Source organism: Oncorhynchus mykiss, chromosome 7 (assembly GCF_057628025.1).
Source record: "Oncorhynchus mykiss isolate SJ-2025 chromosome 7, ASM5762802v1, whole genome shotgun sequence".
In the NCBI taxonomy this organism is placed as follows: Eukaryota; Metazoa; Chordata; class Actinopteri; order Salmoniformes; family Salmonidae; genus Oncorhynchus; species Oncorhynchus mykiss.
Genome location: NC_143028.1, coordinates 53,337,398 through 53,398,345, shown reverse-complemented (window position 1 = coordinate 53,398,345; position 60,948 = coordinate 53,337,398). Strand labels below are relative to the sequence as shown.

General features: G+C 42.8%; 3 protein-coding genes and 1 long non-coding RNA gene across 4 annotated transcripts; 2 read left to right on the top strand and 2 right to left on the bottom strand.

Moving 5' to 3' along the window:
- The first annotated feature begins 649 nt into the window (after positions 1 to 649).
- LOC110528094 (guanine nucleotide-binding protein G(t) subunit alpha-2) lies at positions 650 to 16,102 on the top strand. Its single transcript, XM_021609901.3, has 9 exons — positions 650 to 1,062; positions 10,967 to 11,009; positions 11,368 to 11,509; positions 11,731 to 11,888; positions 12,031 to 12,159; positions 12,330 to 12,459; positions 14,354 to 14,507; positions 14,711 to 14,919; positions 15,193 to 16,102. The coding sequence occupies exons 1-8, from the start codon at positions 945 to 947 to the stop codon at positions 14,899 to 14,901; spliced, it is 1,065 nt and encodes a 354-aa protein (XP_021465576.1). The 5' UTR covers positions 650 to 944; the 3' UTR covers positions 14,902 to 14,919; positions 15,193 to 16,102.
- A 6,251-nt stretch (positions 16,103 to 22,353) lies between these two features.
- LOC149982592 (uncharacterized) lies at positions 22,354 to 30,734 on the top strand. The gene is made up of 4 exons (XR_016497316.1): positions 22,354 to 23,017; positions 25,955 to 26,074; positions 30,233 to 30,429; positions 30,538 to 30,734. It is a non-coding gene; the product is annotated as an uncharacterized LOC149982592 (long non-coding RNA).
- Positions 30,735 to 31,134: 400 nt separating this feature from the next.
- Positions 31,135 to 37,549, bottom strand: LOC110528093 (guanine nucleotide-binding protein G(i) subunit alpha-3). The gene is made up of 8 exons (XM_021609900.3): positions 36,723 to 37,549; positions 36,369 to 36,411; positions 36,056 to 36,197; positions 35,555 to 35,712; positions 34,268 to 34,396; positions 33,912 to 34,041; positions 32,562 to 32,715; positions 31,135 to 32,281 (listed from the first exon to the last, which is right to left on the bottom strand). The coding sequence occupies exons 1-8, from the start codon at positions 36,838 to 36,840 to the stop codon at positions 32,091 to 32,093; spliced, it is 1,065 nt and encodes a 354-aa protein (XP_021465575.1). The 5' UTR covers positions 36,841 to 37,549; the 3' UTR covers positions 31,135 to 32,090.
- A 5,427-nt stretch (positions 37,550 to 42,976) lies between these two features.
- On the bottom strand, positions 42,977 to 48,308 carry LOC110528092 (G protein-coupled receptor 61-like). The gene is made up of 2 exons (XM_021609899.3): positions 47,919 to 48,308; positions 42,977 to 46,364 (listed from the first exon to the last, which is right to left on the bottom strand). Exon 2 carries the CDS (start codon positions 46,161 to 46,163, stop codon positions 44,784 to 44,786), a length of 1,380 nt encoding a protein of 459 aa, XP_021465574.3. The 5' UTR covers positions 46,164 to 46,364; positions 47,919 to 48,308; the 3' UTR covers positions 42,977 to 44,783.
- Positions 48,309 to 60,948: the final 12,640 nt, after the last annotated feature.

The window sequence follows — 60,948 nt, the reverse complement described above, 5'->3', positions numbered from 1 at the left end:
TATATTTTTAATCCCAGCCCCAGTCCCCGCAGGAGGCCTTTTGGTAGGCCATCATTGTAAATAAAATTTGTTCTTAACTGACTTGCTTAGTTAAATAAAGTTTTAAAAAAAAAATGTAAATACCTGATGCTTGTTAAACTCTCCATCCTTCACCAGTAAAGACACAAAGCCAAGGTCTTATGCTGTAGAAATGCCTTCGTGACAATTAGTGTATTTTCATGGCTCAGGTTTGTAAGCCAATTGTCACTTAAAGTCTGGTAAAATCTAAAAAGTATTTACAAATCCCTACAGCATAAACAGGACAGAGCACATCATATTGTTTTATTTCTGTGGTTATAAGTTTACTCTAAATGAGAGCAAGAAGAACAAGAACATTATCACACCTGACACCATCTCTTTTTGAGCCATACTTGACAGAGGCTGGGGGAGCTAAACTGTGCAAGAGGTAGAGAAAGTCAACTTTGAACACCCAGACCATTGAGCTATAAAAAACCAGACCTTCTCTATTTCTAATCCACCCATCTCTTTCTAAACCCTATGGCGTTTGCTTTTTTCACCCTTCACTTTTGCCCTCTACTTCATCCTAATTGGATCTAATGGTTCCCATGGGAACGCCAGAAAAAGCCCTGCCCAATCCCAACCTGATTTCAAGATGTCAGGTTTAACGTAGGGGAATAAGGGAGGGCTAACACCAGAGAGAAGACAGCTTCCCTTAGTCCCCAAGCAGTGATTGTCCGACTGCGTGCCAGCATACATCTCCAGAGTCCTCTTCCTCCATCCACCAACCCCTGACTGAGGCCAGGACCCCTTGTTCCCAGCCCCCACCTCTGCCCTCCTTCTTGCCTGTCTCCCAGTGCACCCCTCAGACGGCGGGAGCGGACGGCCGCATTTCCGTACCACACAGGATCTTGTCTTGAAGGAGTGAGAAAGACCCAAAGTTCAAAATGGGAGCTGGAGGAAGTGTCGAAGACAAGGCATTAGCCGCAAAGTCCAAAGAGCTGGAAAAGCAGCTGGCGGAGGATGCAGACAAAGAATCCAAGACTGTCAAGCTTCTGCTGCTTGGTAAGGAGCTGTTGTGCCTGTGGGGCCTCTTCTGAAACTTCAGAAAAGTAGAATGAGACCCTTAACTGGCTTATGGTCTGTCAGGCATAGACCATAGCAGTCTCTGATGCAAACCACCAGGATAAGCATCATCTTCTTAAAAAAACTGAAAGAAAGATATTGGTTGAATATTATGCTATGTGCCCTGATCTTTGAGAGATTTGAGAGTCAAACTGTTTTTGTTAGGGGGCATTGTATTGGAAATTGCACACCAATGAAAGGCATAAATAGTTGAATTTTACATCATGTGAAGAAAATAAATTTGGTTTTGCAATGAGCAGTCATGCCAACCTGTATGACCCTAAGCATCAGCCATACCCAACCTCTGTATGAGCTTACATATTAGATAAGATGGACTTTAGTAGGTTACACTGATGATAACAGTTGGAATTATATGAGACTGAATATTCCCTGGCGAAGTTAGCATAGTTGTTGTGAATTCTTCATCACTTTGATATGGTAACTTGATCGATGGCGCTTGTTGCTCAAGGTGCTTCTGGAACATTCAATGTAGCTAAAAATATAATTTTTATCAATGTAATGAGCTTTTCCAATTGTTTAACACTTCCAGATTTATGGAAACGTGCCAATGCTGAAATGGTGCATTCAGAAACAGGCTAAACCTATAAAAATGTCTTAAATGATCAGAATTGTGATCAATGGAATGGACTTTTCCAATTGTTTAACACTTCCAGATTTGTGGAAACTTGCCAATGCTGAAATGGTGCATTCAGAAACAGGCTAAACCTATAAAAATGTCTTAAATGATCAGAATTGTGATCAATGGAATGGACTTTTCCAATTGTTTAACACTTCCAGATTTGTGGAAACTTGCCAATGCTGAAATGGTGCGTTCAAAAACAGGCTAAACTTATTAGGCCTACGCAATCAGAACACTAGCATTGATCCTGATATCTATCCTCAGTTATATATGACAAGAGCTTAACGGTAATCTGTTATATATTACATTGGTGTTCTGCCTTTGCACATTCAACGTGAATGTGAATTGGCATGTCACTGTAACACGGCCTGGATGTAAACAGATAAGCATGTCACGCTGAAAGTAGCTTACATTAAATCAGATAAGTCCAAGAGTGACTGCTTCTGTTACCTCAAGACTGAAATGAGAAATCGTAGGATTTGTGGGGTCAGAGGTGTTAGAAAACACCATAATAAAAGGCAATACCATTTCCCTTGATTGAAACAACAAATTCTCTCATAATGACAATCTGTATGACAGTCGTTACTATAGTATATGGTCATTCAATGTTTCTCAGCAACCATAAGGTTGATAGCTGAGCATTGTTTTTTAAGTTCCCCTGAAATGGAACGTGTTGATTCATAACTACTAGAAGGGAAATTGTGAGTCTATTTCTATATTAGCTACTTCAATAGATATTAGACTCCGAGAAAAGTCTGTAAAGTAGAAAATCTGGAACACTACCTAGCAGGGAATCAGAATAGTGTTAATGTTTGGCTCTGAGAGGATTTAGAAGAACCCTACATTGTCTTCGTAGGTTATGAAAACAGGGTTATATGACTGTCTGTAGAAGTGGCAACAGTTATGAATGTTGACATATCAGCAGCATGTGTCTCAATACAGTATGTAAAACAATGAGCGGTAGATGTGTCATGAGCTCTGGGTATAAATAGCTTTGTGAGGGTTCAGGGGCAGGATTTAGTCAGCCTTTCCCATAGGATCATGGTAACCCAATTATGCTTCCTTTCCTGCTACTTAGACTCCCTGTAATAATTTCCCTAGCACCGGGTTACATCATGGCCTGCAACATGCATCATCAAATGCTAAGTAGTCATCACACATGGCAAAAAGCAAGGGCCAATGACACAAGTTAATTGACAGGGAAAATAACAAGGGACAAACAGAGATGCTGATCAATACAGCAATTATGAAAAGCCAAATACAACAGGTACCAATCCACTAAAAGTTTGCAGACAATAGGGTCAACATTAGAAGACTACCAGAGAAACTCAGAAGGGTCAACCATCAGAGTAATCAGGGCCAGCAGCAACAAAAGCGTATTAGGATCAATTGACAGGAACAAATGACTATCTGGGCCATAGATCATTATATTATCAACATTCATTTACATTAATGGAGACACTTTCATTTAAAAAAGATCAAATGTGCAGATGTAACATCTTGTAAACCATAACCCCTGTCTCACCTGTCTACACCCCTCACTAACAGTAACTGGGAGGAGAGAAATTGTCATGTTTAAGGCATCAAAAATGGCATACTTTCCCCTATTGGTATGAGGTTTTGGTGGTGAAGATAACCATATTGTAGTCGTTATTGTCCATATTTTAAACAAAATAATCATATTGTAGTAGTTATTGTCCATATTTTAAACTAAACCAATGAGATGCAGTGACAGCTGAAGGAATTGGTCAAATATTGACACATTGCAAAACTGAAGACGTGAAATGACCCACAATCCAGTTGGTAGGACTGCAGCCAAAGAATGAGTTGAGGCTTTGTGGATGAAGAGCAGCAATTAACAGCCATTAATCCTTGTGTCTCCTGCTGCTCCTGCAGAACATAACACAGACGCAGCAAAGCCAATTTTCTTGCAGAGTAACAATTAGGTTACTAAAGACCAAGTTGTTCTGTATTCTGAATGAAATGTAGGTACATCATCCCTATCAATTTTGTCATAATCAACAAAATGCTGTCAGAGCTTAGTATATGATATTTATAGTACCTTCAGAAATGATTCACCCCTAACCCGGACGACACGGCCAATTGTGCGTCCCCCTATGGGACTCCTGATCATGGCCGGTTGTGATACAGCCCGCCCGGGATCGAACCAGGGTCTGTAGTGATGCCTTTAGCTCTGTGATGCAGTGCCTACACCGCTGCGCCACTCAGGAGCCTGAAAGTCTTGAGTCAATAAGTATTCAACCCCTTTGTTATGGTAAATCAAATCAAATCAAATTTATTTATATAGCCCTTCGTACATCAGCTGATATCTCAAAGTGCTGTACAGAAAACCAGCCTAAAACCCCAAACAGCAAGCAATGCAGGTGTAGAAGCACGGTGGCTAGGAAAAACTCCCTAGAAAGGCCAAAACCTAGGAAGAAACCTAGAGAGGAACCAGGCTATGTGGGGTGGCCAGTCCTCTTCTGGCTGTGCCGGGTGGAGATTATAACAGAACATGGCCAAGATGTTCAAATGTTCATAAATGACCAGCATGGTCGAATAATAATAAGGCAGAACAGTTGCAACTGGAGCAGCAGCACAGTCAGGTGGACTGGTGACAGCAAGGAGTCATCATGTCAGGTATTCCTGGGGCATGGTCCTAGGGCTCAGGTCAGTTGAAACTGGAATTGGGTTAATGGGTTAATAATTGGGTTACCAAGCCTAAATAAGTTCAGGATAAAAAAAATGTGCTTAACAAGTCATATAATAAGTTGCATGGACTCACTCTGTATGCAATAATAGTGTTTAACATTACTTTTGAATGACTACCTCATCTCTGTACCCCACACATACAATGATCTGTAATATCCCTCAGTCGAGCATTGAATTTCAAACACAGATTCAACCACAAAGACCAAGGAGGTTTACCAATGCCTCACAAAGAAGAGCACCTATTGGTAGATAAAAAAGAAAAAAAAGAAAGCAGACATTGAATGTTCCTGAGTGGACTACTTACAGTTTTCAATTAAATTGGCTTGAAAATCGATGGAAAGACTTGAAAATGGCTGTCTAGCAATGATCAATAGGCTGTCATTGTAGGCCGTCATTGTAAATAAAAATGTGTTCTTAATTGACTTGCCTAGTTAAATAAAGGTTAAATAAAATAAATAAAATCAACAACCAACATGATCGAGTTTGAAGAAATAAACAAATAATAATGTGCAAATATTGTACAATCCAAGTGTCCAAAACTTTTAGAGACTTACCCAGGAAGACTCACAGCTGTAATCGCTGCCAAAGGGGTTTCCAACGTATTGACTCAGGGGTGTGAATACGTATTTAAATGAGATACACAACAAATGTATATGGACACCCATTCAAATGAGTGGATTCGGCTATTTCAGCCACACCCGTTGCTGACAGGTGAATAAAATCGACAAACATTGGCAGTAGAATGGTCCGTACTGAAGAGCTCAGTGACTTTCAACGTGGTACCATCATAGGATGCCACTTTTCCAATAAGTCAGTTCGTCAAATTTCGGCCCTGCTAGAGCTGCCCTGGTCAACTGTAAGTGCTGTTATTGTGAAGTGAAAACGTCTAGGAACAACAACGGCTCAGCCACAAAGTGGTAGGCCACACAAGCTCACAGAACAAGAACGCCAAATGCTGAAGTGCTTAACACGTAAACATCGTCTGTCCTTGATTGCAACACTGACTACCGAGTTCCAAACTTCCTCTTGAAGCAACGTCAGCACAATAACTGTTCGTCAGGAGCTTCATGAAATGGGTTTCCATGGCTAACAGCCGCACGCACACAAGCCTAAGATCACCATGTGCAATGCCAAGCCTCGGCTGGAGTGGTGTAAAGCTCGCCGCCATTGGACTCTGGAGCAGTGGAAACGCGTTCTCTGGAGGGATGAATCACGCTTCACCACCTGGCAATCCAACAGAGAAATATAGGTTTGGTGGATGCCAGAAGAACGCTACCTGCCCGAATGCATAGTGCCAACTGTAAAGTTTGGTGGAGAAGCAATACTGGTCTGGGAATGTTTTTCATTTTGTATGCTACAGCATACAATGACATTCTAGACAATACTCTGCTTCCAACTTTGTGGCAACAGTTTCAGGAAGGCCATTTCCTGTTTCAGCATTACAATGCCCCCATGCACAAAGCGAGGTTCATACAGAAATGGTTTGTCGAGATCGGTGTGGAAGAACTTGACTGGCCTGCGCAGGGCCCTGACCTCAACCCCATCGGACACCTTTGGGATGAATTTGAACACCGACTGCGAGCCAGGCCTCATCGCCCAACATCAGTGCCCGACCTCACAATGCTTTTGTGGCTGAATGGAAGTAAGTCCCCGCAGCAATGGACAAACATCTAATGGAAAGCCTCCCCAGGAGTGGAGGTTGTTATAGCAGCAAAGGGGGACCATCCCATATTAATGACAATGATTTTGGAATTAGATTTTTGACGAGCAGGTGTCCATGTACAGTTGAAGTCGGAAGTTTACATACGCCATTCACAATTCCTGACATGTAATCCTGGTAAAAATTCCCTGTCTTAGGTCAGTTAGGATCACCACTTTATTTTAAGAATGTGAAATGTCAGAATAATAGTAGAGAGAATGATTTATTTAAGTTTTTATTTATTTCATCACATTCCCAGTGGGTCAGAAGTTTAAATGCACTCAATTAGTATTTGGTAGCATTGCCTTTAAATTGTTTAACTTGGATCAAATGTTTCAGGTAGTCTTCGACAAGCTTCTCACAAAAAGTTGGGTGAATTTTGGCCCATTCCTCCTGTCAGAGCTGGTGTAACTGAGTCAGGTTTGTAGGCCTCCTTGCTCGCACACACTTTTTCAGTTCTGCCCACAAATGTTCTATAGGATTGAGGTCAGGGCTTTGTGATGGCCACTCCAATACCTTGCCTTTGTTGTCTTTAAGACATTTTGCCACAACTCTGGAAGTATGCTTGGGGTCATTGTCCATTTGGAAGACCCATTTGCGACCAAGCTTTAACTTCCTGACTGATGTCTTGAGATGTTGCTTCAATATATCCACCTAATTTTCCTACCACATGATGCCATCTATTTTGTGAAGTGCACCAGTCCCTGCTATAGCAAAGCACCCTCACAACATGATGCTCCCACCCCCATGCTTCACAGTTGGGATGACGTTCTTTGGCTTGCAAGCCTCACCCTTTTCCCTCCAAACATATCGATGGTCATTATGGCCAAACAGTTCTATTTTTATTTCATCAGACCAGAGGACATTTCTCCAAACGTTATGATCTTTGTCCCGATTTGCAGTTGCAAACCGTAGTCTGGCTTTTTTATGGCGGTTTTGAAGCTGTGGCTTCTTCCTTGCTGAGCGGCCTTTCAGGTTATGTCGATTATAGGTCTCGTTTTACTGTGGATATAGATACTTTTGTACCAGTTTCCTCCAGCATCTTCACAAGGTCATTTGCTGTTGTTCTGGGATTGATTTGCACTTTTCCCACCAAAGTACGTTAATCTCTAGGAGACAGAACGTGTCTCCTTCCCGAGCGGTATGACGTCTGCGTGGTCCCATGGTGTTTATACTTGCGTACTATTGTTTGTACAGATGAACGTGGAACCTTCAGGCGTTTGGAAATTGCTCCCAAGGATGAACCAGACTTGTGGAGGTCAACAATTTATTTTCTGAGGTCTTGGCTGATTTCTTTTGATTTTCCAATGATGTCAAGCAAAGAGGCACTGAGTTTGAAGGTAGGCCTTGAAAAACATCCAATTGACTCAAATGATGTCAATTAGCCTATCAGAAGCTTCTAAAGCCATGCTTTTACACCTGCATTGCTTGCTGTTTGGGGTTTTAGGCTGGGTTTCTGTACAGCACTTTGAGATCAGCTGATGTAAGAAGGGCTATATACAGTGCCTTGCGAAAGTATTCGGCCCCCTTGAACTTTGCGACCTTTTGCCACATTTCAGGCTTCAAACATAAAGATATAAAACTGTATTTTTTTGTGAAGAATCAACAACAAGTGGGACACAATCATGAAGTGGAACGACATTTATTGGATATTTCAAACTTTTTTAACAAATCAAAAACTGAAAAATTGGGCGTGCAAAATTATTCAGCCCCTTTACTTTCAGTGCAGCAAACTCTCTCCAGAAGTTCAGTGAGGATCTCTGAATGATCCAATGTTGACCTAAATGACTAATGATGATAAATACAATCCACCTGTGTGTAATCAAGTCTCCGTATAAATGCACCTGCACTGTGATAGTCTCAGAGGTCCGTTAAAAGCGCAGAGAGCATCATGAAGAACAAGGAACACACCAGGCAGGTCCGAGATGCTGTTGTGAAGAAGTTTAAAGCCGGATTTGGATACAAAAAGATTTCCCAAGCTTTAAACATCCCAAGGAGCACTGTGCAAGCGATAATATTGAAATGGAAGGAGTATCAGACCACTGCAAATCTACCAAGACCTGGCCGTCCCTCTAAACTCTCAGCTCATACAAGGAGAAGACTGATCAGAGATGCAGCCAAGAGGCCCATGATCACTCTGGATGAACTGCAGAGATCTACAGCTGAGGTGGGAGACTCTGTCCATAGGACAACAATCAGTCGTATATTGCACAAATCTGGCCTTTATGGAAGAGTGGCAAGAAGAAAGCCATTTCTTAAAGATATCCATAAAAAGTGTCATTTAAAGTTTGCCACAAGCCACCTGGGAGACACACCAAACATGTGGAAGAAGGTGCTCTGGTCAGATGAAACCAAAATTGAACTTTTTGGCAACAATGCAAAACGTTATGTTTGGCGTAAAAGCAACACAGCTGAACACACCATCCCCACTGTCAAACATGGTGGTGGCAGCATCATGGTTTGGGCCTGCTTTTCTTCAGCAGGGACAGGGAAGATGGTTCAAATTGATGGGAAGATGGATGGAGCCAAATACAGGACCATTCTGGAAGAAAACCTGATGGAGTCTGCAAAAGACCTGAGACTGGGACGGAGATTTGTCTTCCAACAAGACAATGATCCAAAACATAAAGCTAAATCTACAATGGAATGGTTCAAAAATAAACATATCCAGGTGTTAGAATGGCCAAGTCAAAGTCCAGACCTGAATCCAATCGAGAATCTGTGGAAAGAACTGAAAACTGCTGTTCACAAATGCTCTCCATCCAACCTCACTGAGCTCAAGCTGTTTTGCAAGGAGGAATGGGAAAAAATTTCAGTCTCTCGATGTGCAAAACTGATAGAGACATACCCCAAGCGACTTACAGCTGTAATCGCAGCAAAAGGTGGCGCTACAAAGTATTAACTTAAGGGGGCTGAATAATTTTGCACGCCCAATTTTTCAGTTTTTGATTTGTTAAAAAAGTTTGAAATATCCAATAAATGTCGTTCCACTTCATGATTGTGTGCCACTTGTTGTTGATTCTTCACAAAAAAATACAGTTTTATATCTTTATGTTTGAAGCCTGAAATGTGGCAAAAGGTCGCAAAGTTCAAGGGGGCCGAATACTTTCGCAAGGCACTGTAAATACATTTGATTTGATTTGATATCATTTTCTGGAATTTTCCAAGCTGTTTAAAGGCATGGTCAACTTTGTGTATGTAAACTTCTGTCCCACTGGAATTGGGATACAGTGAATTATAAGTGAAATATCTGTCTGTAAACAATTGTTGGAAAAATGACTTGTGTCATGCACAAAGTAGATGTCCTAACCGACTTGACAAAACTATACTTAGTTAATTAACAAGAAATTGGTGGAGTGGTTGAAAAATGAGTTTTAATGACTCCAACCTAAGTGTTTGTAAACTTCCCACTTCAACTGTAAGTGTATTTCTCTATTTAATTTTCTATAAATTAGCCAACATTTCTAACAACATATTTTCACTTTGTTATTATGGGGTATTGTGTGTAGATGGATGAGAAAAAACATCAATTGAATGTAATTCAGGCTGTAACACAACAACATGTGGAATAAGCCAATGGATGTGTATACTTTCTGAAGGCCCTGTATCTGGGGTACAAGAACAGTAACTACTCACCTCTTGCTTTAAAAAGTTAAAAAGCAATTGAACTTTGCAGAATGCAATGCTCCACAACCAATGCCATCTTCTGGTTGCATCAGGTATCAATGTACTGGTGCACACTTACCTTAAGAGATAACAACCTACTTGTGGAGAGCATGAAGAAATAGGCCTACATTTGGAGGAATGGCTTTATTCAGGAATATCAGGCCTGCCTTCAGGAAAATAAACCTATGCATGGAGATATTGATGGTGAAATAGGTCTATTATGGAGACAGCCCAGTCACCCCAGCCTATCTAGTTAGCCCTCTCGCCTACCTTCATGGATAAGAACCAACGGAGAGAAGGACACACTATCCCAGGAACTTTTGTTGACACAAACTCACGATTCCTCATGGACTGACGTCTTCCTAGTCTTTACATATCGGCCGATATGGCTTCTCAAATCCCATCCATTTAGCCCTTAGCTAATAAGGACACTGACCTCTGCTAAACCATTGGGACATATGTCCATCACATTAGCCATAAACACTTTCATATGCCCATTTCCAAATAGTCAGGAAGCCTAGATGACCCCGTTGAGGTGGCGTGTGGGATAACAAATCTGCTGGTGGTGACAGTCTTGTTTGATATAAGCCCAGAGGGAAATTAGCTTACTGGTATTATGACATACAACTTCACTGCTCAGCCCAGTCTGCCCTATGGCCCAGTACTTGTTTATTAATTTCCGATTGCTCTGTTACCCCCCCCCCCCCCCCTCCCCCCCCTCCCCCCGCTAAGTATGTTGTTACAATGGGAAGTATCCCATAAGATGTGTCTATAGCCAAACTCATGGTACAAATGCAACAACAACATGCAGAAACAAAGCTAAACACAAAACAAAAGGTCATAATATAACAGCTGTGAAATAACTACAACTGTAACTTCTGCAACACAACTGACTGCTTGTCATGCTGTGTGTCTCAGAGGACTGGATCTGTACCAGTGGAGGGGATGGGCAACTGCTGAGCTTTCTCTTTCACTATGTGCTGTCATTATACATCTCTTTGCATAGGTCATGTTTTGGCCCTCAGGTTCCCTTTAACCAACTACAGGGTGAATGAGGATGATGTGTTTGTACATGGGAAAGCCATTGTAACATACAGGTGTATCTACTTCTTCTTTTGTTTTACCAGGTGCTGGTGAGTCTGGGAAGAGCACAATTGTCAAGCAGATGAAGTGAGTATAACAAAATAAACACCTTTGACATTGCATGTTATTCCTCCCTCCTAATGTACATGCAACCAAACCTTGTCCATATACTTTACCATCACTCTAAAAGGTGTGAATTGGGTGTTCAATAAGTTTATGGCTCATAATCATATGGGAAAACAAAATGGACCATGATAGAATAAATTGTGGCAGCTACAATTGACATATACCCTGATGACTACTGAACAAAACACTAAAACACTTGTTGCAGAATGACTAGTACTAGTTCTTCTGGCCAATAATGGTTGTTGGTAGCATTGTATGTCAGTTGTATTTTAAACTGTAATTACAATTCTAACTGTTTTCTTCCTCTTGTGTTGGGTAGAATTCTCCATCAAGGTGGTTATACCAAAGAAGAACAATTGGAGTTCAGGGCGATCATCTATGGTAACATCTTGCAGTCTGCTCTGGCCATTATCAGAGGCATGGAGATGCTGTCAATTGACTTTGGATCACCAAAGGGATCTGTGAGTCCCACCCTGCATCTCTAACCCTTCTGGTCCACCAAATAGGCCCTCAATGACACACACGGATAGACATTGAGACACCAGCAGAAGTTTCAGTAGTTTCACATGTTATTCAAATAGAAATAACAACACTACATTGTTAGCTTAGCTAATTACCGTACAATGGAATTAAATTTTCATTTTAGTAGCAGTAAAACTCACCAGTTGACTTCATGGTGCAGGAAGACGGGCAGAAGCTGTCCAACCTGTCAGACTCCATTGAAGAGGGCTCAATGCCCCCTGAGCTGGCTGATGTCATCAAGAGGCTCTGGAGTGACAGTGGTGTCCAGGCCTCCTTCGAGAGAGCAGCTGAGTACCAGCTCAACGACTCAGCTGGCTAGTGAGTGTCACAGCAACTGTTATAGTTTGTTATGACAGTCTTATCATTCTCATGACAGTTCAGGTCATATCTTTGTTGGTGAGCATGATTATGTTCTATATGGGGGTGTGAATGTATGCTAAACTGAAATCTCGCTCAACAGCTATCTTGGAGAATTGGACAGAATTACAAAGTCTGATTACCTGCCCAACGAGCAGGATGTGCTGCGTTCTCGAGTCAAGACCACCGGCATCATCGAGGAGCAGTTCTCCTGCAAAGAGCTGCACTTCAGGTGAGGGAATATTAGCCAAACAAGGGAGACCACAAAGGGCCTAAAGTGGTCTTCCATACATCCTTGCATGTTCATTCCATTTCCTTTGGGGTGTGATTTTGCACAATCGTTGATTATCTCTTTACAGTCATATCTAACATCTCCCTTTTTTAACCCATCCCCCCTGACAGGATGTTCGATGTGGGCGGCCAGCGGTCGGAGAGAAAGAAGTGGATCCATTGTTTTGAGGGTGTAACCTGCATCATCTTCTGCGGAGCCCTCAGTGCTTATGACATGGTGCTTGTAGAGGACGATGAAGTGGTGGGTTTGGCTTTACAGTTGACCTCTGATAGTTCAACTAGTTTGTCACAGTTGTGATTTTCCATATCGAGACAGAACACCTCTATGTGGCCCTTTTAGTCCAAATGTTGTACTTTTGTACTGTTTACTTGGATTTCTCTTTTTTGTACTGTGATCCATTTGGTAAGATTGAAAGAGCATCAGATGTTCTGATTCTAACTGAAGGGTATTTTCTCCAGTCTGACATCAAGTAAACAATGGATTATTCAGTCACAAGTTTATTGAACCCTACCAGGCCATCACATGTTAAACTCCCCAAGGACATAGCTCAGATGACTATACAATATGATTTCTCAATCGCCTCACAGTCCTGTACCTAATAACATCACCCCAGTTCAAGCACAGAAGACATGTAGAGTTGTGTTTGTGTGCTTGCCAAAGGACCAAAATAGGAAATTAGATAATCTCTTTGGTTTGAGCAGGTGTGTAAAACTAATTCCATGGAGGGCGAGTGTCTGCAGGTTTTTGTTTTTTCCTTTCAATTAAGACCTAGACAACCAGGTGATGGGAGTTCCTTTCTAATTAGTGACCTTAATGAATCATCCAAGAACGAAAACCTGTAGAACCCATGGAACGAAAACCCGTAGACACTCGGCCTTCCGTGGAATGAGTTTGGCACATGTGGTTAAGAGTATACACTAAACAAAAATACAAACGCATGTAAAGTGTTGGTCTCATGTTTCATGAGCTGAAATAAAAGATCCCAGAAATGTTCTATACAAAAAGCTTATTTCTCTCAAATGTTTTTGCACAAATTTGTTTACACCCGTTAGTAAACGTTTCTCCTTTGCCAAGATAATCAATCCACCTAACAGGTGTGGCATATCAAGAACCTGATTTAACAGCATGCTCATTACACAGGTGCACCTTGTGCTGAGGACAATAAAAAGCCACTCGAAAATGTGCAGTTTTGTCACACAACACAATGCCACAGATGTCTCAAGTTTAAGTTTTGAGGAAGTGTGCAATTTGCATTCTGACTGGAGGAATTTCAGTCAGAGCTGTTACCAGAGAATTGAATGTTCAACGTCTTTTCATTGAATTGGCAGTACGTCTAACCGGCCTCACAGCCACAGACCACGTGTATGACGTTGTGTGGGCAAGCGGTTTGCTGAGGTCAAGGTTGTGAACAGAGTGCCCCATGCTTGCGGTGGGGTTATGGTATGGGCAGGCATAAGCTACGGACAACGAACACAATTGCCTTTTATCAATGGCAATTTAAATGTAGAGATACCATGGCTAGATCCTGAGGCCCATTGTCATTCATGCCATTCATCTGCCACCACCACCTCATATTTCAGCAAGATAATGCACGGCCCCATGTCACGAGGATCTGTACAAAATTCCTGGAAGCTGAAAATGTCCCAGTTCTTCTGTGGCCTGCATACTCACCAGACACGTCACCCATTGAGCATGTTTGGAATGTTCTGGATCCACGTGTACGACAGAGTGTTCCAGTTCCCACCAATATCCAGCAACTTCGCACAGCCATTGAAGAGGAGTGGGACAACATTCAACAGACCACAATCAACAACCTGATCAACTCTATGCGAAGGAGATGTGTCGCGCTGCATGAGGCAAATGGTAGTCACACCAGTTACTGACTGGTTCTCTGATCCACGCCCCTACCTTTTTTTAAGGTATCTGTGACCAACAGATGCATATCTGTATTCCCAGTCATGTGAAATCCATAGATTAGGGCCTAGTGCATTTATTTCAATTGACTGATTTCCTTATGAACTGTAACTAAAATCTTTGAAATTGTTGCATGTTGCGTTTATATTTTTGTTCAGTATAGTTAGCATACTAATCTAGCCTGAGACTAACCTAACCCTCTTTTTCCTTTTCTCCACAGAACCGTATGCATGAGTCTCTTCACCTGTTCAACAGTATCTGCAACCACAGGTTCTTCGCCACCACCTCCATCGTACTCTTCCTCAACAAGAAGGATCTTTTCGAGGAGAAAATCAAGAAGGTCCACCTAAGCATCTGCTTCCCCGACTACGATGGTAAGAGTAACCACAAGTAAAAACAGCATAGTAAAACCGCATGATTTCCCAAGGACAGGAATGATGGAAATGTTTTATCTTCTACTGCAATATGATGCAGTGGCAAGATACTAGCCAACAGAATAGATACTGTCAACTTCATCACCTACAATTGAAAACAACTGAGAACCACTTCCTGAGCTGCCTGCTTACTCTGCCACTAGGCCCCAACACGTATGATGATGCCAGCGACTACATCAAGAAGCAGTTTGAGGAGCTGAACATGAAGAAGGGTGTCAAAGAAATCTACTCTCACTTGACCTGCGCCACGGACACAAAGAATGTTGAGATTGTGTTCGGAGCCGTGACAGACATCATTATCAAAGAGAACCTAAAATCTTGCGGTCTGTTCTAAGCAGAAACACAAAAAAAGGTGCAGTAGTTATCTCTTGTCTGTTCTTGTAACCCAAATTGACACCTAGGCTGTACACATTGACACTTCTAGTAGATTTGGAGGTCTCAGATAATAGACTTGCCTCAGACAGACAAGGTGACATTTTCACCATGTTGGATACACCCATCCAATTCTTTCAGATTTAAAGTGTTTCAAGGGTAGGTGTTGATTTGAAATTCAGCATCTTATTGTTCTTTTATGATTATATGTGGTTATTTTTTCACCTAAATGTTTTGGTTTTCTTCCTCACAGATTTTATTTCCCCCCTCATCCCTTCACTTGGATTCATGTTGAAGTTGAGCGGTAGGAACAGAATGCACAACAGAAGGCTCTGTAATGGCATAAGACTCTTCAGACCCTTCAATTCTAGACTATCCCATCCCTTCCTTCCTAACTCCTGACACCCTAAATGATGAGTAATGAATGCAAACACTAGGGAACAGCACCCAATTTACTCCAAAGGGAGTTAACACACATCATATCCAACAAATCGAACAAAGATGGCAACATGTCCCTCCTGGAGACAATGTGGATGATGATGTCCTTCAGATGGAAATGAGGATGAGAAGTCAGAAGAACAGCAGAATTAACACTTGTTTGATGTAGGTACTTTGTTATTCTGAATTATTTCTGGTTCTTTATGATGGGTTTGTGTTGAGGAAAGTGTCCAAAGCTGCTCAGGACTCCTATTGATAAACTTATGAAATAATATGTTTTGAGGTGAGCCATCTTACTCAACATGGTCAGAGTGAAGTCATTTCCAGTAACATTGCTCTTGCCCCATGATTTATAATGTTTTTATCTAGTTCTAAGTATCTCAAATTAGAACTCTGTTTGGATATGCCTACTGTTTTACACCAGATGTAACACAGCAAAAAAACATATTTAGCTAATTCCAATCAGTGAGTTCAAATAGCCAGGTCTAAACTGGAATTTAAGAAAAAGTACCCTCAAAACAAGTTAGCAAAGTATTTTGTAAATACAATAGTAGATTAGTGGGCCTTATATATTAATATTAAAATATGTATCAAAATGTTCAACATCAGTGACTAGTGATGTACATGTATATTTCATTTTGACTATTGACAATTGAACCTGTAACTCTGACCGGTCTTGCGAAAGATAAGACATTCAAAATAAAGATCGACATAGAAACTGCCAATTCTGCATGTCATCATTCTTTGCATTTTTTTGATCAAGATATGTGATGTGGCTTTTAGGCTTTAATTAATGTGTTGTATGAAATAACCCCCATTGTGGTTGGAATTGTGTTGTGCTGTCAACCACTGACTCAGAGATACACAATGCCAACAAACACATTTATATGACACTATACAGTGCATTCGGAAAGATTCAAACCCCTTGACTTTTTGCATATTTTGTTACTTTACAGCCTTATTCTAAAATCTATTTTTTAATTCTGCATCAATCTACACACAATATCCCATAATAACAAAGCGAAAACAGACTTTTTATGTACTTTTATGTACTTTTTTAGTGAATTGAGATTGTTGTACATCTGTAAAAAAAATAAAAAATAAAAAAACAGAAATACTTTATTTACATAAGTATTCAGACCCATTGATCATCCCTGAGATGTTTCTACAACTTCATTGGAGTCCACCTGTGGTAAATTCAATTGATTGGACATGATTTGAAAAGGCACACACCTGTCTATATAAGGTCCCACAGTTGACAGTCCATGTCAGAGCAAAAGCCAAGCCATGAGGTCGAAGGAATTGTCCCTAGAGCTCCAAGACTGGATTGTGTCGAGGCACAGATCTTGGGAAGGGTATCAACAAATTTCTGCAGCATTGAAAGTTCCCAGGAACACAGTCGCCTCCATAATTCTTAAGCAGAAGAAGTTTGGAACCACCAAGACTCTTTATAGAGCTGGCCGCCTGGCCAAACTGAGTAATCGGAGGAGAAAGGCCTTGGTCAGGGAGGTGACCAAGTACCCGATGGTCACTTATTGTCAGAGGTTCTCTGTGGATATGGGATAACCTTCCAGAAGGACAACTATCTCTGCAGCACTCCACCAATCAAGCCTTTATGGTAGTGGCCAGGCGGAAGCCACTCCTCAGTAAAAGGCACATGACAGCCCACTTGGAGTTGACTCTCAGGCCATGAGAAGCAAGATTCTCTGGTCGGATGAAACCAAGATTGAACTCTTTGGCCTGAATGCCAAGCATCACATCTCAAGGAAATATGACCCCCTCCCTATGGTGATGCATGGTGGGATGTTTTCAGCGGCAGGGACTGGGAGACTAGTCAGGATCGAGGGAAAGATTTGGTATTGGAATTTTAGTAGGATCCCTATTAGCTGTTGCAAAAGCAGCAGCTACTCTTCCTGGGGTCCACACAAAACATGCAACATAATAAAGAATGACATAATACAGAACATCATTAGACAAGAACACCTGCACAGGATCGGTACATCCGAACATGACAGCTGCGGGACAGGTTCAGGATAGCAACAACTGCCCGAGTTACACCAGGAACGCACAATCCCTCCATCAGTGCTCACTCAGATTGTCCGCAATAGGCTGAGAGAGGCTGGCTTGTAGGCCTGTTGTAAGGCAGGTCCTCACCAGACATCACTGGCAACAACGTCACCTGTGGGTTACAAACCCACCGTCGCTGGGCCAGACAGGACTGGTAAAAAGTGCTCTTCACTGACGAGTCGCGGTTTTGTTTTATTTTTTTATTTTTATTTTATTTCACCTTTATTTAACCAGGTAGGCAAGTTGAGAACAAGTTCTCATTTGCAACTGCGACCTGGCCAAGATAAAGCATAGCAGTGTGAACAGACAACACAGAGTTTGTCTCATCAGGGGGGATGGTCGGATTTGCGTCTATAGTCAAAGGAATGAGCGTTACACCGAGGCCTGTCCTCTGGAGCGATTTGGAGGTGGAGGGTCCGTCACGGTCTGGGGCGGTGTGTCACAGCATCATCAAACTGAACTTGTTGTCATTGCAGGCAATCTCAACGCTGTGCGTTACAGGGAAGACATCCTCCTCCCTCATGTGGTACCCTTCCTGCAGGCTCATCCTGACATGACCCTCCAGCATGGCAATGCCACCAGCCATACTGCTCGTTCTGTGCGTGACAGGAATGTCAGTGTTCTGCCATGGCCAGCGAAGAGCCTGGATCTCAATCCCATTACGCACGTCTGGGACCTGTTGGATTGGAGGGTGAGGGCCAGGGCCATTCCCCCCAGAAATGTCCAGGAACTTGCAGGTGCCTTGGGGGAAGAGTGGGGTAACATCTCACGGCAAGAACTGACACATCTGGTGCAGTCCATGAGGAGGAGATGCACTGCAGTATGTAGTGGACATTTCCTGTATTACCAAATCATGAGAGCAAACCACACACAAGTCAGAGTTATCATAAAGTCCATCTTTAATTATATGAGCTCCATCACAACCCTGTGACTCTCAGATCAATTCAGTGTCTATACATTAATTCTCTGATAGTGCTTACACATTGCAACTGAGATCCTTTATAGCAAAGACACACATAGCCAAACAGCATTGGCTATAAATTATCGTTCAGCTTTGTCTCCTAAACTATGTTCTTATCTCGCTCTTGGTACCACTCAGGACCAACACCATTACCTCACCCAATGGCATATATCAAATACACCCCCTCCTGGACAAGATCACAGAGAGGAGAGTGACTCTCTAGGTCAAGATAAGGGCAACCTCAGAGGGAACATAGAATGGTTCAAGACTTTTCCCATCCTCCTCTCCCCGATGGGAAAAGTAGGGAGCACACAGACATTGTGAAGCCAAGAGATAATTGGTTCCCCCTCAATCATCCCTTCACATGGTTTAAAAGATACGTTTACATATGAAGACAAGCTTGACCTCTCCCCTTTCTTTGGCCCAAGTAACTGAACCCTGACAGAGAACAGATAACTGCAAACGGCCAACAATATAGTACAACAAAATACATTCTAAATGACAAGTATCTCACAAGCATATTATGAAAATAAAACATCTTATCTATGTTACCCAACTAATTCTGATTCTGCTACGACAAGTACTTAATGCAGCTGGTGGCCACACCAGATACTGACTGTTACTTTTCATTTTGACCCCGCCTTTGTTCAGGGACACATTATTAAATTTCTGTTAATCACATGTCTGTGGAACTTGTTCAGTTTATATCTCAGTTGTTGAATCTTTTTATGTTCATACAAATATTTACACATGTTAAGTTTGTAGAAAATAAACACAGTTGACAGTGAGAGGACGTTTATTTTTTGCTGAGTTTACATACATGTTTAAAAAGGCACACATAGCCTACATACACACAAACTATCTAGGTCAAATAGGGGAGAGACGTTGTGCCACGGGGTGTGGCTTTATCTGTTTTTTGAAACCAGGTTTGTTGTTTATTTGAGCAATATGAGATGGAAGGAAGTTCCATGCAATAAGGACTCTATATAATACTGTATGTTTTCTTGAATTTGTTCTGGATTTGGGGACTATGAAAAGACCCCTGGTGGCATGTCTGGTGGGATAAGTGTGTGTGTCAGAGCTGTGTGTATGTTGAGTATGCAAACAATTTGGGATTTTCAGCATGTTAATGTTTCTTACAAAAAGAAGAAGTGATGCAGACAGTCTCTCCTCAGCTCTTAGCCAAGAGAGACTGGCATGCATAGCATTTATATTAGCCCTCTGATTACAATGAAGATCAAAATGTGCTGCTCTGTTCTGGGCCAGCTGCAGCTTAACTAGGTATTTCCTTGCAGCACTGGACCACACGACTGGACAATAATCAAGATTAGACAAAACTAGAGCCTGCAGAACTTGCTTTTTGGAGTATGGAGTCAAAAAAGCAGAGCATCTCTTTTTTTAATTTTATTTATTTTTTTGAATTTTACCCCTTTTTCCCCCCAATTTCGTGGTATCCAATTGTTGTAGTAGCTACTATCTTGTCTCATTGCTACAACTCCCATACGGGCTCGGGAGAGACGAAGGCTGAATGTCATGCGTCCTCCGATACACAACCCAACCAGCCGTACTGCTTCTTAACACAGCGCGCATCCAACCCGGAAGCCAGCCGCACCAATGTGTCGGAGGCTACACCGTGCCCCTGGCAACCTTGGCTGCTGCCCGGCCCGCCACAGGAGTCGCTGGTGCGCGATGAGACAAGGAGATCCCTACCGACCAATCCCTCCCTAACCCGGACGACGCTAGGCCAATTGTGCGTCGCCCCACGGACCTCCCGGTCACGGCCGGTTACGACAGAGCCTGGGCGCGAACCCAGGGACTCTGATGGCACAGCTGGCGCTGCAGTACAGCGCCCTTAACCACTGCGCCACCCGGGAGGCAGCATCTCTTTTTTTACAGCTAGACATCTCCCCATCTTTGCAACCATTGAATCTATCTGTTTAGACCACAACAGCTTACAATCTAAGGTAATGGCAAGTCATTTAGTCTCCTCAACTTGTTCAACAGCCACACCAGATTCAGCTGAAGTCATTTAAGGAAGGATTTGTATCAAATACAATGTTCTTAGTTTTAGAGATGTTCAGGACCAGTTTATTACTGGCCACCCATTCTAAAACAGACTGCAACTCTTTGTTAAGGGTTTCAGTGACCTCAATAGCTGTGGTTGCTGATACGTATATGGTTGAATCATCAGCATACATGGACACACATGCTTTGTTTAATGCCAGTGGCAGGTCATTGTTAAAAATAGAAAAGAATATAGAGCCTAGAGAGCTGTCTTGCGTTACACCACGCTTTACATGTTCGACATTAGAGACGCCTCCGTTAAAGAAAATCCTTTGAGTTCTATTAGATAGATTGCTCTGAATCCACGATATGGCAGAGGTTGAAAAGCCATAGCACTTAAGTTTTTTCAACAACAGGTTATGGTCAATAATATCAAAGGCTGCACTGAAATCTAACAGTACAGCTTCCACAATCTTCTTATTATCAATTTCTTTCAAGCAATCATTAGTAATTAGTGTCAGTGCAGTACACGTTGAGTGCCCTTCTCTATAAGCATGCTGAATGTCTGTTGTTAATTTGTTTACAGAGAAATAGCATTGTATTTGGTCAAACACAATTTTTTCCAACAGTTTGCTAAGAGCTGGCAGCAAGCTTATAGGTCTGCTGTTAGAACCAGTAAAGGCCGCTTTACCACTGTTGTGTAGCGGAATTACTTTGGCTTCCCTCCAGGCCCGAGGACAAAGACTTTCCTCTAGACTCAGATTTAAGATATGACAGATAGGAGTGGCTATAGAGTCAGCTACCATCCTCAATAGCTTTCTATCTAACTTGTCAATACCAGGAGGTTTGTCATTATTGATCGTTAACAATAATTTTTCCACCTCTCCCACACTAACTACACAAAATTCAAACTTGCACTGCTTTTCTTTCATTATTTGTTTTTTTATACATAAATATAATTGCTCACTGTTTGTCATGGGCATTTCCTGCCTAAGTTTGCCCACTTTGTCAATTAAATAATCATTAAAATAATTGGCAACATCAAATGGTTTTGTGATGAATAAGCCATCTGATTCGATGAAAGATGGAGTTGATTTGTCTTCCTGCCCATAATTTAATTTAAAGTACTCCAAAGTTTTTTTCAATCATTCTTTGTATCATTCATCTTGGCTTCATAACAACGTTTATTTTTATTTTTGTTGAGTTTAGTCACATAATTTCTCAATTTGCAGTAAGCCAGATGTAAGTCAGATGTACAGCCAGACTTATTAGCCACTCTTTCTGCCCCATCTCTTTCAAGCATGTGTTTTTCAATTCCTCATCAATCTAACAGTCAGTTTCTTAACAAGTGCATGTTTATCAATAATTGGAAGAAGCAATTTCATAAATTCATCAAGTGCAGCGTCTGGATGCTCCCCATTAATCACATCAGACCAACAAATATTTGTAACATCATCCACATAAGAGCTACAAATAATTATTCTAAAAATCTAGGAAAGATTAACGGGAGGTATTTATCAACATAGGTTAAGGATAATAACGGTAGAAAGCACACACACATAGAAGGTAAATAGCACATACACATAGATTGTGAGAATAAACATAACAACAATAATAGGCAGAGAAGCAAAGGAAAGAAGGGCTCGACACCGCTCATGTTTGCCTGGCTGAAGCTAGAAAAAAGAGTGAAGGGGGCCAAGAAAAAGGGAGCTACTAAGGAGGAAGGATTAGGTAGCCAGGAGCAGACAGAGAGGACTCCCTCGTCTCCCACAGAGACATCACCTAAACCCAAATTATACCCCTCCCTGGCAGACCAGGGGGAGAGGGAAAATCCAGACGACGAGGTGGTGGTGATGAAACGGAGGCAGCCACATCAGGTGCTGCCCGTCCCGTACCCCCTCCCCCTTATGATGGTCCTCAGGGAGGAAGAGAGGAAGAGGCACAGAAAGGAGTACAGGGTTTAGTTACCTTATTGAGAAAGTGGATAGAGGTAGAAAAGGGTGGAGGTGAGAAAAGATAAAGAACTCTGAAGAGAGAAGACAGAGTGGGACCTAAATGTTACAACTGTAGCAAGCCAGCACATTTGGCTAAGGAGTGTGAGGAACCATGCATGCACTGTGATAAGGTGGGCCACAATCACCGAGACTGTAGAAAGAAAAGGGACAGAAAGGATAGGAGAGAGAGTCAAAGGCAAGAACAGAGAGAAAAAGATCAGGCGCCTACAGACTCAGAGGAGGAATAGAAAAGAAAGGAGATCAGTACCTAATAGTAACTATCGGGTTAATTGTAGATAAGCTTAAAGGAGGCTTCAATGAAAAGAAAAGTAAGAAAGAACAGACAGGAATAGAATATTTGATCACCACTCTTGGGGAAAGAGCAGGAAAGTTTTTATACAGAAGGGGAAAAACAGAGAAACGCAATGACAGGGGTGTTTTAATTGTGATAAAACAGGACATTTCGCCAGGGACTAAAAACACCCTGCAAATACAGTAACAAAGTAGGACACCATTACCGAAACTGCAGACATAAGGGAGAGAAGAACAATAGGCGCCCACAGCCCGATTCAGAGGAGGAAGAAGAAGAAGATGAGGCGTGACTAGATCTAGAGGTAAGGCAGACCGTTGTTTGAGTAGGGGTTATATTTTTGCCTAATGGTAAGAAGAGGAGAGTTGGTTGTGGGCGCTAGGCTATATTTGGCTGTAAGGGATTCAGGTCTGAATAGTTGAATCGTAAAAGTTTTGTGATAGTTTCTTGTTATTGATTCTTGGTCTGATTGTTTAGGTAACACCAGTGAATTGGAACAGAAAGTTAATGTATTCTAACATTATAATCTGTTTCCATTACGTGGAACAATGTCAGGTCAGTAAAGTGAATTGCAGGTTGAGTTAATTTTATTTTACAGGGACAGTGCACATTAATCACAGTCGTGTGTCTAATGGCAGGGTATTCCTATCAAGCATTTTGAGGGACTGTTTGTAGACAGACTGAATGGGTTTTAATGTTGGAAAGCAAGCTTGTGCCAAACTAGTCAAGTAGTATATTAAGTAGGGGATTTCATAGATTTGAAGTACGGTATTGTATCCAAGCGTATGTTCAATCAAGTACATATAACCATTGAGGAAGTTTAAAACTAATGATTGGAGGGAGTACAATGGAATTATCATTATTATTAGGTTTTGTTTGTAGTCAACGGTTGGGTTTCTGAATCGGTGTAGTATAATGACATGCTGACCAAGTGGGTGTGGGGGTTTTTTTCTGGGAAAAGGAGTGCTTCACTGTCTTTCTTTGGAATGTTTTCTGGGGCTGTAATCTTGAAGGGAGCGAGTGATATAGAGGCATATTTCTACCAAATTGAAAAGGCCTGGAAAGGTTTTGTTTGTTTTTAACCTAGGGGTTTGAGATATCCATTTTTCCTAGAGCCACGATATCTTGAAGGGGTACACACACACACTAAACACGTGAATTAAACACGTGAATTCATTAGAGAAGGGAATGTTCTGATGTTAAGTATTTAGGACATATTCTGAGCCAACAGGACAGGTACATGCTGTGATGATTCAGGATCATTGAGAGTAATCGAGATAAACTTTATCAACTAGGTAATAATCTTAGAGATTACTACCATAGACGTGAATTTTTCAAAAAATCCATGAGTGCAGACGGGGAGACAGTGAGACATTTAGTCAATATTTGGAAACAACCCATATTTGATACTGACTGTTATAAGAAAGAGCGACAGACAGATAGTAGAAGAGGCAGATGGAGAAGGGCTCCCCCGCCCTATGCTGAGCCCTAAGGTGACCTTGATGGTTTGGGAGTATTAGGAGGAGGAGTGGGGGGGGGGGGGGGGGGGGGAAGGAAGTTAGCAAGATAGAGAGAGAGCAGAAGGAATTTGAGGAGAATGAGAGGGAGAGACTGGGAGTGAGGAGCAGGAGACCTGGAGCGTTACGAAGGTTAAAATCTCATAATAAGCCAGGATTGAGAGAAGATAGAAGTGACACAGAATAGTTTGATGACGATGAGAAGATACCCCAATTCCCACTCATAACCTTACTCAACCCCAGAGCTGGGGACGGAACATAACCAGACACAATAGAAGTCTATAGGGCATGGACACAGAGGGATGTAGCGAGGGCATTAGAAGAAGTTGCACATCCTAAGACAGGAATAGAGGGATTCAGAAGAGATTTTGGTTCGCTTAGCTTTAGGATATTAATTAATGGAGAGACTGTCAGCTCCATTGGTTTTTAAAATATGAAAAGTTAGGTGAGGAGGCAGGTATTTTAGTTTATATTTTAAGGGTAGGGTTATTAAATTCGCTAGGAAGAGATATGATGATTTTGTTGGAAGTAGTTGTTATCCTAACTAAAAGCGGAATGAAAGCTTAGTTGGTTTCAGGAACTAAAGTGTTAGACACTGAACCATTGCCCAGAAATTATTCGGCACAGCAGGCCAAAATAGTAGCATTGACTAGAGCCTGCGAAATAAGAAAGGAGAGAAAGGTTACTATTTACATAGACAGCACATATGCATTTAAAACCATACGAAGCAGCACAGATAAATCTTAAAAGTAGATAAGACACTTGACAGAGAATTGTTACAGGATAGCCAAGAACGAACGCCCCAGGGAGAATTGGACATGTGGAAAATGAAAGGGGCGATCCTACAAGATAATGTCAGACATAAGGAGAATTTACTAATCTTACCTAAGTCATTTTTAGATATGCAGCAATATTGACACATGGGCAGAGCCATGTGCCAACAGGGAGGAAGGATGGTAGAGCAGGTTATGAAACACCAGGTGGCAGAGCAGGTTAGGAAACACCAGGTGGTAGAGCAGGTTAGGAAACACCAGGTGGTAGAGCAGGTTAGGAAACACCAGGTGGTAGAGCAGGTTATGAAACACCAGGTGGTAGAGCAGGTTAGGAAACACCAGGTGGTAGAGCAGGTTAGGAAACACCAGGTGGTAGAGCAGGTTAGGAAACACCAGGTGGTAGAGCAGGTTATGAAACACCAGGTGGTAGAGCAGGTTAGGAAACACCAGGTGGTAGAGCAGGTTAGGAAACACCAGGTGGTAGAACAGGTTAGGAAACACCAGGTGCTAGAACAGGTTATGAAACACCAGGTGGTAGTGCAGGTTAGGAAACACTGCAGGTTAGGAAAGACTTAGTGGCCTAGAGGATAACTACTTTTAAAAAAAAAGAATATCCACTCCAACATTTGGAAATGGACTTCATTGAACTATTCCGAAGTGAGGGAAAGAAGGGGTGTTTAACAATAATATACACGTATATTAAAGGGGTAGAAGCCTCCCCAACTTACTTGATGGACATGATTATGATAGTTAAAATATTAGGTCAAGATATTATCCCTAGAGTTGGTTTACTAGGATCTATTTCTTTAAATAATGGATGACATTCTAGCTAATCAGGTAGAACAAATAGAATGCCAGAATTAGGGACCAGAACAGGTAGATATAGAAGTTGAAGATATACTAGCAGAACACATGAAAATACTGTTTGTTAACCAAACCTGTATGTCCAAGATTTTGTGTCAAACAGGTGAATTACAGGAGAAGACCCATACCAGGTTCTGAAAAACCACCGCCTTTGCCATTAGAATAGCTGAGAGAGTCACTTGGGTCCATGTTACCCACTGCAAGAAGGTATGTACACATATGAGCATGGTGGATCACACACAGAGTTAGGAGAAGAACCGAGTACCAACAGGGTCCAGGGGTTACCTCATTAACGAAGATTTCCTATCCCGACCGTTCATCACTGTGGGTGATCCTAGAAGTGTGAGTATAGGGTGGTACCTAGCAGACCGACTAAGGACAGGAGAGGGTTGGCGGTTTTTGGGAAGAGTAGGGGCTCTGAGCTACATCACAGTCTTGGTAACCTTTCTGATACATCCAGATCCACCACCTTCCGGTACTAATTATATGACGCCGTTGTCATTGATAAGAAGTAATAGATAAACTATATAATACAGTGACTTACAGAGTAAGGAGTCAAAGAAGATCAAGATGTAGGATTTAAGGTAAACATTAAACAATTCCCTTGGAAAGCATATAACTTTATAGGGATTGGGTTGGTCAGATTGAAGTACTTGGCCGACACACCTCGGTTCACTTTAACTCCTGATGAGTACCAGTGTTGTAGATACAAGAATGGCACCAAGAACTCAGATGATTTTAATGGCTGAAAGGTAATCGTTAATGTGGCTGACTTTCTTCTTAATTCTTAACCTCACAGCACCTATAACTGATGTAGGGTGGGCACGGACCAGCAAAGGATGCATACGACAGAAACTACCAAAAAGGGTGGTTAGGAACTTGCGCCCCGGGGTTATTGGTCCAACTAGTTTGTGTTAGTCATCAGAGGCCAGTTAAAGGAGGCTAAAGTAGGCACAGGAGGAGTCTAGATGGATGCTATTGGCATCCTCAGGGAAGTTCCAGATGAATCAAATAGGTGAAGGCTTTACCACTACCTTATTTTGGTGGTTGACAATAAATACAAATGTGGATTGGATTAATGACATCTATTATAATCAACAGGGTTCTCTGACCAATTATCCGCCACCTCCCTCATGACCTGGTAAAATAGACTGACTCTCGATATGTTATTGGCAGTAAAGGGCGGGGTATGTAGAAGGATTGGTGTTCATTGCTGTACGTTTATTTTTTAATTACACAGCTCCAAATGGATCAGTGACCAAGGCACTGGCAGGTTTTACCATTGTCGTGTCTTTGGCTATGCCGGATTAATTCTTAAAACATGCAATTCTATAAAATAATTTCTCCGTAATTAATATCACCTTACTGAGCTAATCATGTAAATGTAATTAACTAGAGAGTCGGGCACCACGAAATAATATTTATAGAGCTGTTATCTTCCGAATAAACTCTTAAAGATCTTGTAATATTTTACATCAATAGCAGTCAATATCAATCGTCATCTTACTTCAGTCTCATAATCTGAAAGTTGTAAATTCTTGGTTATCTGCAAGAACCCTGGCTAACAAGTTGAATCAGCAATACAAAATTGGGTTTAATTATTTATTTACTAAATACCTAACTAATCACACAGAATTCACATACACAAAGAATGAATTATACCTGGATAATTCTTTACGTCATAGGAAAACGTCCCTAGTGGGTGGAACAGATATGACAGCTTGTTACACAAAGGAAAAGGGGCTGGGTTGAGTGAAAGAGCGGGAAGACAGGAACAAAGGCGAAGCTGTGTTATCGTAAATACAGTATCTTATGCATTCTAAATTACTGCCCATTTGGAAAAGGAAAATGCAATACATTTTTACTCTGAGCTTCAGTAGGTTGGTGGTAGATGGAAGACCATGCCAAACCGAGTCCTCTGTCCTTTGAAGAATGTCTCTGGTGGTCACTTGGATAAGTTGTAGTAACGTCATTGTGTGGTAGATGGGATACTCTGTCTGTTCCTTCCTAACCTGCGTTTGCAGCTGCGGTCGCTAACTCAACGGCTAGGAGGTATCACTTCTGTCGTGAATAAGAGTTCAAAGTTCATACCATTCGCAACCAAAGTTCATACTGATGTTGGCTTCGTTCTGTAGTTTTATCTGAACCATTCTGACATATTTTTTTTTACCTTTATTTAACTAGGCAAGTCAGTTAAGAACAAATTCTTATTTTCAATGACGGCCTAGGAACAGTGGGTTAACTGCCTGTTCAGGGGCAGAACGACAGATTTGTACCTTGATTTGTACCTTGTCAGCTCGGGGGTTTGAACTTGCAACCTTCCGGTTACTAGTCCAACGCTCTAACCACACCCTGACGTCCCAGCCCCATAGGATCGTCATCCTGCCTCATCAGAACAGGAAGTTCTATTGTCGTCAAGGCTTTATATAGGAAGGTAGAAAAGGGGTGTGGTTCATAGTTTACAACCTCTGTCTCTTCACGTGGGTGGGCCACTGAGTGAGCAGCAATATCTTATGAAAACCCACATCTCACATTTTAGAAGCTAAAACCACATTTAATCCAATCACAAATAATTTCATATTCAAACATTTAAATTGAACAACAATTCCATGTGAATCCGATAACTACAATGTGCAGACTTTCCACTGTAGAGTTTGTCATCTTATCATTGATGAGAATGTCTCAGATGACAACCGAACTGACATCATATTCATTAAGTACCACCGCATATGTTCAATTGTTCAGATTACCAGAATATAGTTCATTTCCCCCCACATTCTGACGTTAACCAAGGGTTTTGCAAATGTAACCTCAATAGGGTAGAGAGAGGAAAAAGGGGGGAAGAGGTATTTATGACTGTCTTAAACCTACCCCCCAGGCCAACATCATGACACCACATTAGCTCATGAGTTAGCAGAGAACTCTGGGGTAGATATTTCCCTGACAGGGTGGTTTGACAGTATGTTTGGGAAATGGAAAAATGTCATAATCAATGTGTTGTGCGCAACTTTCACCTGTATGCGTGTTTTGGTTCTGTGTGGATGTTGTTTTGTCCCATGTGTGAGAGGTTTAATCACCAGAACTCTAGAGTGATCGATGACGCAACAGATGGTGAGATATGGGCCGATTCCGAGCTCCGACCAGTGGGATGACGAATACAGGCTTCCAGGCCTAGGAGATGGATCCGTTTCTTTTAACTACGAAGAGCCAATGTTAGATGAGACTATTTTCAATGTTTAGACAAGACTGAGTTAAGAGTTATGATTGGATATAGGCTTGGAACAGTCATTGATGAGTAATCGAATGTAAATACATGTATTGGTTTGGTTTATTCTTGTATAACATTTTTGTTTCCATATAGTGTTTGATGTATCAGTGTGTATTATTTAGTCATTAAGGGTGGATTGATAAGGGAATTATTAATTATTATTAAACCCATGGTTTTACAGATCTCGGGGATTGGTCAGAGCTATTGATTGTCAGTTATTATCATTGGGATTGAAAATTCTCTTGACAATACAGCAACTCCTCCCCCATAAGCATTTATGTCTCTTCTATAAATGTTATATCCTTGTATTGCTACTGATGTATCATCAACTTAATTATCTAAGTCTCAGAAATGGCTAATATATGAATGTTATCTGATGTTAGCAAGTTATTGATTTCATTAACCGTATTTCTAAGGCTACATATATTAATATGGGCTATTTTCAGCCCTTTCCTGGGTGGCTTATCAGAGATATACATAATATTGAAAAGAGCAGACAAAGCAAGAGAAAAAAAAATACATTCAGCAGTCCATTAATCAATTGGTGTGTGTGTGTGTGTGTATGTATGTGTGTGTGTGTGCGTGCATGCGTGCTGCGGAGTTGAGGCTATGAACCCATAGGCTTGGCTCTCTCATCCCTTCCAGGCTTCTGGGAGGGAGGGTGGACAATGAGCCTGTCGTAGCGGATGTAGTCCTCGTTGAGGAAGATATACGTCCCTCTCAAGTTCTTGGCTCTTTCCAGAACAGCTACTATGTCCTTGAACCTCAGGAACTTGACCACTATCGGCTTGGGCCCATCATCTAGGCCGGTGGTGGGTTTTCCAGTCCTGTGGGCGCGCTCTACCTCAATCTTCCTGTGGTCCATCTTCAGTTTGGGGCAGCAGGTAGCCTACTGGTTAGTGTTGGACTAGTAACCAAAAGGTTGCAAGATCAAATCCCTGAGCCGACAAGGGAAAAATCTGTTGCTCTGCCCCTGAACAAGGCAGTTAACCAGTTAGCATAGGCCGTCATTGAAAATAAGAATTTGTTCTTAACTGACATTGCTAGTAAAATAAATAAAACATTTTCTGAGATAATTTCCCTCACTTTGTCCTCAGACTCAATTCAGGTCTCGTGGAGATTCTGCAATTCCATCCACAACCATGTTGTTTCACCTTGATTGCCCCTCGAGATCTCTCATTGTTATCATGGATTCAGACAGAACTGATGTCATCTTGCCGTTCTGTTTCAACTTGTCGAGCTGACACTGGGAGAACTGCAAACTGTTCTTCAGGTCCTGGACCTCTCTGGTCAGGTCGTCCATTCTTTTATTAGTAGAATCCACGAGTATTTGAACAAAACACTTGAAACTATTTTCTTGTTGTAACAACTGCTTATAGGTCTCTTTATGTTCATTTAAAAGGTTGTCGATGAAAACCTGCTCCAGAGTACTCAGGACCAGACTGGGGCAAAGTTTTACCTTCCAACAGGACAATGACCCTAAGCACACAGCCAAGACAAAACAGGAGTGGCTTCGGGACAAGTCTCTGAATGTCCTTGAGTGGCTCAGCCAGAGTCTGGACTTGAACATCTCTGGAGAGCACTGAAAATAGCTGTGCAGCAATGTTCCCCACCCAACCTGAGAGATTGAGAGGATCTGCAGAGAAGTATGAGAGAAACTGCCCAAATACAAGTGTCAAGCTAGTAGCGTCATACCAAAGAAGACTTAAGCAGTAATCGTTGCCAAAGGTGCTTCAACAAAGCACTGAGGGTCTGAATACTTTAAATTGACATTTTTGTATAAATTTGCACAAAAAATATCTAAGAACCTGTTTTGCTTTGTCATTGTGGTGTATTGTGTGTAGATTGAGGGGGAAGAACTATCAATTTTAGAACAAGGCTGTAACGTAATAAAATGTTGAAAAGTCAAGGGGTCTGAATAGTTTCTGAACCCACTGTATGAGAATCAACGGTATAACTTTTTTACAATCTTATAATTACTATTGAGTAACCAGACAAGTTTGGCCCACATTCAATTTAATCAAAGGAACATTCATGTTAAATGTCCAAATGGCAATGTGATTAACATAAAAAGGAGCATTTCAATGGCAAATACTTAGTTTCTAATAAGGCCACTAAGTGAAAGGCCATAATCTTTATACAAATAGGCCATAATCTTTATACAAATAGTTATATACAAAGATAATCCAAAGAAAATAGGCAACATAATCCAAGTCAAGGCAACCATTACAAAAGCTTATTCTTTAAAAGTGGTTTAAAACATCAAGTGATATCATCTGAAAATTAATCTCTTACAGTTTGTTTACAGCCAGTAAACTACATTAAGTGTTATGTAACGATCTGAATAGTGATGAATTAAAACAAGAATTCAGCATATTAACATTACCAAGAGATAATTAAAAATACTTAACACTAGTGGACAAGGCCGTGACCATTTATACTGTAAGAAAGACTTAGTTATAAAGACAGTTATAGAGAGTTATCAAAACTCAGCAAATGCATAATAGTTGATATCCTATTCAACATTTACAACGTAATTAATACCTTTTAACCCTTTAAAGTGAACGCTGAAAGCCTAAGTGCAGATGTTTGAAAGGTTTGACAGAAATTTGGCAATAACATTCAAAAATGAGAAATCCAACACTCACAACTTAAAAAGTAAGTCCATAGCCATGAATCCACAACAAAAGTATAGAAAAGCAAAAGCACATAAGTGGCCTATGTAATCTTGTCTTGAAATATCCAAGGATTCATCATACATTATGGCAACAGTATATGGTCTAACAACCCCCATGTACTCTGCAGCCTACTTCTGCAGTTCAAACAATGAACCTTTCCAATAGCCAATCATAGATGTGGACTGTCAAAGGCAATGAGCAATTCCCACTTGTAAATGCGCGAGAGGATTCCAACACACTCCCGCCCCTATGATGACAGGCAGATGTTGCAGGAGTCTCAGTACAAGCCAACCTCCTTCAGACTGGCTTTGATAATGACATCAGTGACAGCGTCAAAGACAAACTGCACGTTCTTAGTGTCAGTAGCACAAGTGAAATGGGTGTAGATCTCCTTTGTATCCTTCCGCTTGTTCAAGTCTTCAAACTGACACTGAATGTAGGTTGACGCCTCTTTGTATGTGTTTGGACCTAGAGTAGTGGAAGAGAATGTATGTATTCAATCTCATTTATGCACTTATTCTCAAAGGACATGCAAAATAGGTATAACTCAATACACCGCTTTGGGCAAACTAGTAATTTCCTATTATGGACAAACACTTGCTAAAGTTTAATTTCCTGCTTTGCCAAAGTGTGTCCCTGAGGCTCCTCCCATATTGCACAAGCTAATATTTCAAAATAGAGGTATTACTCATTACTCAGACATCTCAAACAAGAACCCACTATGTATAGCTGCTTTCCACTGATGTACCTGAGTACTCTGGGTAGCAGATAGTGAGCGGGCTCTTCTGGATCTTGTCCTCAAACAGATCCTTCTTGTTGAGAAAGAGGATGACTGAGGTGCCCGTGAACCACTTGTTGTTACAGATGGAGTCAAATAGCTTCATGCTCTCATGCATACGGTTCTATGGAGAGATGAGCAGTGTCAGGGTCTGTGTGTGGGTGAAACTGTTATGCAATCTCTTTTGATAAGACTTAATATACAGTACCAGTCAAAAGTTTGGACACACCTACTCATTCAAGGATTTTCTACAATGTAGAATAACAGTGAAGACATCAAAACACGAAATAACACATATGGAATCATGTAGTAACCAAAACAAAAATATATTTTATATTTGAGATTCTTCTAAGTAGAAAAAGTAGAACCTTTGACAGCTTTGCACACTCTTTGCATTCTGTCAACCAGCTTCACCTGGAATGCTTTTCCAACAGTCTTGAAGGAGTTCCCACATATGCTGAGCACTTGTTGGCTGCTTTTCCTTCACTCTGCGGTCCAACTCATCCCAAATCATCTCAATTGGGTTGAGGTCGGGTAATTGTGGAGGCCAGGTCATCTGATGCCGCACTCCATCACTCTCCTTCTTGGTCAAATAGCCCTTACACAGCCTAGAGGTGTGTTTTGGGTCATTGACCTGTTGAAAATCAAATCGTCCCACTAAGCCCAAACCACATGGGATGGCGTATCGCTGCAGAATGCTGCACACCATCTTCACACCTCCTCCATGCTTCACGTGGTAACCACACATGCGAATATCATCCATTTACCTACTCTGCATCTTACAAAGGCACGGCGGTTGGAACCAAAAATCTCAAATTTGGACTCATCAGACCAAAGGACAGATTTCCACCTGTCTAATGTCCATTGCTTGTGTTTCTTGGCCCAAGCAAGTCTTCTTCTTATTGATGTCCTTTAGTTGTGTTTCTTTGCAGCAATTCAACCACTAAGGCCTGATTCACAGTCTCCTCTGAACAGTTGATGTTGAAATGTGTCTGTTACTTGAACTCTGTGAAGAACTTATTTGGGCTGCAATCTGAGGTGCAGTTTAACTGTAGTGAACTTATCCTCTGCAGCAGAGATAACTCTGGGTCTTCCTTGCAAAGCAACTTCTAAACACTTTCGGTTACTACATGATTCCATGTGTTATTTCATAGTTTTGATGATGTCTTCACTTGTTCTACAATGTAGAAAATAGTAAAAATAAAGAAAATCCTGGAATTAGGTGTTCAAACTTTTGAGTGGTACTGTACATTTTATACTGCACAACCTTGTAAATACCACATGACTATAGATCTAGAGTTGATGCCCTGTCCCACTCACCATCTCCTCATCCTCAGCCAGCACCAGGTCATAGTCACTCAGCGCCACACAGAAGATGATGGCTGTGACTCCCTCAAAGCAGTGGATCCACTTCTTCCTCTCTGACCTCTGACCCCCCACATCAAACATCCTGCAGCCAGGATGAGTCAGACAGAGACATGAGGAAGTGAGAAAAATAGGACATTAAAAAAAAGGGTATGAAAGGCAGTGAAACATTCATACAGTATGATGTGGTCACTACGGTGATGTACAAATAGCTTTGGGCTTTTCTACATTACATCATTATCTGCAGGGACAAAGTGCCTCAGTGATTATTAGTGTCAGTGCACAGAGTGCTGTGTTAACAGGTTACTGACTTGAAGTAGAGGTCCTTGAATGTGAAGTGTGTCTCCACGATGCCGGTGGTCTTGACTCTTGTCCGCAAAACATCCTGCTGCGTGGGCACATAGTTCTGCTGGGATATCCTGTCCAAATCATTCAGGTAACTGAGGAGAAAGCAGACTGACTTAATGTAAAAAGTTACTTAAAAACACTACTACTTGCCAATTGTTGGATACAGTTTCAAATTGGTGAGCCAAGACATGCAAATGGGAAGTTCTGATTTTGAATCAACTATGGATTCGAACAACAATGCAAGTGAACAAATAAAGCCAATATGGAGGAATATAAAATAAACAAAGAAATGATTCCTAAAACAACTCAGAGAGCTTGTAATCATATAGTCTGTCTCGTTTGCCTCGAGTCCTGAAATCTCCCGTTTTTCCTAAATAAACTAAGTGACGGCAACTAGGGCCGGGACCATACCAGTATTGTGATACTCGTTAGTATCATGGCAAGGAAACAAAACACTAAGCGGATTTATGTTGGAAACAAACATTTATTTATTTTCCAAGCAATAGCACAAAATATTTAGTATACAGTAGGTTTTTAAAGGACCAAAGAGTTGTCTGCTTCCGGTTTTCATTTTTGCCATGGAAAGAATATTGCGATAATGGTATTGTCCCGGCACTAACGGCAACCTGTTTCTGCCTTTAGGGCCGGAACTTCCCGTTTCTATTGTTTCAGCAGTGTGATGCAACAGCAGCAGTCTATCACAGGGTTCCTCCTTTCATGTCCTCACTGGTATCAGAGGAGTCAGACATGTCTCAAACTAGGAGTCAGTTTCAGGGAAATCATTCATACCTAGCCAACTTATCTAGCAACAGGGGACTTTTTCCTGGTCCATGATAAAAAAAAAAAAAGAATTAAACATGTTTCATAACATTAATCCTCTTCTTTTACTGTTACACTTGGCCTATGGCCTGACCCATTGTGACTAACACCCCCTCCCTCCTTCAGGCTATGCGCAAACCCTACACCTCAACCTGAGCACTTCCATTCTGCCACCTCTGGTCTCTTGGCCCTCCAACCGCTACAGGGGTCAGCTCCAGTTCAGCCCAGTCCAAGCGCTTCTGTCCTGGCAACGGCTTCCCCCTGAAGTTCAGACAGTCCCTGCACATCTTCCGAAAACATTTGAAACTACCTCTTCAAAGAGGATGGCCAAGTGTGCAAGACGATATCCCTCCTATCATTCACTATGGTTCTCTGGTCATTATAATACTTGATTCACGCAGTTTTACTGCAGATATTTGTAATGCTCTTACTATGAGGCTGAGTCGTTGAGCTGGTACTCTCTGGACCTGCCAAAGCAGATCTGGACCCCTCCATCCTGCCATAACCTCTTGATGACCCCAGCCAGTTCAGGGGTCATGACCCCTTCCTCTGCTGAGCTGGCCAAGGTAAAGAGCTGGCGGGCATCATCCTGGAGCCAAGCAAACAGTTACCAAAAAGAAACTACTTCTGACAGCTCTCATCCTTGTGGGAACAGTATGACAACAGAAAAATGTCACTCAAATCAACATGTTAGGTACAGAATCAGCTTTCAAGTTTACTTCACATGCTGACCATCCATGTTGGAATGGAATGTCTCTGCAGCCGGTGGATCATTCTGTACACTGTTCTTGTAAAGTTCATACTTCCTTGTAGTCATAACAAAGAGAAACAACACTTACTGTGGTATTTTACAAATGGGGAAAAAGCAGTAGTAAACTACATACACTGTTCTAAAACCACTGGAATGTAAGAGAATCTTCAAGCTGACTCACTGATCTTGCTGTGTCCCCAAAGTCAATGGCGAGCCTGCCCATGGCTCTGATGATGGCGATGATGGACTGGATGGTGTTGCTGTAAACCACAACCCTGTACTGGCTACACTCCTCCTGTGTGTAGCCATCCTCATGGATGATTCTGGGTGCAGGAAGAGAAGGTTATCACACACATCTTACTGGTGCTTGTGGTCAACATCTAATCTAGATAACATCTCAATGGCTTCTAAATTATTAATCCCTTCATAAGTGTTCCTAATCAGTAAAAAGCTGTTTTTGGGGTGTGCACAAAACTGTTGAAATATGTACTCACTTCATCTGCTTTACAACGGTGCTCTTCCCAGACTCCCCAGCACCTTGAAGTGAAAAGTTTAGTGGTAAAGAGTTTAAACTCTTAGCTCCACTAATTGTGTAAAAATATAAAAACAATCACGCACAGTCAGTGCTCAGAACCAGCAGAACCCATCTGTTTAAGTTCTACACCCCCCCACCCTACTGCTTTGGGGCCTTTACACCTGGTCTGAGAATCTAGCGGAAACAATTAGGCTACACCATGAGCATGAAAGCTCAAATGAAAGTTGTCATGATCATTCAGTCATGAGACCTACATACAAGTAATCAATTAGACTTCAGACCCTGCCAATGTCAGTCACATAGGAACACTCACCTAGAAGCAACAATTTGACTTCACTTGAAGCCTTTTCGCCAGATTCTCTCAGATTCCGATCAATGATTTTACTCCTCTCCATGGCAGCTTTATCTTCGGCACTTAGTGTGCAACCCATTTTGATCCCAGCAGGTAAATCCTAAATACTATGATAATGTAAATCTGGAAAGCTACCTGGCGTTTGACAAGTTATCCAAATGGAAAAAAAGTTCAGTAAAAAAGACGGAATGACATTCTAATTCTAACTACAAAGTTGTACTGTTGTGTCTGTCAAACGCTTGCCGCAGAATTCTGGTCCATGTTAACTACGACACGTTTCCAAACTACATTTGTGCGACGACGAGCATAATGGGGGCAAAAAAGGGAGAAAAAAAAGGCGTTGGCCAGCAAGCTAGCTAGTACATGTTAGTTTTTACTATGCATATGTCATGTAACTTGCTAGGAAGACGAATACTTAACGTTTTAATAGAAGAGCATGAAAATTCAACATTCATTCGAATAAACAAATGAAGTAGCTAGTTACCAAATTAACTTAATGTTAGGTAGCTAGAAATTGTCCGTTTGGCTAAACAAAGTTAGTAGCTTTAAGTTCTTTCCGGGTTGGCTTGAAAAGTTTTTTTTTGCTGAATATCGTGAGTTAAAAGTTTACACACGAAAAAAAATCTCAAACCCTAAACTGATTCAAAATACTCACACACGTTTAAATACTACTGGCTGTTCACTGCTCTTTTGTTAACAATTTAAATTGTCTGGCCCTACAATTATGCAAGCTTGCAGATGAGATGAGCAAACAAATGTTGACTCTCATCGTCATGTGACGCGGAAATCAAGCAAAATAATTGTTGGGTCTGATGGGAAATGAAGTCTAAATCTATCAGTAATTGATTACAGTGATTCTCAACCACGGGGCATAAGAGGACTAGGAGCTTTCAGGGTGTCTGAAAAAGCATAAAACGAACACATTGAAAATTACAGCAGCTAGACTAAAAGGTGGTCCCCAGATTGTTTGAGAGCGTTTCAAAGATTTTACTGAGTTACGGTTCATTTAAGGAAATCGGTCAATTTTTTAAAAAGAATTAAGCCCTAATTTATGGATTTCACATTTTTTTTTTATTTTATTTCACCTTTATTTAACCAGGTAGGCTAGTTGAGAACAAGTTCTCATTTGCAACTGCGACCTGGCCAAGATAAAGCATAGTAATTCGACACATACAACAACACAGAGTTACACATGGAATAAACAAAACATAGTCAATAATACAGTAGAACAAAATAAAACAAAAGGTCTATATACAGTGAGTGCACATGGGGTAAGATAAGGGAGTCAAGGCAATAAATAGGCCATGGTGGCGAAGTAATTACAATATAGAAATTAAACACTGGAATTGGAGATGTGCAGAAGATGAACGTGCAAGTAGAGATACTGGGGTGCAAAGGAGCAAGATAAATAAAGTATGAGTATGAAGCGAGCGCCAACCAACGAGAGGGTACAGGTCGCAATGGTGGGTAGTGTATGGGGCTTTGGTGACAAAACGGATGGCACTGTGATAGACTGCATCCAGTTTGTTGAGTAGAGTGTTGGAGGCTATTTTATAGATGACATCACCGAAGTCGAGGATTCGTAGGATGGTCAGTTTTACAAGGGTATGTGTGGCAGCATGAGTGAAGGATGCTTTGTTGAGATATAAGTAGCTGATTCTAGATTTAATTTTGGATTGGAGATGCTTAATGTGAGTCTGGAAGGAGAGTTTACAGTCTAACCAGACACCTAGGTATTTGTAGTTGTCCACGTATTCTAAGTCAGAGCCGTCCAGAGTAGTAATGCTGGACTGGCGAGCAGGTGCAGGCAGTGATCGGTTGAAGAGCATGCATTTAGTTTTACTTGCATTTAAGAGCAGTTGGAGGCATGACTGGGAATATGACTGGGAATATATTGTAGATATGCATCTGTTGGTAAAAAAAAAAGGCAAGGGCGTGGATCAGTTTCTGATGTGACCACCGTTTGTTTGATGCAGCATTGAGTTTATCAGGTTGTTGATTGTGGCCTGTGGAATGTTGTCCCACTCCTCTTCAATGGCTGTGCGATGTTGCTGGATATTGGCGGGAACTGGAACACACTGTCGTACACGTAGATCCATAGCATCCCAAACATGCTCAATGGGTGACATGTCTGGTGAGTATGCAGGCCACGGAAGAACTGGGACATTTTCAGTTTCCAGGAATTGTGTACAGATCCTTGCAAATCCTTGCAATGGGGCCGTGCATTATCTTGCTGAAATATGAGGTAATTGCGGCAGATGAATGGAACGAAAATGGGCCTCAGGATCTCGTCATGTTATCTCTGTGCATTCAAATTGCCATTGATAAAATGCAATTGTGTTTGTTGTTCATAGCTTATGCCTGCCCATACCATAACCCCACAACCACCACGGGGCTCTCTGTTCACAACGTTGACATCAGCAAACCACTCGCCCACACAATGCCATACTCGTGGTCATCTGCCCATTACAGTTGAAACTGGGATTCATCCGTGAAGAGCACACTTCTCCAGCGTGCCAATCGCCATCGAAGGTGAGCATTTGCCCACTGAAGTCAGTTACCATGCCAAACTGCAGTTAGGTCAAGACCATGGTGAGGATGACAAGCACCCAGATGAGCTTTCCTGAGATGGTTTCTGACAGTTTGTACAGAAATTCTTCAGTGGTGAAAACCCACAGTTGCATCAGCTGTCTGGGTGGCTGGTCTCAGACGATCCCTGGGCTAGTTTCATATGGTCTACGGTCGTGAGGCCGGTTGGACGTACCGGCAAATTCTCTAAAATGAGGTTGGAGGCGGCTTATGGTACAGAAATTAACATGAAAATCTCTGGCAACAGCTCTGATGAGCATTCCTGAAGTCCGCATGATAATTACATGCTCCCTCAAACCTTGAGACATCTGTGGCATTGTGTTGTGTGACAAAACCTTTTATTGTCCCCAGCACAAGGCTCACCCGTGTAATGAGTATGCTGTTTAATCAGCTTCTTGATATGCCACACCTGTCAGGTGGATGGATTATCTTTGCAAATGAGAAATGCTCACTAACAGGGATGTAAACCAAATTGTTTACAAAATTTGAGAGAAATAAGCGTTCTGTGCGCATGGAAAATTTCTGTCAGGTTGCGTGTTTGAATCGCATCACGAACAACTTTAGCATTTTAGCAACTTAGCAACTATTTACTACTTTTTAGGCACTTTGCAACTACTTAGCTAACCCTTAACATGTTAGCTAACCCTTCCACACACTTGAACCCTTTAACATAACTCCGAAACTTTACCCTAACCTTAATCCTAACCTTAACTCCTAAATCCTAGCCCAGCTAATGGTAGCCACAACAAATAGGAATACGTAACATATCATACAAAATGTCAGTGGTTATATGTTGCCATGGGAATGGCAGAGCCTAGAGAAGCTGGGGGCTGGTTTACTGAGGGGTCTTTGCTGAGGAGGAGGTGTGAAGGGAGGCCTGTTGAGTTTCAACATAAATGTAACTGTACTAGGTCAGCAACAAGAGCGTGGTAAAAAAAAAAAAAAACGACAGGGCATTTCATGCATAGTATTACACTTATTGAACACAGTCAGAATTATTTGTTGGAATTTAGGGGTAGGAGTTTGCTTATGCATTTACTCTAGCGAATTCCAACTGAAAAATAATATATTATTGTCCTAGACTGTACATTGTGTCACTGCTGATTATTTCAACAGTATCTATTTGTCCTAAGCTGGTAAACCCTGTCCTACACCTACACTCTCTTCTCTTTCTGTCTATCCACTACTCTCATAATATAATGAGTGAAATGTGAAAGTGTCCATCGTGCCCTTTGTTGTGACTGTTTTTCTCTTTTCTTTTACCTGAAGGTCAGATCACCGACTCCGACTTTGAAGTTAAAATGTCACCCCGAGGTTAGAGTATTTGAACTGCATCTTTCCCCCTCTTTCAATGGTATATCAAAGCAATGAGGGGCACCAACCACATACAGTGAACTACAATACTGCTCCACCCAGCAGCTAATGGAAATAGAGATGAGCCACCCAAATAACCTCCATTAAGAAAGTTAACATCAATCCTGCACACAAACAAACATAAAGTAGAGCAGTTTTACAGAATATATTTATTTATAAATTATATTCATCAATCCTCAACAATATGCTAATTACCTTTTTGGAGGATCAAAACATTCTGGTGGAAGAACAAAATGGTTTTCGTAAATCCAAAGCCTACATACTGTAGATCATATATTTTCAGTCTGTACAATAATTGGAAATTGATCACACGAAGAGAAGCCTACTTTTGCACGTTTCACTGATTTCCAGAAAGCTTTTGATTTTGTAAATAGGGATCTTTTAGCATATAGTTTGTTAAGGACAGGGGTTGAAGGGAAATTTTATCACGCAATCCAGTCTCTTTACAAAGTATCATTTGCTTGTGTGCGTGTTAATGAATAGCGTACAGATGGATTTCCCACACCCTCAGGTGTAAAACAAGAAGACGGCATATCACCGACTTTGTTTGCTATGTTTAAAAATTATTTGGCAAAATAAATGAAACTAAATATTGGAGTAAGATATTATGATGAAATGTTGATGATATTATTTTGATGGCAGAAAATGAACAAGACCTGCAGAACATGTTATTATGTGCACACAATTGGTGTAAAAGATGGAGACTCATGATCAACCAGACAAATACACAGATAATGCATTTTAGAAAACCAGGTACTAAGATAAGTGTTTTTCAGTTTTGTTTTTGTGAAGACATTCTTGAGCTTACTAGCAATTATAAATATTTGGCCATTTTTATTGATTAACATATTACCTTTCTATACGGAACATCTGCCCTGGCCAACTCAGCAAGTAGAGCGCTTTGGGGAGTCAGGAAAACTAAAACACTCAAAAATACTGGTTATGCTACGTATTCCAAACTGTATCAGACATGTGTGTGTCCTGTTCTGGACTATTCAGCAGTAGTGTGTGGTGCTAAGAGGTATTTTAAAAATGAACTTGTCCATAATAGAGCAGTACGTTACTTTTTAGGAGTCCACAAGTTTGCACTGATTCAATAACTGAGGGCATGGCCTGGGAACCCTGTGAGGTGAGATTGAAGGTATATCCCAGACTGGCCAATAAAAAGCAAAGATTAAGATGGGCAAAAGATCACAGACACTGGACAGAGATATGTTTTTTTCATTGCAACTCTGCCTAGAAGGCCAGCATCTCAGAGTTGCCTCTTCACTGTTGACATTGAGACTGGTGTATTGCGGGTACTATTTAATGAAGCTGCCAGTTGAGGACTTGTGAGGCATCTGTTTCTCAAACTCGACATTCTAATGTACTTGTCCTCTTGCTCAGTTGTGCAGCGGGGCCTCCCACTCCTCTTTCTATTCTGGTTAGAGCCAGTTTGCGCTGTTCTGTGAAGGGAGTAGTACAGAGCATTGTACGAGATCTTCAGTTTCTTTGCAATTTCTCGCATGGAATAGCTTTCATTTCTCAGAACAAGAATAGACTGACGAGTTTCAGAAGAAAGTTCTTTGTTTCTGTCAATTTTTAGCCTGTAATCGAATCCACACATGTCGATGCTCCATGTACTCAACTAGTCTAAAGAAGGGCAGTTTAATTGCTTCTTTAATCAGCACAACAGTTTTCAGCTGTGCTAACATAATTGCAAAAGGGTTTTATAATGATCTATTAGCCTTTTAAAATGATAAACTTGGATTAGCTGACACAACGTGCATTTGGAACACAGGAGTGATGGTTGCTGATAATGGGCCTCTGTACGCCTATGTAGATATTCCATTCATAATCTGCCATTTCCAGCTACAATAGTCATTTACAACATTAAGAATGTCTACGCTGTATTTCTGATCAATTCAATGTTATTTTAATGGACAAAAAAATGTGTTTTTCTTTCAAAAACAAGGACATTTCTAAGTGACCCCAAACCTTTGAATGGCAATTGTTTGGATAACCTTATTTACTATTATGTATTGATTTTTAGCTTACATTTTTTTCACACTTCATGCGATGCACAATGCAGAGAACATCGGAAGAAGAATTATCATTTAATTAGCATAGTGAATTATTGTAATGTTTGTTCATGTGTCAATTAATTCCATAAGGGATGGCTTGCCAATTGGCAAATTTGACACAAAAATAACATTTCATTCATTCATTCATATTTGTTAAACCAATCAATAAACAATTAAGAAGCCAGAAACTAAATAAATAACTTTTATTCTGTACTCTTGCATAAACCATATATGTTTTAACAAGGATGATACCTCAAATTGGCCAGTACTGTTTTGGACAGCTCAAACCATTCTAAATCCCCTCACAATGTGACACCAGAGATAGCAGACGTGAAGGCGTTGTATCAAGTCTCTCAGACAAAGCCCCGAGGACAGCTTTTGTCAGTCTGTCCTTGTCCAGCTGCAGAAGGAAAGCAACCCAGGGAGCATAGAGTTAAAAATATGTGGCATGACTTACACCATATCTTTTCTATGTGTACATTGTGTGCTGGACCTGCAAATTAAGTCAATATTGTATCTGAGGTAGAGAACTCTGAGGAGCTGCACTGTAAAATATAATTGGTTTATTACATTCTCCAACCCGCTGCTCCACAGCTAATCAACACACATTGAAAAGACAGTTACTGTATTCCATTTGAAAACACCATTGTATTTTGTTAATTAATCACAAAATATACAGTAATCAATAATACCTAATAATCTGTCAGGTTTTATCTAACATAAAACACAGCTACATTTGTAAAACAGCAAATGTAAAAATCTAATTGTATAGAAATGTAATGTAGTGCATCAATTAACAAAAATACTCCTGCCTTTAATTAACTGAACATCTGCCAATGTAATGAACACCTGCCCATGTCAATTTGAGGGGCACTGTACTATCTAAACGGTAGATAGATGAAAATAAATGTACTTTTCTGACAGGCCAGAAGTAGTTCAGGATTAGTAAGGAAAAGATTGCCTACATCCTCACTGTGGTCACAATAAACCTGGCCTGCTTATGGGAAAACACAGATGATGTGTTAAGGAAAAGCACCAGAGAGAGGGTGTATCTGCCCAGAGGTTTACCTATCAACAACAGGCGCTTCTTACTTCCTCCGTGCCTCAACCTCACAACCAGGGCACAATTAAAGTACTGTAGCTCATTCATCATCTCTAAAAGTCCCAACTTTCAGTATCTTTATCGTAGTTATATTGTGACCATTCGCTCACTGTCTACTATGCATCCGTTTAATTATATTTTACAGAGGTGAAGGGGTCAGGAATACTTATATATTTTCAGGCATGTCTTCCTGCACTCCAATATTGGTTTCTATATTCAACAGCTTATGTAAATAAGCTGCCATACATCAATTCTTAAAAAGTAATTGATCTACCAGTATCAGATATTGGACAAGTGTTTGGCTCAACGATGACTTCTGAAAGTCATAAAACCTGATATAGTTTAAAGTAGGCTTAACGAAAGAAAGACGGCTGACAGACTCTAACATCCCCTTTGCTCAAGGGCTTGTTTGGTTTGAAATCCAAAAAGGAACATCTCAGAATATATAATACATCTGTATTAATAACATACTGACACTATCAATGCATTGTGAAGTAAAAAAAAGTAAAGAATTAAATCTCTAAAACGAATTCCCTCACAAACAACCCCAATATCGGCATCACTGACCATATTAACCTGTCAGATACACTGCAGCTACAGTTGTGCCATTTGTCTTTCTCCCCAAAATGCCACAATCCACAGCAAATTATTTGTTGTATACTCTAATAGGAACATGATACAAATAATATAAATTCCATAGCATTGCAGCCTTTACAGAATGGAAAGTGAAGCTGCAAAATGCGATTCCCATTGCACAGCTTTTGATTGTTAAGAATAAAATGCTTTATGTTAATACTCCGTGACGTACTGTATACCAGTGTGGTTATGTTACTGTGGTAATTGTTATCCTGGTAACTTTTTGTGTTGATTTTTTACATAAAATAAATCCATAACCTAACTGTCCGATATGATATGGTTGTTTTTAATCTGGTGATGCTCAAGGAACTCTGAGGTCTCCTCTGCAATCTGTCCTGGGATGCGGAAGTCAATGGGTATAGGCTGTGGGAGCTGGACCAGGGGCCGGCAGGCCTCTCCCTTGGGGCTGGAGGTGCTGTGGGAGTCCTGGGGATCCAGGTTGCAGCCAGTGCCCTGGAGAAACTGCAGGAAATTCTCCTGTATGGATCCCTCACGGCTGGGCAGTCGGTCCTCCTCTCCCGTTGCCTGGCGAAACAGGCAAGGCACATGCTTGCCCAGCTCCTCGCGGATCTGTCGGTTCAGACAGCCGTAGAAGAAGGGGTTGGAGGTGAAGCAAAAGTAGCCGATCCAGGTGACGACCTCCTCCAGGGGGACCAGCGTGGCTGGAGGGCTAGAGGCCAGAGCTGAGTACAGGTGAAAGGAGAAGTAGGGCAGCCAACAGCACAGGAACTGTCCTCCCACTGCTGCTAACACCGCTGCCGCCTTACCCCCTCCGAAGGCGCGGTGAGGAGTGTCGTGCCCCGCCCCTGTCCCCGAGCTGGTCACCATGGTGGAGCGGCTGCTGAGCGACTCAGAGCGATGCCGGCGTGGCGTGTCCATCCAGGTCGGCAGGGGCCCATGGTGCATGGCTGCCACTCGCGCCACCTTGAACATGCTGCAGTACACTACCAGGATGACCATCAGTGGACACAGGAAGTACACCAGCGTGAACAGGACCATGAAGGCAACACGGTTTGACCCGCCCCCTGTCCAGTGCAAGGAGCATCGCCTGTGACCCTGAGCAGCAGAGGGTGAGGGTACACCTCCACCCCCTCCCCCAACTCCAGCACCCTCCAGAAGAGGAGTCCTTTCGCCCTGTAAGGCCCAGGCCAGCAGCGGCAGGACGGACATGGACAAAGCTTTGACCCATATCCCCACCAGCACTGAGGCCACCAGGCCCAGGGTCATCTTCACCTCATAGCGCATGGGGTGGATGATGTAGTAGTAGCGCTCCACGTTGATGGCTGAGATGGAGAGGATGGCGGCGCTGACCAGGCACACGCTGAGGAAGAGGTAGCTCCGACACAGGGCCTCGCCAAAGAAGGCCCGGCCTGAGAGCATGCCCAGGGGCATCAGAACCAGGGCCGCCAGCAGGTCCACCAGGCACAGGTGGAAGACAAAGGCAAACTTACGTAGCTGTGGGGCCTTGGCGATGACAGCCATTATGGCCCCGTTGCCCACCACGGCCAGCAGGTCCATGAGCAGCATGGCGAGTAGCGCTATTGACTGGGACAGAGCTCCGCTCTCGGGTGACTCAGAGGACGAGGTGTTGGGCATGGACAGTGGGAAGGGGAGGGAGGAGTTCCACAATGGCTCCATCGAATGGCGGGACAAGGCGGGCGGGAGGTGTCAATCACAGGCCCATCACCCATCCTTCACAGCCTGGGGCGGGGCCAGGAACCAGAGGCCCAGTCTGGGAGGAGGTCAGACAGCAGCAGCTCTATAGACAGGGGGTGAGATCCTGCGTCACCCTTTGAAAAGTCAACTCCCCTCAACCTCCTCAGCAATGCAGGCCTTTTCCTAGGAACAGAGAGAAGCAGGATGAAGGACATTAGCTACTGCAGTTTGATTAAGCTGAACCGCGGTGCACCAGGCTATGGCCCGTGACGTGAATGGGCAAAGCACGAAGGAGCGGCGTTCTCAAATCGGACAGTAATCCGCGCTGCTCGTCATGTTGTCAAAAAAGCGTTGGGAAACATACAACATCTCTTTCCCATTAAATATATTTTCAATTTTCATTTGGAAGGCAGGTAAAGGGTTTTTATCAAAAGCAGTCACTTTTGCATGTGAAAACACATGAATCCTCTCAGACTCAACTCAAGCACACTCTCAGTCAACCTTAGCCACAAACACAGCCCTCAGCTGTGAAACCTGCTACTAAAACCTGGGGTGTTATCTTTAATCCAAACAGCTGCAAAATGTTCTGTTTTGCAACAAAACTAGAGTTTCCATTAGACAAGTTTAGGTAGGTCCGCCCCCGGTTTCGGGGGGGGACCTACCCCGAAACCAGGGCACAGGAGCTGGCACAGGAGCTCATGTGTTTCCATTTGTGATGCTGTTTCTCAGCTGTCCCAATATGTACATTATGCATTTTAAGAGTACACAACACTGAATAAATGTATTTAGAATTACACTCTATCCTATGTATTCCTGCCCTTTTTCCTCTTCATCCTCTTCCGTCCCATCTTCCTCATCCCCCGCTCCAATACAATGAGCAGTATGTTGGCATTGCTTTTCTTCCAGACTCTGTGATTCTCTTTTGTCAACAATATCACATTCAGTATAAGCCTGTATGTCTGCTCGTGAGCCACAGCAAACGCCAACACCTCCTTGAAAAGAAAAGGGGCGTAAGATAATGCCATTAGATCTGCATGGCCTAGTCATTGTGGATTTGCCTCTGCCTGTACCGGGTTAGCCACTATGCTAACCTATTAGACACCAATTCTAGCCTCATTAGTCTCCCACACCAACTCTTCTCTGACTGCACTTATGCCCCCATGCAGCCCCTTAACACACACAACACATACTTCCATTCCACCCTGCCTCTCCTGCTTCTTTCATCCAAATTGAAAGCTATCCACAGGTCACTGTGACTGTCCCTATCTCCCGTCTCAGCACCCAGTCTTTCACCCATCAATCAGAACAAATCAATTACATTCACAGTCTACAGGGACCAACCCCATGCCCAACATTACATAACAACCCCATGTTAATAACCCCATGTAACAACACCATGTTAACAACACCATGTTACAAGACTTGATCACATCATGTATTCTACATGCAAGGAGGATTAGAGAGAACTACAAATAAAAAGACAGGAAGAGACAGAGAGACAGACAGAGACAGAGACAGAGACATAGAGATATATATTTATAGGGAGAGAGACAAAGAAAGACATAGAGAGAGACAGACAAAGACAGAGAGGGAGACCGAGAGAGACGTAGCGATATATATTTACAGGGAGAGAGACAAAGAGGGAGACTGACAGAGACAGAAAGAGACACGGAGGGAGACAGAGAGTCAGAGAGAGCCATAGAGACAGAAAGAGACATACAGAGATGCATAATGTACCTGGTTTTGGGCAGGTTTTGTGATGCTGTAGCCTGCTGTCTGTCCTGCTTTTGAGAATGTAAAGCTGGCTGGTTAGTTCCCAGTTCTGGGTTGCATGGTAGACATCAGTCAGCAGCATGTATTGTGTATGATGCTGACTGATGTTGAGGCACTCCCCTTCTTTATCAGAATGCTCCACTTCCCCTCCTCTGCCTTTGCCTCTTCCTTCTGTTATTTTCTGGATGGCTGTATCTGTTTTCAGAGTGATAGATTTATGGAGATGAAAGAGAAAAAAAGAGACAGAGTAAATGGTGTCTCCCTCCTCTTGCTGATGTAAACCGCGCATGCACACATACACACACACAGGCTCACTCTCTCCCTCTGTCTTCAACACTCACACACAGTGACTGCAGAGCTGGAGAGTGAGGCAGAGGTATAGGACCAGAGCCACTCTCTCTGCTGTGTCTTAGTGCCCCGGTTGTCTTGGCTTTTGTTGTGTTACCTCTCTCTTGGTTTATTGATTCCATTCAAACACATCATTATAGCACAAACCCACACGCACCATAGATATTTAATCAACCTGTCTTGTGAAGTATTTGTTCAATATTTACAAAGGGAAAGGGATTCTGTGTGGAGGTTGCTGTGTCCTTTCACATGGTTTCAACTGAGACAAAGAGACATTGATTAGCTTAGGTCCTCAAGCTTAAGGCATCAGCAGCCATTCCATCCAGACCATCATACTGGTATAACACAGCAGCATTTGTCTCCTGTTGCCACAGTGATATTCACTGAAATGAGGAAAAGTGGCTGATGAATGTTTTCATTTACACTCCTCCTCATTGCACAAATCATCTCCACTCCAGTGTCTATGGAAGGCAATGCTTCTCAATGCTCTACCAAATCATCTCCACTCCAGTGTCTATGGAAGGCAATGCTTCTCAATGCTCTACCAAATCATCTCCACTCCAGTGTCTATGGAAGGCAATGCTTCTCAATGCTCTACCAAATCATCTCCACTCCAGTGTCTATGGAAGGCAATGCTTCTCAATGCTCTACCAAATCATCTCCACTCCAGTGTCTATGGAAGGCAATGCTTCTCAATGCTGTGAGTCTACAGCTGCTGCTGCTGTTGGGTTCTAAGTGCTTTTTATTTGTGTTTAAAAGGATGCACAGAATTATTCACATGCATTTGCATTGTATGGAAGTCACATCCCAGTTTTCTACTCCCCTTAATTTGAATTTGCTAATTGAATTTGACTGGTATAATCATGGCCAGTCCATTGGTCAGATCATAATGAAAAACATTGATATTACTTATGATTGCGCTTGTGTAAAGATTATGTGCTGCTGTGTTCAGAGTTTAGCTGCATTTCGTATGGGCCTACTTGAAAAGGCCCATATGCTGTGTCAGACGATGAAGAGAGATTTCAAAATAAGGCTGTGCTAGAAAAGTGTGTGAAGAAGAGAAAGTGTGCATATGTGTATGTGTGTGTGTGCGTGCCTGCTTGATTGCATGCGTGTGTGCGGTGTGTACAGGAGTGTGCCTTTGTGCATGTGTGTGCACGTTTACATGCATGTGTGTGTACCTTTGTGCATTCTTGTGTGTGTTTGTTTTGTGCGTGTGTCAGGTGTTGACTCATGACAGAAATAACTGATTATTGCTAGCCTGGGAGCACCAATCACTGCCACTGAAAATACAATGGTTTCCACGGCAACCTTGAAAATAGACTCCACATTCCCACTCAGAAGTAGCAATGGGCAGCGCGCTAACCCCACAGCGCCCACAGACAATAATAACCATCCATAAATACACCCATACAAATATCAACTGCGCTCATACAGTAAATACAATCTTGCAATCATATTTGCCAAAACACAATTAGGGGAGAGTGGGGTACGTTAAGCCATGTCATTTTCATTCAGCATCACTCCATCAAGGGAAATATAGCATTATTTCTAACAAAAATATCTAGATATATTTCAAGATGTTGTGTATCCCTGGACATAATCAGAATGACTGTAAACGTTAAAGTTTTGAAAACATAACTTGGAAAACAACTTACGAGGGGGTGGGGTTAAGTTGAGCCGCGGGACTGGGTAAGTTAAGTCCCCTGCAAATTTCTGTACTGAAATAAATATTACCAGTACTTTTTAAAACCATGTCTAGCTTTATTTCCCAAACACAATTCAACACAATCTCAATCACTTTTTTGTCTTTTAATCATTTTAAGTACCTTTTAACACTGGCCTAACACCTAACAAACACCTTTTTTAACGCTTCTAAAATAAGTAAGGCCCTGTTGTTACTTCATATCCCAGAGACAATGCCTTGCATTACACCTGGGAAGAAAACACTTCAATTTGCTCAACCATTGGCTCAACATACTCCATGGCCATTGGTTCAACTTATCCCAATGCAAACATTTAGACTATATTGGTCCACACAGCTACAACGATGCACTTTCAAATCAAATCAAACCACACGAGGCTACACCGTGCACCTGGCAACCTTGGTTAGCGCGCACTGCGCCCGGCCCGCCACAGGAGTCGCTGGTGCGCGATGAGACAAGGACATCCCCACCGACCAAGCCCTCCCTAACCCGGACGACGCTAGGCCAATTGTGAGTCGCCCCACGGACCTCCCGGTCGCGGCCGGTTACGACAGAGCCTGGGCGCGAACCCAGGGACTCTGATGGCACAGCTGGCGCTGCAGTACAGCGCCCTTAACCACTGCGCAACCCAGGAGGCCTGGTAATCTGTTTGTTGACTTGGCTTTCGAAGATCTTAGAAAGGCAGGGTAGGATAGATATAGGTCTGTAGCAGTTTGGATCAAGAGTGTATGCTGCCTAGTGGAGGGTAAATGCCGTTTACCCACCTTTTTAAGATAAATGCGACCGATAAATCAGAATTTACCCACCTTTTTTATTTTTTTTACCACTACATCACTGGCTACCGGTAGGCCCATTAGAAGTTCATGGTAATACACATTGTAGCCTGGTCTAGTAAGTTGAGCGTGTGTGTTAGGGTGAGCATCCTGTTTTTGCTATTGAGCAACAATCACTGATTAACATAAAGATTGCATGCTAAACGGATGGATGCTAGAATATTGGGTTGAGGCACCTTGAACTTTGTGTTGAATTGCACTGCATGTGCTCTGCTAACATAAGATTTCTGGCCTTTGTGTCCTACTGAAATCCTGGTTTTTCAAAACACAACAATGATTTACTTATAGAATCCTTATTCATTAAAATAGTCTAGATGTAGAGTATAATGTACATTTCAAGTCTTTATGTGAATGACCAGGTGGTGGCAGTGTCTTATAACTCTACAGAAGCTGTTCACTTATTACAGGAGATTTATATTACAGTCTTATAAAAGAAGAAGATCCAAAGGTCCGATAATGCAGATATTTACACATTTATGACACTCATATGACCCATACAGTCAGTTATTTTATACTACGTGTGTGTATGTGTGTGTGTGTGTGTGTGTGTGTGTGTGTGTGTGTGTGTGTGTGTGTGTGTGTGTGTGTGTGTGTGTGTGTGTGTGTGTGTGTGTGTGTGTGTGTGTGTGTGTGTGTGTATATATATATATAATATATAGCTGGTAATGTTATCAGTCAGGAAAACCAATCATTGCATAGAACAACCTTACAATTGATCAAAAAGCACTCGATGAGTAATTTCATTTCTGTCTCATCTGCCATAAATTATTTTGTCTTTTCCAATAACATTAGCGGGATTCAGTGAACAACACACACACAGAGGGGCCAGTATTAATGAATGCATTAAACATTTAAAGAAAGACAGCTTCCTGGAAGCTGGTAAGATATGTTTTATGAGTGATAACAAACCACGAAACAATTAAAGTGGATTCTATGACACCAATTGTGATACAGGATGCTGTGTGATTTGTTTGTTTGTTGTTGTATTCCCTTCGTATTACAAAGATTTTCATTTTTTTTTTACATTTTTTTTTTTAGCATATTGTGATGCCATTTAAGAGGGAAAATACATCTTGGCGTTTGTAGAAGAGCACTCTTACCAACCCAGTGATTCACTCTGCCACGCTGATCCTCAACACGGGGGCCCCTCAGGTGTGGGTGCTTAGTCCCCTCCTGTATTCCCTGTCCACCCCAATACTGCATGGCAAAGCACGACTCCAACACCTTCAAGTTTGCAGACACTACAACGGTGGTAGGCCTGATCATAGACAACGATGAGACAGCCTATAGGGAGGAGGTCAGAGACCTGCCAATGTGGTGCAGAGACAACAAGCTCTCTCTCAACGTGATCAAGACAAAGGAGATGATCGTGGACTACCGGAAAAGGAGGACCAAGCACGCCCCCATTCTCAATGACTGGGCTGTAGTGGAGCAGGTTGAGAGCTTCAAGTTCCTTGGTGTCCAAATCACTAACAAACTATCATGGTCCAAACACACCAAGACAGTCGCAAAGAGGGCACGATTGAAAAGATTTGGTATGGGTCCTCAGATCCTCAAAGTTCTACAGCTGCACCATCGAGAGCATCTGACTGGTTGCATCACCTCCTGGTATAGCAACTGCTCATCCTCCGACTGCAAAGGTGCTACAGGGTAGTGCGTACGACCCAGTACATCACTGGGGCTAAGCTTCATGTCCTCCTGGACCTCTATACTAGGTGGTGGCAGAGGAAGGCCCTAAAAATTGCCAAAGACTCCAGCCATCCTAGTCATAGACTGTTCCCTCTGCTTCCGCAACATTAAGTGGTACCGGAGCGCCAAGTCTAGGTCCAAAAGGCTTCTGAACAGCTTCTACCCCCAAGCCATAAGACTCCTGAACAGCTAATCCAATGGCTACCTGGACTATTTGCATTGACCCCCCCCCCCCCCCCCCTTTTTTTTTACACTGCTGCTACTCGCTGTTTATTATCTATTATCTATGCATAGTCACTTTACCCCTACCTACATGTACGTATTACCTCGACTAACCTGCACAGTGATTACTATTTGATTTGTATGGGTTTAGGGAGCATACCACTCAGCCAGCCCAGCCTTGAAAGGCTGCACAGTAATAAGCACCTCGGAGTGATAGGGAACCTTTCTTCAGAGAACAAGGAGAGAGACATGACTTAGAAACGTGCAGATAGAGTGTGAGAGAGAGAGAGGCTGCTTTTTACTCTCCTCAGATATTTTTCTTATAAAAATGTTGTATTTCCATGTACGTCAAAACATCTAAAGTTACAAACTGATAAACCATACCATGAAGTAAGTAACTTAAAATTGGAAATAACAGATGCTCTTTCTTCAGACAATAAATAATCTCTGGACACAAGACTCAAGAGCACTGTAGGACGAGGCTAAAGGAAATGCAGTTGACTTTTTCCACATTTTGTTATGTTACAACCTTGTTCTAAAATATATATTTTTTTATCTCATCAATCAACACACAATACCCCATAATGACAAAGCAAAAACAATTTTGCTAATTTATTACAAATACAAAAAGGAAATCACATTTTCATTTTCATAGGTATTCACGGTGTTCATAGGTGTTACGCGGAGCGGAGCAGGTGAACCCAAGAGCAGACTCAGACGAGGAGACTGGGATAAGGTAACCAAGGTATTTATTGAAAAACAGGGGTGCAGTTGGGGTGCAGGCCATGGAAAGCTTGGGCGGGTTGCAGGGAGCCAGGTGCTGGAGCTGGAGCGACGGGAGTTGGGGCTGGGTAAGGAATCCAATGAATCCAATGGAATCCAAGGAATCCAATGAAGCAGTAAGAGTGGGGGGTCCAGGAAAGGGTAGCAAGACTGACGAAATGTGGGACTGGAGACAGGGACCAGAGTCAGAACGGACAGAACTGTAGCGTAGAGGAAAACAGCATCAGGCAAGGGACAACAGGCACAACACAAAAACAGGATCTATGCAGGAACAAACGGCTAAAAACGCAGACTGACTGAGCAGAAGTTATGATCTGGCAGCGTGGAAGTGTCAGGGCTGAGTATTTTAAGAGGGCTTGATTATGGAACAAATTGCAGCTGGTGGGGATCTGCTCTGCCTCCAGCACACACACACACACACACACACACACACACAGAGGGGGAGAGCACTGGGGGAGCGGCGACAGGTTATGGAGACACAGGATGAGCAGTAGAGGGCGTGGCAGGCACAGATGTAACAGTACCCCCCCCCCCCCGGGTGTGAGGTATAGAAAGGGGAGGGGTCCAGAATATGACGGTGGGGAACCCATCAGCGCTCCTCAGGCCCGTATCCCTCCCAGTCCACCAGAAGCTGCCGGACAGTATAGGCAGGATGGTCATTGATGAGCCGACGGGGTGGAGGAGCTGCTGCAGGAAGAGACGGGACTGGAACTGACAACTTTGATCAGGGAAGGTAGGGTGGATCTTGAGAGAGGCTGGGAGTTTCAGGTGCACAGCAGAGGGGTTAATGACACAATCAATTTCAAAGGGACCAATGAATCGGGGGGAAAGTTTTTTAGAAGCCACCTTTAATGGCAGGTCCTTTGATGAGAAGCCTGGAGTGTGGAGCCTGGAGCTGAGGCACGGCGATGGTTGGCTTGGGACTGTGTCCTGGCGGAGGCACAAAGAAGAGCAGCTGGCCTTCCTCCAGGTGCGATGACAATGGTGCATATGGTCACAGCCTGAGGAACCGCCACCTCGACCTCTTGGGTGGGGAACAAGGGGGGTTGATAACCCAGAGCACACTCTAAGGGTGACATAACTTCCGAGGCGTTGGTGAGGGTTTTGTGGGTATATTCCACCCAGGGTAGCGGAGCACTCCATTAGGAGGGTTAGACGAAGTCACGCAGCGTAGGTCAGTCTCCATCTCTTGGTTGGGGTTGATATCCAGATGAAAGACTGACATTGATACCCAGTGCTGAACAAATACCTGGGAGGTAAACGTGGGTCCTCTGTCGGAAACGATGCAAGTAGGAATGCCATGCAGACGAAACACATGGGACACCAGCAGGTCCGCAGTCTCCCTGGAGGACGGAAGCTTGGAGAGGGGAATGAAGTGAGCCGCTTTGGCTGAGTTACCGTTAGATGGGGGAAGGCTTGTGACAAAGTCCAGAGCTATGTGTGACCAGAGGCGACTGGGTATGAGAAGAGGGTGAAGCAGGCCAGAAACAGGTTAAGTGGAGGTCTTATTCTGGGCACAGAAGGGGACAAACTCCCGGATATCTTTCTCCATGGTGGACCACCAAAAGCGTTGATGCAGGAAGGCGAGGGTCGGTTCATACCCGGGTGACAGGTGAGATGAGTAGAATGGGCCCACTGAAGAACATCAGCGCGAACTGAATCTGGAACAAACCTGGGTCAGGCTGGTTGTGCTGAGCCTGGCAAATACGGTACTCGATCTCCCAGGAGACGGTGGCAACGATGTAGATGGATGGCACAATGGTATCTGGCTCAGAACCAGTGTTGTCGGTGGTGAACTGGCGGGAGAGGGCGTCAGGCTTGGTATTCCTAGAACCGGGCGATAAGTGAGTGTGAAGTTGAATCTTCTGAAGAACAATGCCCACCTGGCTTGCCAGGAATTCAGTCGCTTGGCGGTCTGTATGTAGCACAGGTTTTTGTGGTCCGTCCACACGATGAAGGGGAGAATAGAACCCTCCAGCCAGTGACGCCATTCCTCAAGAGCTAGCTTCACTGCCACGAGTTCCCGGTTACCGTTGTCAAAATTTCTCTGCAGGTGAGAGCTTACGGGAAAAGAATGCACATGGGTGGAGTTTCTGATCAGAGGGGGGACGTTGAGACAGAACAGCACCTACCCCGGTGTCGGATGTATCCACCTCCACGATGAACTGGAGTTCTGGGTCTGGCTGGGTGAGGATCGGAGCTGAAGTGAAGTGATGCTTGAGTTCCAGGAAGCTGCCTCTGACTCAGGGGTCCAGTGGAATGGAGTGGAGGTGGAGGTGAGAGTGGTGAGAGGTGCAGCCAGATGGCTGTAATTGGAACTCATATTTTTCAGCTTTAGCAAAAAGCTAATTTTCCAACAGTCATTGGAGAACTTGGCGAACGTGTTGCTGGTGAGCCTCCGAATCCTTAGAAAAAATCTGAATGTCATCCATATAGACAAAAACGAAGCGTCCAATCACATCCCTCAATACATCATTGACTAGGCTCTTGAAAACAGTAGGGTCATTAGTGAGACCAAAAGGCATGACCAAATACTGAAAGTGTCCAAGTGGTGTGTTGACAGCTGTTTTCCACTCGTCCCCCTCTCTGATGCAGACAAGGTGGTAGGCATTCTGGAGGTTGAGTATGGTAAACATCGTGGCACCATGGAAGAGGCAAAAGCAGAACTGATGAGTGGCAAGGGATACTTGTTCTTCATAGTGATGTTATTCAGCCCACGGAAGTCTATGCACGGCCTCAGCAACCCATCTTTTTCTTAACAAAGAAGGTGCTGCGGTAGGTGCTGGAGCGAGGGGAGTTGGGGCTGGCTAAGCAGGTCCGGAGAGGAATCCAAGGAAGCAGTAAAGAATGGGTCCAGGAAAGGGTAGCAGCGTGGGACTGGTGATAGGGACCAGAGTGAACTGTAGCGGAGAGGAAAACAGTGTCAGGCAAGGGAAAACAGGCACAACACGAAAACACGATCTATGCAGGAACAAACAGCTAAAAACGCAGATTGACTGAGCAGAGGTCACAAACTGTCAGGGCTGAGTATTTGTAGATGTCTTGATTATGGAACAGGTTGCAGCTGGTGGGGATCTGCTCTTCCTCCAGCACACCTGTCTCTGCCCACACAATCACACACACACACACACCGAGCGAAAGAGGGAGAGAGCACTGTGGGAGTAGCGGCAGGTAGCGAGACACAGGATGAGTAGTAGAGAGTGTGGCAGGCGTAGATGTAACACTTTACTCAGTACTTTGTTGAAGCACCTTTGGCAGCGATTACAGCGTCGAGTCTTCTTGGGTATGGCGATACAAGCTTGAAACGCCTGTATTTGGGGAGTTCCTCTCATTCTTCTCTGCAGATTATCTCAAGCTCTGTCAGGTTGGACAGGGAGCGTCGCTGCACAGCTATTTTCAGGTCTCTCCAGAAATGTTTGATCGGGTTCAAGTCCGGGCTCTGGCTGGGCCACTCAAGGACACTCAGAGACTTGTCCTGAAGCCACTCCTGTGTTGTCTTGGCTGTGTGCTTAGGGTAATTGTCCTGTTGGAAGGTGAACCTTCGCCCCAGTCTGAGGACCTGAGCACTCTGTACTTTTCTTCATTGGGAGGCTCACAGGGATTTTGGTATCCAGAGAACTCCACCAGTTATATACAGTATTTTTCAACTCAATACTTCTTGTATACGCCTCACACATTTTTTTTAAACATAAACATCTCTCTGCCTCATGACAAAATATGTATAATTGCAGGCAACTTGCTTGAAAACTGCAAAATGTTCTAACTGATGCCAAGAGATAGGCCTTTAAAATGTTATTTGCCAGGGCTCAGGACTTGGTTCGTCGAGCCATGCACTGCTAAAGTCATAGTAGAACTCTTTATATGCTATTTTTTATCACATTTGAGTTGTGTTCTGATTGAGGGGGTCCCTGATGAATTTGCTATCACAAAAGGGGTCCCCAGCCTGAAAAAGTTTGAGGACCCCTAAACTAGATAATAAACTGATGACCCTTCTTAGGACTCAATTAAATCAAGCTCGTAATGCAGTAGTTACCTGGATATAAAAATATGATCAAATTGGATATAATACAATTATATAACACCATAAAATCATATATATATATTTCATAACGGAAGGGGTACTGTAGAAATAGTACATACAGTGCCTTGCAAAAGCACTCATCCCCCTTGGCGTTTTTCCTATTTTGTTGCATTACAACCTGTAATTTAAATGTATTTTTGTTTGGATATCATGTAATGAACATATATAAAAGAGTCCAAATTGGTGAAGTGAAATTTTTTAAAAACAACTTGTTTTCAAATTGTTTATTTTTTTTAAACACAGAAAAGTGGTGCGTGCATATATATATATATATATATATATATATATATATATATATATATATATATATATATATATATATATATATATATATAAATGCAACCAGGTAAGGTTGGGCAGTGCGCCTGCACGGTCCGGTCTACCCAGTGCTACCTCCATGCACCAGCCCTCCGGTGGCAGCCCCCCGCACCAGGCTGTCTCTCCGTTTTCTGCCTACAGGGTCTCTCGCCTGTCCAGCGCTGCCAGCGCCTTCCTCCTCTCCAGTGCTGCCAGAGCCTCCCGTCTGTCCAGAGCCGTCAGTCAGCCAGGAGCTGCCAGAGCCGCCAGCCAGCCAGGAGCTGCCAGAGCCGCCAGCCAGCCACGAGCTGCCAGAGCCGCCAGCCAGCCAGGAGCTGCTAGAGCCGCCAGCCAGCCAGGAGCTGACAGAGCCGCCAGCCAGCCAGGACCTGCCAGAGCCGTCAGCCAACCAGGAGCTGCCAGAGCGCCAGCCAGCCAGGAGCTACCAGAGCCGCCAGCCAGCCAGGAGCTGCCAGAGCCGTCAGTCAGCCAGGCGATGCCAGAATCGCCCTTCACTCCGGAGCTGCCGGAGTCTCCCGCCTGTCCGGCGCTGCCAGAGGTGTCCTTCACTCCAGCGCTGCCGGAGTCTCCCTCCTGTCCGGCACTGCCAGAGGTGTCCTTCACTCCAGCGCTGCCGGAGTCTCCCTCCTGTCCGGCACTGCTGGAGTCTCCCGCCTATTCGGGACCCATTTCTAGGGTCCCCAGTCCAAGGTCGGTGGCGAGGGTCGCCGCTTTAAAGAGGCCACGGAGGTGGGCGAAGAGGCACACTAGAACTATGGTGAAGTGGGGTCCACGTCCCGCGCCAGAACCGGGACTGGGTGGGCGCTTACAGACGCCCACCCAGACCCTCCCCTATAGGTTCAGGTTTTGCGGCCGGAGTCCACACCTTTGGGGGGGGGGGGTACTGTCACGTTCTGACCTTTATTTCCTTTGTTTTGTCTTTATTTAGTATGGTCAGAGCGTGAGTTGGGGTGGGCAGTCTATGTTTGTGTTTCTATGTTTTTTCTATTTCTGTGTTTGACCTGATATGGTTCTCAATCAGATGCAGCTGTTTATCGTTGTCCCTGATTGAGAACCATATTTAGGTAGCCTGGGTTTCACTGTTGGTTTGTGGGTGTTTGTTTCCGTGTGAGTGTTTTTCGCCACACGGTACTGTTTCGGTTTTGGTTTATTTCACGTTATCGTTTATTGTTTTGAATTTCATAGTATTCAGTGCTTTTCTTATTAAAATCGCCATGAACACTTGCCATGCTGCATCTTGGTCCGATCCTTACTCCTCTTCAGACGAGGAGGAGGAAATCTGCCGTTACAATGGCCTAGTCAAAGCCCAGACCTCAATCCAATTGAGAATCTGTGGTATGACTTTAAGATTGCTGTACACCAGTAGAACCCATCCAACTTGAAGGAGCTGGAGCAGTTTTGCCTTGAAGAATGGGCAAAAATCCCAGTGGTTAGATCTGCCAAGCTTACAGAGACATACCCCAAGAGGCTTGCAGCTGTGATTGCTGCAAAAGGTGGCTCTACAAAGTATTGACTTTGGGGGGGAGTAGTTATTATAACAGAACATGGCCAAGATGTTCAAATGTTCATAAATGACCAGCATGGTCAAATAATAATAATCACAGGCAGAACAGTTGAAACTGGAGCAGCAGCACGGCCTGGTGGATTGGGGACAGCAAAGAGTGATCATACCAGTTAGTCCTGAGGCATGGTCCTAGGGCTCAGGTCCTCCGAGAGAGAGAAAGAAAGAGAGAAAGAGAGAATTAGAGAGAGCATACTTAAATTCACACAGGACACCGGATAGGTCAGGAGAAGTACTCCAGATATAACAAACTGACCCTAGCCCCCCGACACACAAACTACTGCAGCATGAATACTGGAGGCTGAGACAGGAGGGGTCAGGAGACAGTAAGAGGTGTGACAGTAAGAGGTGTGTTTCATTACCAGGGTAACGCTATGGCTCCAAACCACAGCCTTGGTCACAGAATCCTTAACTAGCCGACTGATGTTCAATCTGACGCCCAATCCCATTCTTTCTACATAGCTTTAATGTGGTTTTATTCAAATGTATTGTGTTTAATTAACCGGTTAAGAATATGTCATTCGCAGCGTAGAGGTTCCTAGGGGTCCCAGGGGTAATTGATAGATTTACCTTTCCCTTGTCATCCAGTTAATGACCGTTATCAGTACAATAACTCAATGTATTGTGACTGCCATGTGACAGTGAGACGGAAAGAGAGAAGGTCATTTTGTGTCCCGGTCTCTGGTCCTACTATTACTCTGACAGTCAGTCAGGGTTAATTACTGCTATTAGAGGAGCCATACATCTTACAGTTTCATCCAGGGAGCTGCAGCTGCACCCGGGTTGTATCGCAGTAATGGGATGGGCAAGTCAGGGTTTCATGTAAAATTGATACACTGCACATATTAGACAGCAATGGGAGAGGAGTAGGCTGTAAACCTTTTACAGTATCTGCCGTAATCAGATGTGTGCTCTCATAAAGCTGTGTGAGAACAGAGGCTACTGCATAGACTTGTAAAACCAGAGTGACCTAACCCTTCCTTTTAAATTTACTGAACAATCAATGTGGCACTCCTCCTTCCCACAATGCAATGCGGTCCTTGTGTAATGTGAGTGAGGGTGATCAATCATTCCTCCTTGAGCTCAGAACAGTGTGTAATAAACACACACATACATTGGGGCAAAAAAGTATTTAGTTAGCCACCAATTGTGCAAGTTCTCCCACTTAAAAAGATGACAGAGGCCTGTAATTTTCGTCATAGGTACACTTCAACTATGACAGACAAAATTAGAAAAAGAATCCAGAAAATCACATTGTAGGATTTTTAATGAATTTATTTGCAAATTATGGTGGAAATTAAGTATTTGGTTAATAACAAAAGTTTATCTCAATACTTTGTTATATACCCTTTGTTGGTAATGACAGAGGTCAAACGTTTTCTGTCTTCACAAGGTTTTCACACACTGTTGCTGGTATTTTGGCCCAATCCTCCATGCAGATCTCCCATAGAGC

Bases quoted from the DNA above. Each gene is read 5' to 3' on its own strand.
- LOC110528094 (XM_021609901.3), top strand. From the start codon at position 945: ATGGGAGCTGGAGGAAGTGTCGAAGACAAGGCATTAGCCGCAAAGTCC. The intron at 11,510-11,730 runs GTGAGTCCCACC...TTCATGGTGCAG, and splicing joins TTGGATCACCAAAGGGATCT to GAAGACGGGCAGAAGCTGTC. The intron at 11,889-12,030 runs GTGAGTGTCACA...CTCGCTCAACAG, and splicing joins CTCAACGACTCAGCTGGCTA to CTATCTTGGAGAATTGGACA.
- LOC110528093 (XM_021609900.3), bottom strand. From the start codon at position 36,840: ATGGGTTGCACACTAAGTGCCGAAGATAAAGCTGCCATGGAGAGGAGT. The intron at 36,412-36,722 runs GTGAGTGTTCCT...TTTCACTTCAAG, and splicing joins AGTCAAATTGTTGCTTCTAG to GTGCTGGGGAGTCTGGGAAG. The intron at 34,042-34,267 runs GTCAGTAACCTG...TCCTGGCTGCAG, and splicing joins TTCAAGGACCTCTACTTCAA to GATGTTTGATGTGGGGGGTC.
- LOC110528092 (XM_021609899.3), bottom strand. From the start codon at position 46,163: ATGGAGCCATTGTGGAACTCCTCCCTCCCCTTCCCACTGTCCATGCCC.